Source organism: Homo sapiens, chromosome 15 (genome assembly GCF_000001405.40).
Source record: "Homo sapiens chromosome 15, GRCh38.p14 Primary Assembly".
Taxonomy (NCBI): domain Eukaryota; kingdom Metazoa; phylum Chordata; class Mammalia; order Primates; family Hominidae; genus Homo; species Homo sapiens.
In genome coordinates this window covers 21829211-21901299 of record NC_000015.10, presented here as the reverse complement: position 1 = coordinate 21901299, position 72089 = coordinate 21829211, and the positions used below count along the sequence as shown (strand labels likewise).

Sequence of the window (72089 nt, the reverse complement as noted above, 5' to 3'; positions counted from 1 at the left end):
TAAAAGCTCTAAAGTACATAGGATTCTCCCAGGCACTGTGCTGGTTCTTGCACATGCTGGTAAATATCTGAGTTTCTATGCTTATGACTGACAAATGAAATGACAAAAACATCACAAAAACTATATATTTTGATACTACTCTGCTAAGCTTATGAATAAGACACAGACTGATTATTTGAAACACTACCTTTTCATGTTTCTACATTTTTTAAATTGACAGATAAAATTATATGTATTGTCATGTAAAATGTGGTTTAAAGCATGCATACATTGTGTAATATTAAATTCTGGCTAATTAACAAGTGCTTTACCTCATATAGTTATCATTTTTGTGATGGAGAACACTTAACATTGACTATATCAGTATTTTTAAAACATAACAGTATGTCATCATTAACTATAGTCACCAGGCTTTACAACAGATTTTTTTAACTTATTCCTTTAATCTAACTAATTATATATTCTTTGAAAGACATCTACCCAATCCCCTTCCAAAATATCTTAGCCTCTCGTTCCACTATTTTAGTCTCTACTTCAATGCGATCAATTTTTTAAAATTCCACATATGAGCAAAATCATGAGGTATTTGTCTTTCTGTGTCTGGATTATTTCAATTAACATAATCTCCTTCATGTTCATCCATGTAATTGAAAATGACAGTATTTTCTATTTTAAGGCTGAATAATAATCCATTCGTACAGAATGGATGTATGCCACATGTTCTTTATCATTTTATTTGATAATAAACCCTGAGTTTGATTTTATATCTTGGCTATTGTGAATAGTGCTGCAATAAACATAACAGCACAGATGTCTCTTTCACATACTTGATTTTTTTCATATGTGCCCAATAATGATATTGCTGTATCATATGATAGTTCAGCTTTTAATGTTTGAGAAATCTCCATACTGTTTTGTATAATGGCTACGCTGATTTACATTCAGTGCGCAAGCATTCCCTTTGCTCCACATCTTTGCCAATAATTATTTTTTTGGCTTTTTATTAATAGTCATTCTAACAGTAGTGAGTTGTTATCTAATAGAGGTTTAGATTAGTCCTAACCTTAGATTAGCCTTAACCTTAGATTAGCCTTATGATAATTTACCTCGCATTTTTTTCATATATTTTTTACCATTTGTATGTCTTCCTTTAAGAAATGTTTATTTACATCTTTCACCCATTTTAATAGTTACTTGTTTATTGTTCTATAGTTGTTTGAGTTTCCTGTCTATTTTGGATAGTAACCCTTTGTCAGATATATAACTCATAAATATTTTCTCTTATTTATACGTTATTTTTCTTCTGTTGGTTGTACCTAGTGCTGTGTAGAAGCTTTTCAGTTTTCAAGTAATCTCATTTGTCTACTTCCACTTTTGTTTGCTGGGATTTTGAGGTGAAATAAATAAGAAAAAATTATTGTCCCCACCAATGTCATGGAGCTTTCACTCTGTTTTTTGTAGCAGTTCCAGAGTTTTGAGTCTTTGATTTATGTTGGTGGAGGGTCTCATTTCATTGTTCTGCCTGGAGATACTCAGTTTTCATAACACCACTTTTGAAGTAACTGTCCTTTCCCCACTGTGTGTTCTTGTCACCTTTGTGTAAGATCCTGAAATTTTATGAATTTGTTTCTGGGCTCTGCATTCTGCTTTATTCACCTATGTTTCTCTTTTTAAACCAGTTATCATACTGTATCAATTCCTAAAGCTTTGTAGTGTATTTCAAAGGTAGTGTAATGCTTCCAGCTGTATTATTTGTGCTTAATTTCTGTTGCTGTTTAGTGTTTTTGTGATGCCATATGAACTTTAGAATTTTTGAAATATTCTAAATAATTTCATTTGTATACAGATAAGAGACTGCTTTGAATCTGTAGATTGTTTTGCTCAGTGTAGACATTTTAACAGTATTAATTCTGCCAATCAATGAACCAGAAATATCTTTCCATTTATTTGTGATTTAGAAAGTTTTTCTACTCAGTGTTTTTTAATTTTAATATAGAAATCTTTCACCATTTTGGTTACATTTATGAGTAAACTTTTTGTAGTTATTATAAATAAAATTGTTTACTTGACTTTTTCAGGTAGTTTATAGTTAATGTATAGAAATTCTGGCATTTTGAATTGGTTTAAATTTTTTATTTTTGTGGGTACTTAGTTGGAGATATATTGATGTGATATATGAGATACTTTAATACAGGCATAGAAAGAAAGAATCACATCATGGAAAATGGGGTATCCATCATCCCCTCAGGCATTTATTCTTTGTGTTACAACCAATCTAATTTTACTTTTTTCGTTATTATAAAATGTACAATTAAAATTATTATTGACTATAGTCACCCAGATGTACTATCAAACACTAGGTCTTACTAATTCTTTCTTTTTTTTTGTACTCATTAACCATCCCTACCGTCCCCTACATTCCCCACTGCCCTTCCCAGCCTCTGGCAACTACCTCTACCTACATGAGTTATATTGTTTTGATTTTTAGCTCCGACAAATAAGTGAGAACATGGAAAGTTTGTTTTTCTGTGCCTGGCTTATTTCACTTAATCTATGGTTCCATCAATGTTGTTGCAAATAATAGGATCTTATTTTTTATGGCTAAATAGTATTCCATTGTGTATATGTGCCATGTTTTCTTTATCCAGTCATTTCTTGATGGACATCAGGTTACTTCCAAATATTGGCTGGAGCACACTGCTGTAACAAACATGGGAGGGTAGATATCTCTTCAATGTATGGATTTCCTTTCTAGTAAGTGAATCCTCAGGAGTGGCATTCCTGAATTATATGGTAGCTTTATTTTTAGTTGTTTTGAAGAATTTTCAAAATGTTACATTCCTGTCAACAGCATACAAGGGCTCCCTTTCTCCACTTCTCTCCAGCATTTGTTACTGCCTACCTTTTGGATATAAGCCATTTAACTGAGTCACGTAATATCTCATTGTAGTTTTGATTTGCATTTGTCTGATGATCAAAAATGTTGAGCACCTTTTCGTATGCCTGTCTGCCCTTTGTACGTCTTATGAAAAATGCCTATTCAAATATTTTGTTTATTGTTTATCAGATTATTAAATTTTGTACATTGAAAGATTTTACTGTGAATAGTTGACGAAAATTGGTTAAGTCCATTAAGACATGCTTCCTGCCCCTCACAACTCACCCACGCTGTTCTAGTCTCTCCGTAAGTGTCAATTCTGAAGGCCACAACTTCCATAACTTCCATATCTTCTCAGTATTACATTTCAAGATGAATATATTGTGCTTTACTCTGGCAACATGTCTTCCATAAAATGAGAATACACATCTGGGAAAAGGGAAAATAAATTACCTCACTTATTAGATTCAGGTGAGTACGTGTTAGAAACCTAATGTATAAAGTTATGTCAAGCACATTAGCAAAATGACACAATAAAAATCATAGGCCCTAATTTCTTCATATACATATACACTTAACAAAAATATCCTGAACAAAATTCCATTGTGATAAGTTTAAAAATCAAGAGTTTGCAGCACCCCAGGCAAGCAGAATGCCAAAAGCCAAATAGTAGAGGAAGGAAAATTTGTTGCATTTACCCACCACAGCCCTTCTTCCTCTCCAATGCAGCATGATGCTTATAGAAGTAAACTTCTGACTTCTTTCTGAAGAAAGAAAATAAACACACAATCCCAGAGTAGACACAGCCTGAGAACAGGCTTTAGAAACCTCCAGAATCTCTAGCCTGGTCAATTGGTGTCAGACTCCAAACCACTTTATAAAGACTGTGACAGCTTTCTGTTAATGCTCAAATCACAATGAAAGATGACAACAGAGTACCAGAGTAACATGGCCAAAAAAACACAATAAATTTCCAGATATGAACCCTAAAAAATTGAGATATACAAATTACTTGAAAATATTCAAAATAACCATCTAAATGATGCTCAGTGTATGAAATGGGAACATAGACAACTGAATGAAAGCAGCAAAATGAGAATATCACAAAAAATTATAAAAACCTTCAAAAATTATGGAGCTGAAGACTACAGTAAGTCATAAAGACAGAAATTCTCAAACAAAATACTTGTAAAATATCAAGAAGCTTAAATTACTTTGGCTAAGATAAACACAAAGTTACTCATAACAAGACAGATTATAAGCAAAATTTTAAAAGTCGTAGGCAAAAGGAATCTTGGAAGCAAGCAGTAAGATAAACCTGTTGTGTCATCTATAGCATGCTTCATTGAGATTTGCAGTGGATTTATCAACACAGTCCTTGCAGGCCAGAAAAAAAGTTAAGTGATATAGTCAAAGTGCTGAAACAAAAACTTTCAAAGCAAGAATACTATAACTAGGAAAATTCTTCAAAAAAAATTCCAAAGTAACAAAATGCAGTAAAAGTACATCACTAGTATATCTGCCTTACTGAAAATGCTTAGGGGTGTCTCTTCCACTGAAAATAAAATTCTAGAAAAAACCTACATTATATAAAAAACATATAACTCTCTAATAAAGACATGCACATAACAGGAAATTGTATTAAAATTATAATACAGAAAACAATTCTATTTTCAAAATTTGATAGACAAAAACATGAAAGTAGTTATAAACACAATATGACAATATAATTTGTGACTTACAAAGTTGAGAGCAGACATACTGAAAAAAACTATGCATCTGAATATCTTACCAATTCAAAATATATTGTAATTTTAAGAAGATTTTTGTAATCTTCATGATAACCACAAATATTAGAGAAATACAACATAGAAATTGAGAAAGAAATCAGACCATATCACCAGAGAAATCAGTGAGACAGCAAGAAAGATGAAAAAGGAACAAAATGGCTACAATAATAAAACAATGATTAATATAATAATAGTAAGTTCCATTTCAGAATACTTTAAAAATATTAATGGACTAACTTTCCCAATCAAAAGACATATTTCATGAAGAGATTCTAAAAATTGTATTAACAGCATCAACTATATTCTGTGTACAAGAGAATCACTGGATCCAATCACAAAGATAGACTAAAAGCAGGATGGAAAAAGATATTCCATGCAAATGTTAGCCAAATGAGAGCAGAAGTAGTCACTGTGACAAAAGACTTTAAGTCAATCATTATCATATTTTATAAAATTTAATTCAAAACTACAGGATAAAAAAGACATTAAATAATACAAAGGTTCATTCATTGGAAACCTATAAAAATTGTATATGTTGTTTGTGTGTGGATTCCTGTGTGTGTGCTTATACCTGTATCTACATCTACATCACACATCAGGGTTTCCAGTTATACATCTATATCATACATCAGGGTTTCCAGTTTATAAAGCAAACATTGATGACATTGAAGCAAGAAATACACAGTGAACAGAAGACTTGAATACACTATAAAAATCAAATTCAACATGCGTAGAGAACACCTCATCCAACAAAATACACAATGTTTTCAATATTTCAGAAAATATTCTTGATAGAAGACGTTAGGCCATGAAACAAGTCTTAACACCTTTTTTTAAATTGAAATATTACTGCTTATTCTTTATAACCAAAATTGAATAAAATAGAAAATGAAACATTCACAAATATATGGGAGTTAAACAATACACCCTCGAACATGCTTTTCTTCAAGGGTGGGAATACTTAATATTATGAAGATGTCCAGACTACATAAAGTGGTCTACAGATTCAATACAGTCCTTTCCAAATTCTCAGTTTATTTTTGCAGAAATAAAAAAGCAACCCCAGAATTATACAGACTACAAAGAGACCAAGAAGACTCAACAATCTTGAAATATCAAGAACAATATCGGGGGTGTCACACCTCCTGATTTTGGAATACATTGTGAAGCTACAGTAGCTAAAGGAATTTGGTGCTGGCATAAATGCACACAACAAGAACAATAAAACAATAGAAAACTTAGAAATACAGCTACACATGTGTGGTCAAATGAGTTGTTTGCACACCCATGCAGCATTATTGACAAAAGCTGATAGGCTAAAGCAGCTTAAACTTTCTTAAATGAATAAATAAAATTTGGAATATAAAAATAGAATATTGCTCAGCTTTGCAAAATCAGCATATGTAACATATAAAATCAAAATCTTAACATGCTAAATAAAGGCAGTCACAACAAGACAGGTTGTCTGAATACACTTATATGGGATATCTAGAAACAAAAAATAATACTATATTTGACGGGCTGGGCGTGGTGGCTCACGCCTGTAATCCCAGCACTTTGGGAGGCTGAGGCAGGCCAATCACCTGAGGTCAGGAGTTCAAGACCCAGGCCTGGCCAACATGGTGAAACCCTGTCTACTAAAAATTTAAAAATTAGCTGGGCATGGTGGTGCACGCCTGAAATCCCAGCTACTTGGGAGGCTATGGCAGGAGAATCGCTTGAACCTGGGAGGCAGAGGTTGCAGTGAGCCGAGATCACACCACTGCACTCCAGCCTGACAACAGAGCCAGACTCCGTCGAAAAAAAAAAAAAAAAATCAGCCAAGAGGAGAAATACACAAGATGAACCATAAACAAAGTTGGTGTTATATTTATAGAGACAACCATGCACATACATATGTATAATTTAACAGTGATAGACAGCTGGTTAATTCATCTTTGAATTAAACCCCACCTTGATTTAAAGTATATATACAGAGTTGCAAATTGTCATTCAAAATTATAATACATAGGTAAAACAGAAACACAATAAACTGCCTATAAATGTATCCTTACTAAAAACACAGTAATTAGGAATTGCAAGACAAGATAAACATTTACCTATAAAATTCTGTATGCAACATTGATATATCATTATAACACCTTTTTCTAGGTAACTACCGAGTTCACCTGTGATTGTGCACCTATGGAGCGCACATACTTGGAATCATTGATGTCTACTGTATGGCAGTAAAATTTTACAGAAAATGCACTACAGACATTAAGAAAATGCTCTAGTAAAATTTTTTTAATGATTATGTAAAGACAGTAAAGATAATGTGTTACTATTAATATATTGATGCTATTTTCACAGCAAATAAAAAGGCTGCAATTCACTCTTTAGAAGCAAAGAAAAGCATTAGACTTTGAAATAAAGTAAAACCATGTATGTTGTAAAATATGAGTTATATACAATGCAAATATTTTGAAATAATTTTTTGTAATTTATCATTTAGATATAGGTTGAGAAAACAAAAATGTTAATGATTCCTATATGATTTCAGTTAACTGTAACGTACAAATGAACATTTTAATAAATAGGGAGTGCCTGTCTGATTTACTTCTTACATGGTGTGGAAATTATAGCATATTGTTCTGAATGAATCTAAAATAACAGACAAATTTGTAATACAGCAAAATACAAAGTGAAACCATATAAGGAGAGTGACATCAGCAAGGATGTTGGAATAAGGGGATCACTCTTGTTTATCTTCCCACAGCTACAATACTTTTGCAGCCATCCATGGACAAAAGTGCCTTTATGGGAGCTTTGGGATTAGAGAGGGCATTATGATACCCTGTGAAAAACAAAGACTGAGGAGGGCTGTTTTGGGAAGGCAGGCCCTCATTCAGGGGGCAAATCTGAGAACCCCTGATCTTGTCTACAGACTAGGAATTGACCCATCCTACTCAGTCACACTGAGAATCCTGAAGTGACTCTGTAACCATCTCCAATGCCTCCCAGTTATGGTCTGGAATTAGTCCTTCCCATACAGAGAACTGGGGAGAGACATTCATGATAATGGAGGCAGACCTGCAGAATTTAACCTTTCACCTTTACTGTGGCCTCTGAAGCAGGTCTGTGACTCAGTTTCAGCCCTCTTCACCATAGTTTATAGACAGTTCTGCCCACCTAGAGACCCACAAAGGGAGAGAAAACCCTCTCAGGTACTCAGCAGAAGTCACACTTCATCCACACACCTACTATCAGGGCCGCCATATGCAAACCCAGCTTCAGAACCCTGGCCCTGGCATCTGCCCTACAGATCAAAGTTCTGAAAGCAGTTGAGTCTGCTCGAAATAAGAGGAGTCACAATGAAGCCACCTTGTGCCCAATTTTAATGCTTCTATTTTAACATACTAGTAGTCCTAAGTAGAACAATTTGGGGAAAAATATTTTAAAGCCATCTAAATTGAAAAAATGTCACTTTTTGTAGATGACATGATCTTATATACAAAAACCATAAATAGTACACCAAAAACCTATTTAAACTAATAAATGCACTCAATGAATTTTCAGAATATAAAAACAGCATACAAATCTCAATTGTGTTTTTATACCCTAACAACAAACTATCCAATTAAAAGGAAGAAAATGATTTCATTTAAAATAAAATAAAAAACAATAAATTTCTTAGGAACAAATTTAACAACTAAGGTGAAAGATCTTTATGCTGAAAAATAAAATATTGATAAAGGAAACTGGAGAAGACAAAAAATGTAAAGCTATCATAGATTGGAGGAGTAAATATTGTTAAAATTCTACATTATCCAAAATGATCTATAGATTTAATAAACTCCCTATAAAAATTCCAATAACTTGTTTCACAGTAATAGAAAATACAAGCTTAAAATTTATGTGAAATTACAACAGACTTTGAATAGCTAAAGCAATCTTGAGGAAGAAGAAAGCTAAGGATATTATAGTTTCTGATCTTTTTTTTTTTTTTTTTGAGATGGAGTCTCACTCTGTCACCCAGGTTGGAGTGCAATGGTACGATCTCAGCTCACTGCAACCTCTGCCTCCCAGGTTCAAGTGATTCTCCTACATCAGTCTCCTGAGTAGCTGGGATTACAGGTGCTCGCCACCATGCCCGGCTAATTTTTATATTTTTAGTAGAGACGAGATTTCACCATGTTGGTCAGGCTGGTCTCGAACTCCTGACCTCATGATCCACCCACCTCGGCCTCCCAAAGTACTGGGATTACAGGTGTGTGAGCCACTGCACCCGCCCCTATAGTTTCTGATTTTAAATTATATTCAATACTATAGTAATAAAAACAAGACAGCATGTGCATAAAAATGAACACGAAAACCTACAGAACAAAGTAGAGATCCTAGAAAAAAAAAACCTATGCCTATAAAATCAATTAATCTTGAACAAGGATATTGAAAATGCACAATGCAGTAAGTGAAATCCCTTTATTATTTGGAGCTAAGAAAATTGGGTATCCACAAGCAAAAGAATAAAATTAGATGATTTTTCTTACATCATATCCCAAAATTAACTCAAAATAAGGACAAATAAAACACATGAATTCTTAAAAATCCTAAAAGAAAACAAAATGTGGTCAACCTCCTTTATATTGGTCTTGACAGTATTTTTTTGGATCTGACACAAAAAGTGCGCCACAAAGGCAAATATAAAAAAGTTGGACTACATCAAACTAAAAAACTTATAAACAGAAAACAATAAGAAAACTTACAGGTTGGGAGAAAATATCTGCAAACCACTGTTAAGTGGTTAATATCCAAAATATGTAAGGAACTCATACAAATAAAAAACCAAAACAACAATAATAATGACAGTAATGATAACATGATTAAAAGACAGGTAAAGAAATATTTTTTTAGTGAAGACGTAAACTAAGAGTATTTGAAAAGCTGCTCAACATCTTCAATCATGAGGCAAATACAAATAGAAACAATGATGACATATCATTTCACACTTGTTAGGATGGCTAACATCAAAATTCAGAGACATGTATGTTATTCTGATGATGGATACCCTAAAAGCCCTGACCTCACCACCATGCAGTCTATCCATGTCACAGCCCTTGAACTGGGACACATTTACCTGAAAACCAGCCATTTCATCTTCTTTCTCTTTCTTCTCTGAGTTTTTGTCAGGTGAGATTCTCTGGACAAGTCATGGCTGTATGTTGATAATATGCCTTAAAAAGCATCAGTACAACCCCTTTACTTGCTACGACTACAGCTACAGGGAGAAGGAACTAGAAGTGCAAAAAAGTCCACTCTTCCCTGTCCTTTATCCCAGGAGAGAGTCAGGAACAATGAGCTCCTACATAAAGATCAAAATGTGTTTCTCATTTCCTGCTTTCAAGTGTCCTCTCCTATCAAAGACTCAAGCAACTTTTGCTGCAGCAACTGGACTATGGGCTGCACTAACCACCGTATCAAATCCAAGCAGAGCAGATCCTGTGACCTGGAGAAAGGAGCCGGCTGTCCTTCCCTGCTGTAACCTAGAGAAAGGAAGCTGGCTGTCCTTCCCTGGCACAGCTGCACGCAAGGAATTTTCCACCACGCCCACCGGGCAGTAAGTTGAAACATAAAAAGATTAACAAGTTGGCTTATTTTTACTTCTACTCAGAGTGCAGAGTCATCGTAATTTATTGTTTTCTATGTCTCAAATACTCTGCTTTATTTTATTTTATTTTATTTTATTTTATTTTATTTTATTTTATTTTTGAGATGGAGTCTCGTTCTGTTGCCAGGCTGGAGTGCAATGGTGCAATCTCAGCTCACTGCAGCCTCCGCCTCCCGGGTTCAAGCAATTCTGCCTCAGCCTCCCGAGTAGCTGGGACTACAGGCGCACGCCAGCACGTCCAGCTAATTTTGGCATTTTTAGTAGAGATGGGGTTTCAACATGTTGGCCAGGATGGTCTGGATCTCTTGATCTCGTAATCCGCCGCCTTGGCCTCCCAAAGTGCTGGGATTACAGGCGTGAGCACTGCGCCCAACCTGTTTTATTTTTTAGTATGTTATCAAATGAAACATTAGTCCAATTATTAAAATAAATGCTTTAGTTGTCTGAGCAACTGTATTTTGTATCTGTCAAATCCACAAGCCTAACAATTTTACCTTTCTGAAATATCTACCACGTGTTCAAAGTCAGCACGTTACTCCTAGTTCTGCAAGGCACTGAAAGTACATAGAAAGAAAGAGGGGGGAAGCACATTTAAGAAACAGGTTTTCTGCAGGATCACAAGGGTATAACAATTGCCTATAACGGTGTGGCTACTTTCTCCGCATTCAGTCCCCGTGACGAAATAACTACTGCATTTGTGGAAGTCTCTAGGCTGGGTGCTGGACCCTAATTAATGCATTTGAAATCCAGGCCTACACTGTCCCTGGGCTCAGCGACTAACCTTAGTAGAAGCACACATTTCTCAATATGCACATAAGGCAAATAGGTGCTCACGGCAGCCAAACAGAATGCTTTGAAAAGCATTTTCCCAATGAGCCCCCCGCCAGCCCAAACCCCCGCAAACTCCGGAATTAGGAGACATAACAGGTACTTCCACCTCAGAAGCCAAAGCCCTCTGCGACTCCTGCCAAGAAGGGCAGGTTGCCATGCGTGGGTCGGCTGGGCGCGTCCTGGGGCTGGTCTGCCTGACCCGGACAAAACCAGGCGGCGAGCACGCGGCGCTGCATGCGGGAAACCGGAGCTGCGCCTCCTGCCGCCCCTCAGTCGCTAGGCAGGAACCCCAGGAGAGGCTACGGTCCCCTGACCTCCACAGAGGCTCGCCAGGGCCGGCGCGCAGGGGCAGGTGGGCGCGGGGGCTGCCCTGCGGCGCCGCAGCCTGGGCCTCCCCTGGCACCCGTGGTCGGCCATCCGCCGCGTCCGCAGCGGCGCGCCGAGCCTCTCCAGTTCGCGGGCCCTCCCCGGCTCGCTCCCGGCTTTCGCAGACCTCCCCCGCTCCTGCCCTGAGTCCGAGCAGAGCGCAACGCCAGCCGGCGCCTTCCTCCTGGGCTGGGAGCGAGTGGTGCAGCAGCGGCTCGAAGTCCCCCGGCCTCAAGCAGCCCCCGCGACTAGCGCGACACCCTCGCGGGATCCGAGTCCACCCTGCCACCAGCGCCGGGACGCCGCGTGCCTCAGAGCCCAAGGGCTGACCCGGGCCTTCCAGGTGGTCCATCTCGCTCCTACGGCTCCCGACAGTGGCGCTGGGTGTCCCCCATCCCGCAATTCCTACCGGCTGACCCATGTGCGCTGCGCCCAGGTACCCCGCCGGGCAGGGCTGAGCAGCCCGGACCCCGCGCTCTCCTGCGCCCAGATTCAGCGCTGCAGTCGCCAGGGAAAGTTTGCGCTCCGGACTGGCCGCGGCGCCCCGCCTGCTCTGCACCTCTCCTGGCCCACCACGCAGCCCGCGATTCGGGATCCCAGAGGAGAGGGGTGCGGGCTGAGCCGGGGCCACGAGTCCTCTCCCGCGCTCCCGCCCTTTTACCTCACTGTCCCGCCGGGCGCACCCAGAGCTCACCTTGCGTGCCGGCCGGTGGAGGCGAGCCATAGGTGACGGTGCATCCTCCTTCTCCGCCTGCTCTCGCCCGGCTGGCAGGGGCTGGAGGCTGCCAGCGCCAACCTTCCCGGCGCTCCGGGGCGGAGCAGCTCCTGCGCCCTGCGCTACCGCAGCGGCCCTTCAGTCAGCTCCGCGCCGTCCCCAGCAGAGCCCCCGGCGCACCAGCGCCTGCTTTTCCTTCCCCGAGCGCCTCAAGCAGTCTCTGGGCCGCAGGAACAGCCCTCTGAAGAGGCGCTTGGGTAGAGGCCACCAGACACTCAGCAAACGCGCCCTCGGCCCCGCTCGGCTGAGCGGGAGGGCGCAGGGCCCGCGGCTGGACCTGCAAGGGGAGTTCCGGTTCTGCTGAAGTTTCTTTAGGGCCTTCAGCAGCGTCTTCGGCGCCTCCTGTAGTCGCCGCTGTCCTCTTGTAGTGCAGGGATGGGAGGGCAGGGTCAGGAGCCCGGCAACAGAGGCCAGTTTCAAGAGCTTTGCTCCCCTAGGGCCGGCCCCCCCTCCCTGCCCAGGCCTGGGTCCCTCCCGGGTGCTCTGAGGCACCCCCGGACATGCGCATGTCTTAGTCGCTCCTGAAAGAAATTGGCTTGTTGTGGGCACTCTTTTCATCTCATTCATAGACAGGAGTGCATTGCTGCCGGACGGAAAGCCAGGGTCACATGGGACTCCATTAGAATGAAACCCTTACCTAATGCAGTATATATTTGGGGGTTTTCTGAAGTTCCATTTCTTAGCAAGAAGCCTCGGTGACAACGGGAAAGGGCCAGGGGCCAGGGGCCGCAGGTCCGAGAGCAGGTCTGGGGTGGCGCATCTGGGGTGGCGGGGCGGGATTTCCCTAGCAGGGCTTCCACGCCACGTTGGGCACTGCCTCATTAGCCACGCACATGGGGTCTTACTATGGTCATTACATAGGTGTCTTGTCCGTCCGAGTGATGCAGTTCCTGGGAGGTGAGGGTGGCGTTAATGACAGCTGGGTGGCAGCAGGGCCCCTTCAAACAACACAAGCAAGATGGGGCCAAAGCAGCACAGCCCATCGTCTCGGGGTTTCGGGGTCTTGCTTCCTCAGGAGGTGGGGGCCTCTCGACTGTAACACCCAGTGGAAAACGTTCAAGACTTACAGGAAAGCCACCAGAACATGATGGGGAGGTTTATTTACACCACTGTCCCCTTCCTTTTGTGAAACTGCATTGTTTATATTCTCTTTTAACAGAGTCATGGTAAGAAAAGGCAAATTCTTAACTCTCCTCCAGGAAAGATCTTTGACCTTCCAGTGTAGGAAGCCTCTCAGTTTTCCAGTTACACCTAATACAGTGTATTCCAAATCTAAGTTACCCACTAGTACTTCGGCACATTTCAGAAATTCTGAAATTTTCTGAAAAGGAAACTGGTAAGTCTATTCCAGGAGCGGGACATAAGTGTATAAATGTGCAAATATACAGGAAGCATTACTCTGAATACGCGTTTAGCCACATTATTAAATAACTGTTTCCAGTGGTTCTTCACAATATATGAATAAGATGCTCATTTGAAAGACTTTTTAAATTCTAAAATGGATCATTGAACACGTGCATTTCTTCATTTTCTAATCTCTCAAAAGATGTATCACTAAGGTGAAATTCCTTGGTAGTCATTAAATTTTAAAAAGTTAACAACATGGTTTTATGATCAGCCTACTATAATTTTCACCTATTAGGTGGTGGAATTCTAGGCTTAGAATTACCAGCGACAGCTGCTCGCCTCTCAGGATTAAACAGCATAATGCAAATCAAAGAGTTTGAAGAATTGGTAAAACTTCACAGCTTGTCACACAAAGTCATTCAGTGTGTGTTTGCAAAGAAAAAAAATGTAGACAAATGGGATGACTTTTGTCTTAGTGAGGGTTATGGACATTCATTCTTAATAATGAAAGAAACGTCGACTGTGAGTATGTTCTTTTGGTGGATTATGTTTAAAACTTCCATGTTTTTTGGTACACTTTCTATCAGTTTTATGTCAACACAACACATATCGTCTTGGTAAGAATTTCATTTTCAGTGTCAGAGCCTAAAATAGCTGGAGGTGGAGAAGCATGAGTGGAACATGTGCCAGAGAGCGCCCACCCTGTCCCCCAGTCAGGGGCAGGAACTGAGATGGGTGGGTGTGTTTGCATGGGTGGGTGTGGCAGAGGTGGCTGAAACGTGAATGCAGTGTCATCCTATAAGTGAGACAATGTGTTATTCGTCTTTCTGTGCTTGGCTTATTTCACCAAGCATGTTCTCCAAGTCCATCCATGCTGTCAAAAATGGCAGGATTTTTTTATTCATTAATGCTAAATAATATCCCACTGTGTGTGTGTGTGTGTGTGTGTGTGTGTGTGTGTGTGTGTGTGTGTGTATTTTTTTTCATTTCTTTATCCATTTATCCATTGACAGACATTTAGGTTGTTTCTATTACTTGGCTATTGTTAAAAATGCCCAAATGGACATAACAGTGCAGGTATCTTTTCCAGATATTGATTTTATTTCCTTTGGCTATATCCCCAAAGAAATGGGATTGCTGGGTATAGAGTGGTTGCCAGGGGCTGGGGGAAGGAGAGATGGGCAGATGTTGGTCAAAGGGTATAAAATTTCAGTTATGCAAGATGAATAAGTTCTGGAGATCTACTGTTCAACATTGTGAATATAGCTAACAACACTGCGATGTATACTTGACATTTGCTGAGGAGGTAGATCTTATTGTTCTCACCACACACATGAAAGAGGGCAGCTCTGCGAGGTGATGGGAATGTGAATGAGTTTGATTTTGATGGCAAAGTATACATATATTAGTCATCAAACTGAACACCTTAGAAACCAGATTTTACATCAATGAATGGTTGAATGAATAGATCTGCACTTCTGGATTTCTTTAAAAATGGGAAGACACTCCATAGCTTTAGCAACGCTGGGCACCCACCCATTCCCACCCTCCTGCACCGCCTGCATTCCACAGATACCTGACATGGGTCCTTAGAGGAACGTGATCTATCCTTTTTCACACTTTGCCTCCTTTGTGTAATTAGGAAAATCGAGGCAAATGGGGCTTTTTAAAGGATTTTAATTTTTTTCTAATTTCATTGTATCTATTTTGTCTTCACTAGTGGCTTATTTACTGTATCTGTATTTTACCTTATTTTATTTTGTGATGGCTCTAGGGTTACAGCCAGCATCTTTAACTTAGTATAGCCTACCTTTATTTTGTTTATTTATTTATTTATTTATTTTTGAGAAAGAGTCTTGCTCTGTCACCCAGGCTGGAGTGCAGTGGTGCGATCTCGGCTCACTGCAAGCTCCGCCTGCTGAGTTCAAGCCATTCTCCCCCTCAGCCTCCCCAGTAGCTGGGACTACAGGCACTCACCACCATGCCCAGCTAATTTATTTTATTTTATTTTATTTTATTTTATTTTTATTTTTATTTTTATTTTTATTTTTAGTAGAGTTGGGTTTCACCGTGTTAGCCAGGACGGTCTCGATCTCCTGACCTCATGATCCACCCGCCTCAGCCTCCCAAATTGCTGGGATTACAGGCACTAGCCACTGCACCTGGCTGAGGACATGTCTTTGAAAAGGTAGCATAACTCCTATTTCTAGCTGCTCTTGCAACTAAAAGTGGCTGTGTACAGAATAACTCTATTCCTCTATATCCAGTTTGGACAAACCAACTTTCCATTGATTTAAGCACACTTTCAGAATAAAGCGTAATTTCTTATCTCAGGAATTCCAAAGTCTAATGGAAGAAGCAAGCTTATACTGAATAATTTAGCAAAGCAGATTGTGCTTGGCAATAATAAAGTAATTCAATATCTGAAACATAAGAAAAGAAGGAAATATCTGTTTCATAGTTGTAATTAATTAGAACTTTACCATGCAGAATAGGTAGAGAGGCATTCCTCAAAAGATTAAGAGAGGTATAAAGTAAATGTAAATGTCAACCATAGGGGTTTTCTTAGGCAGAGAATCATGCTTTAGGGTAAATGAAGGTGATGCTGGTATTCAGGTTCCTTTGGAGAAGGCAACAATAAAAGTAGAGTTATCATTTATGAGATCCAAGAAGCCCAAGAAAAGATAATAAGAGCCCAAGCCACAGCAGGCTCAGCCTTTTTTTCCTAAATAAAAAGGAACGAATAGCTAAATGTGACAAAAGTCAAGGTATCTTTTAAGAAAGTTACACTTCCTCTGAACCACAACAGAAATCAAAGATAGTCACCCTACAGCACTCCTTGCCTCTCTTCCAAGGATACAGCTATGTATTGTTTTTTAAAAAAGGTAAAGGTAAAGAGACATGGTCACTTGACCATGTCTCTATCCAAGGTGAATTTCTCCAAAAGCACAACTTTGGGACACTTGTATGAGATATAGTTTAAACCCCACTGAATTTGATTTCTCACCCTCCCAGACACTTACCTTTATTATTTTCTCATATTTGTTTGCTTTTGTTTCCTTAATATAGTCTAGGAAATGTATCTGTGGGCTGTCCTACAGGAGAAGTTACAATGAATGGAAAAATGTGAAGAACCTTCTATTCTCCCAAGAGTATATGGCAAAGAGGGTGCAATTGCACCCAAAATATCAGTGTGGAAGGGTCACATAACTGATACTATAAAGTAACACATTGTCTTACAGAATTCTCATTCTTAGGCTAAAATATTATCTTCTTCATCAAACTTACTTGACTGCATGTTTGATGTTGTTTGAGTAAAATATAATACTCTTTTATTTCCCAAATGCACACACACACACACACACACACACACACACACATATTATATTATGTTTTGGGAAATATATGTGCTATAGTATCTATATTTATTCACTTCTTAAATTTGAACTTAATTAAAATGACAAAATGAATTTGCTGAAAGGAGTTGGTAAAATGATCAGCTGTATTCAGTCACATAACTATTGTTTAGTCTTAGTAATGAAAATAGAAAAAAAAAACCAGCCAGGTGCAGTGGCTCACGCCTGTAATCCCAGCACTCTGGGAGGCCAAGGTGGGTGGATCGCCTGAGGTCGGGAGTTCGAGACCAGCCTGGCCAACATGGTGAAACCTCATCTCTACCAACAATACAAAAATTAGCTGGGCGTGGTGGCACGCACCTGTAACCAGCTACTTGAGAAGCTCAGGTAAGAGAATCTCTTGAACCTGGGAGGCGGTGCTTGCAGTAAGCCGAGATTGTGCTACTGCACTCCAGCCTGGGTGACAGAGTGAGACGCCACCTCAGTCAAAAAAAAAAAGAAAAATGAATATAGAAAAAAACGACAGACGCTAAAAGCTAAGAAAATAGTGTGTTCATTTTGGAATCTAATTCAAAATTCATTATAATGAATTTTAACGGGCCACCAAAGGTATGTGTTGAAGTTCACTGAATATTATTCAATGTTTGAGAATTACTGACAGCACATATATTTCATTTGTAGCAATGTTTGATTTGTTTTGTATCCATATATTTGCATTTATTTAAAACAAAAAACATCAAAGTATATTTCATCTGTTATTTGGAAAAAACATTGAGTAACTAATTGTCCAAATATAGCTATTTTCTAATTTTTAATTAAAAATGCTTCCTGTTTAAAAAAGTAACTTATTTCAAAATAACTGACATTTAATGTATTTACATTTTTTAAAGTGTTCACGCACATCTATTTAATTTCTAGATGTCTTGAAGGAATCGTCACTGTATCTGGAAGCCAGATGCCAAAGATGTTCAGTTATTATCAATGCATCTATGCATAAAGGATTGAAAATGATTCTTCATTCCATAATTTATCTAAATGTTCATTCCTTTGGAAAACTGTTTTCCACCAATAGTGACAAGACTTGGAACAAAATAAAATAGCAATATCATATGCATTTTCTATTTCTGCACTTTTCCACTTCTGGAAATAGTCATAGAATCATCTTGTGACAGATTAATATCATCCATGATCCTAAGCCACTAAGAATAAGTGTTAGATTCTTTGGGTTAAATTGCCATAAGGACTAAATTTATTTTTTTAACCAATTCCCTAAAGAATCAACTGATATTTCTGACATAGTTTTACAGCATATGTATCACCTCTCCATCCATTTTGCCTTAATTCTATTTCTTTTTATCCTTCACTGGTGAGGATGAGAAAACCTGGATGCATATGGGTATGGTTGATTTGAAAAGTACTTTTTAAACATTTGGAAGTTTTTCAAAACCAAAAACATATTTGCCAAGTGATCTTTTTCCCCTATATTTTAAATCCATGTGCAACTTAAAAGAAACTTAGACCATATGCTAGTTCAGATTCACTTATATTAAAATCATGAAAATTTTATTTAATAGCTCTTTGACACACAGGGAGTGTTTAAATTAAGCTTCTCTAAATTTTACATTTCTCAAAATACACTCTCTTTCCTATCTACCCTCAACTACTCCTCACTACTCTCCAAGAAAATATCAGGTTTAATTCAGGAGATGTAAGTTGGATGTTGTCAGTCCATCAACAATGATTAAGTAATTTAAAAAGCATTCTTTTCTTCACTTCTTCCCTAGATTTTTTGTTTCTTTGTTCGTTTAAATATCTCTGTGCAAGTTCTGAACAGTTTTATTTATATCAGGATCAATAATCTGAGGAATGAAATAAATTGTTGCATTTGTTGCAATAAATGAGTTTATGCTTCCTTTACAGAACATTAAGGACATGAATTTTAAGAACATTTTAATGTTTCACTATAAATGATACTTGAGCCTTGCATTAGAATACATAAGGTAAACTTATATAAAGAAAAAATAAAAATCTTCTCCTTCTCATCTGCATTTGCAATCCCACATGCACTGAAGTAATCAATGTTAATGGTTTTCTGTCCATTCGGCCACACCTCTAATGGATGGAATTTATGTAGTGTAATTCTTTGTCAGGTACAACTACACATGAGTAAAACTAGGTGTGATTTAGAACTCAAGATTAGGATTTTTATCTAGTAGTGAAATGGGAAGGGAAAAGCAAAAGTAAAATATACATCAACTAATGGCAGAATGGTGTATAGAAGGGAGTCATCTGTATATATGACATCTGATGGCCCCGCCACTCAGCTAACCCATCCACACATGAAATAATAAGTAGACAAGTGCATTGAAAATTGTAAGTGTGACAGAAAGGTCACCACTTGATTGCTACTATTATATCGTTTTATTATTTTGTTCTCCCAACAATGTATAGCTCAAATTTATACTACAGGCTGTTCATATCCCTTAACAAAATATCCATTAATTTATGAATTTGATAAAATTCTAACTTACTGCAGTGCCCTACAAATAATAGTTTGGCCCATCTGTGGTGATGACTGTTCTGGAAGATCTTTCTGATGTTGAATAACTAATATTGTGTTTCAATGTTACTATTAGGTTGGTGCAAAAATAATTGCGATTTTTGCCATTAATCACAACTACATTTGCGCAAACCTAATAGTAATTTAACATTCTGTATCTAACATTTGTGGACACTGATCGAATATGCAATATTCTGGGGAGAAGTTGGTGGAAGAGATGTGTGTTGTTTTGTGAAAGATAGTATTCTGAGGGAAGGCAGAAAAGGGATATACATATAAGAAAATAGTGGATCTTGATCAGATGCACACTTGTTCCTATTTACAAGAAGTCTACTCTGTGTTACTGAACAAATCAACTTACATGAAGTCAACTAATTCCAAAGAATTTACCGTCTAGAGAAATTCACATTTGTAATAATAAATACTTTTCTTAATGACAGAAATTTTATAATATGTCTTTTTTACTTTATAGCTATAACCGTAGAGTTATAAAATCTAAATACAGACAAGCCTACCCAGTGTTTGATTATATTCAATGATGTTTAAAAGTAATGGCCTCTCTTTTGTTCTTACTGGGAAAATTATCATTAGCACAGTGCTTCATGCAGGCTCTTATTACTTCTATCTTCCATTGTTATGATTGGCAAAGCACAAAGCCATACTCAAATTGGAATGCTTGGGCACATTGCAGTATTTATCACAGGGTGGACTGGATACTGAGTTTCTTAATTTATAAATATTTCTTTCCAATGCAAAATTCATGAAGGCTTAATGTTGGGAAATGTCTGAATGGCTATAAATTCCCTTCCTAATTCCCTCCCCTCAATGCATACCCATTTTTTTTTGGCTCATTCTTAGAACTGTAGCTGTTCTTGAATCTTTGATGAGTTGAAGCTAATCCACATTCGGATTTTACAATCTCATATAATTGCCAAAATTCTACCCTTCAAAACACTTGTTTCTTTCTTTTTTTTCTCTTACATTTCCTCAAAGAAAATTAGTGAAAAAACAATTTTTTATTTGGTCTGAAACTTTATGGTGGAAATCTGAGGACAGGAAGAAATTTAGGGACTTGTTCATGCACTTTTGATTTGGCGAATGCCTGGAATATATTTTTTTCTCTCTGCACAATGCAAAGTAGTTGCACTCACAAAGTATCAATTAGAAAAAGAAATTCTTTCCACATTTCATCAGAGTTTTAAGTGGTTACACCACAATAATCCCCAGCTATTTGGGAAATGGTAAAAAAAAAAAAAAAAAAACAACTTTGAAGATCAAGCCATCATTATTATTTTCACTAAAACCTAAAAATTCAGCCACAATATGTCAAACCAGTTGGGACAGGACTTCCTTCCACTAATTTAGTTTTTACTGCTGGATACCTGATGGGCTACTTACTATATCAGGTGTCTCATAGGGCAAATTGTACCTGGAGATAAAAAAAAGAAGAAAAAAACAGGCTCCAACCCCTAGCAGCAGAATACAGCAGAACATTTAGGTACCCACAGAACATAAACCAAAATGGACTGTATCCTGGATTTTAACAAACATTAAGAATTTTTTAAAAACTGAAATCCTGTAGAATGTATCCTCCAGCCAAAATGGCATCAAATTAAAAATAAAAAAGTAAAATAACAGCAGAATCTTAAATACTTGAAAAATAAACAGCATACTTTTTTAGTTCTTTTTTTTACATTTTTATTTATTTTAAGTTCTGGGGTAGGTGTGAAGGATGTGCAGGTTTGTTACATAGGTAAATTTGTGCCATGGTGGTTTTCCCTACCTATCAACCCATCACCTCGGTTTAAGCCCAGCATGCATTAGAGATTTTTCCCAATGCTCTCCCTCTCCCTCCCCCATCCACAGGCCCCAGTGTGTGTTGCTTAATTCCCTGTGTCCATGTGTTCTCATTGTTCAGCTCCTACTTATAAGTGAGAACATTAGATGTTTGGCTTTCTGTTTCTGCATTAGTTTCCTGAGGATAATGGCTTCCTGTTCCATCCATGTCCCTGCAATGAACATGATCTCCTTCATTTTTATGGCTGCATAGTATTCCATGTTGTATGGGTACTGCATTTTCTTCATCCAGTCTATTACCAATGGGCATTTAGGTTGATTCCATGTCTTTGCTATTGTGAATAGTGCTAAACAGCAAGCACACTTCTAAGGAGAACGTCTCAAGGGAAACAATTAAATATATTAAACTGAATAAAAATAAAAATACAACATATCAAACTTGATTTAACACAGTTGACGTCAGTGCTGAGAGGAAAATGTATTTCACTAAATATATATAATAGAAAAGTAGAAATCTCTCAAATAAAAATTCAAGCTATCACATCAAGAAAGTAGAAAATAGTAGCAAAATAAAATCAAAACAAATATAAGAAAGAATATAATAAGGATAAGAGCAGAAATAAATGAAACAGCCAAAAGAAAACAACAAAGAAAAGCAAAGAAATAAAGCTGGTTCTTTGAAAATATCTATAAAATTGACAAACCTTAACTAATAATGATAAAGAAAAAAGGGATGTCATAAATTACCAATTTCATGAATGAAATGGGCTAACATTAGCAGTAGAACTCAGCAATGTACACAAAGAATTACACAGCATGTCCCAGTGACGTTTACTCCAGTGACTGCACACCTAGACATTCATCCCACTGAAATAAAAACTTTTTTTTTGCACTTGCAATTGGCTTCCCCTCTGCTTTTGTTGGCAGGAGCAGGTCGGTGTCCCAGGCTTAGAATCCATTTTTCTCTCTCTCCGTCTGTCTCTCTGTCTCCGTCTCTGTCTTTGTCTCTGTCTCTCTCTCTCTCTCTTTCTTTTTTTTTTTTTTTTTTTTTTTTTTTTTGAGACGGAGTCTCGCTCTGTCGCCCAGGCTGGAGTGCAGTGGTGCGATCTCGGGCTCACTGCAAGCTCCGCCTCCCAGGTTCACGCCATTCTCCTGCCTCCCGAGTAGCTGGGACTACAGGCGCCCACGACCATGCCCGCTAGTATTTTGTATTTTTAGTAGAGATGAGGTTTCACCGTGTTAGCCAGGATGGTCTTTATCTCCTGACCTTATGATCCACCCGCCTCAGCCTCCCAAAGTGCTGGGATTACACGCGTGAGCCACAGTGCCCGGCCAGAATGCATTTTTCCTCCCACACCAAAGCACCTGCAGTATGGGTGAAGCAGCCTGGAGCCTGGCTGCATAAGCCTGCACAGCAGGAGGGTCCCAGCAGGAGGGTAGAGGTGCCACTGCCTGGGTCCAGCTCACAGGCTGCCAGGGAGGCTCCGATCTGGCTCCCTGGTGCTGGCAGTGTCCTGTTCCCAGGATCTGCACGTGGGGGTGCCTTCCTGCATCTCCCCATCAGTGGTAGGTGCTCCTCCCAGCCCCCTCTTGCAGGCCTGGAGACAGCGGCCTGCACCTCAACCCTACTGCATGCCAGTGAAGCGAAGCACCCCGGGCCAGAAGCCCCACAGCTGTTGGCCCTGGTTTGGACACCAGGCAGGGGGCACCACAGCAGGAGCTAGCAGCCCAGCCCCGATTCTGTGGCCCCGAGTGCCCCGTTGCTGATGGCCCTGTGTTCTGGGTGCGGACCAAGGAGGAGCAGGTGTGGAAGGCGCCTCAGGCAGGCCCTGGGCTCCGTGGGCGTCTTGTGCTCGGAGATTTTGAGGCCATTTGCATCCAGCTCCGCCAACCAGAGCTCTAAGCTGCAGCGGCGGCCACCCGCAACAGCGCCACCACTAGTGTCTTGGGGGCTTTCTTCAGAGGAGGCTGTCAGCATCCTCGAGTTCCAGGCGCTCTAGCCCCAGTCCTGCTTCAAGAGGCTTTTTCCCACCACAGGCTTCTCTCCTCAGTGGCCAGAAAGCTGGGCCAACTCCCATGAACTTTGCCAGTAACGCAAGGCTGTCACTGACATTTGTGGCGCCAAGACTTGCGCACGCGGATTGCACACATCGGCCACTTCCTGGACCACGTGCAATGACACGCGCACGCCTCACGCACACGCCGCATAACGTCTGAGGCGCGCGCCCCGCACGCGCGCCCCCGCACGCGCATAACGGCTTGGCTTACCTGTAACGGGTACGCTTCGCTTCGCGTTCCTCGCTTGGCCTTGCGTTCCTAGCTTGGCTTGGCTGTTAGTAGCTTTGCCTGGTGTTTCTTGCTTGGATTGGCGTTTCCTCCCTCGCATTCCTTTGCTGGACTTGACCTTTTCTCTGCTGGGTTTGGCATTCCCTTGACTGGGCTGGGTGTTTCCTTGGGAGGGGGGGCTTGGCCTTTCCTGGGGTGGGCGTGGGGTCCCCCTGGTGGGCGTGGGCTTTCCCCGGGTGGGTGTGGGTTTTCCCTGGGTGGGGTGGGCTGGGCTCCCTTGCTGGGGTTGGCAAGTTTTGGCTGGGATTGACCTTTCTCTTCAAACAGATTGGAAACCCAGGGTTTCCTGCTAGTTGGTGAAACTGGTTGGTAGACGCGATCTGTTCGCTACTACCGGCCTCCCCTGGCTGTTAAAAGCAGATGGTGGCTGAGGTTTGTTCAATGCCCGCTGCCTCTGCTGTGAAGAAGCCATTTGATCTCAGGAGCAAGATGGGCAAGTGGTGCCACCACCGCTTCCCCTGCTGCAGGGGGAGCGGCACGAGCAATGTGGGCACTTCTGGAGACCATGACGACTCCTTTATGAAGACACTCAGGAGCAAGATGGGCAAGTGGTGCTGTCACTGCTTCCCCTGCTGCAGGGGGAGCGGCAAGAGCAACGTGGGCACTTGGGGAGACTACGACGACAGCGCCTTCATGGAGCCGAGGTACCACGTCCGTCGAGAAGATCTGGACAAGCTCCACAGAGCTGCCTGGTGGGGTAAAGTCCCCAGAAAGGATCTCATCGTCATGCTCAGGGACACTGACATGAACAAGAGGGACAAGCAAAAGAGGTAACCGGGCCTGGGATGGGAGGAGGCGGGACATGGGGTGATGATGGGGACATACCCTCCTGGCGCAGGGAGGGAGGAGCCAGGCTTTCTCTTCCTCCGCAGGCCCCACACCACCCTGGGTGTGGAAACCTCAGAGATGTCAGGGCCCAGGTCCCTTTATAAACAGCAACACAAAAACAAAACTTTAGCTGATTTCCAATCCAATTATAATTTCCCTTATAGAACACTAATAGACGGTTTTAAAGTGATTTAACTCGCAAAATTAAGTCGATGCAGCAGATTATTTTTAATGTACACATTTTAAAACAATGTTCTATACACTATAGAAAGGTGTATATTGAGAACTAAGTCCCATAATATATCAACTTCTGGGCTAAATATTTTTCAAATAAAATCCAATATGGATTTTATATCGATGTGTACCCTATGTAAACACGTTCTTTACTGAGTAACCTTAAAAGGAAACTGAAATGGGAAGTATGGTTCATATCTTTGAATAGGAAGGTTCGTTTTTCTTAAGATGTGAGCTTTTTCTGTGTTTATCACTTTTACATAAGCCAAATAAAAATAGCAAAGTCTTAGTGTCTTTAAATTGCACATGATGTATTTTATCATTGTGATAAATTGATTTTTTGTAACAGAATGGAAAAAGACTTGCTTTTCCAGATATCAAAATGTGCGTGTGTTATTTCCACAAATTGTTTACTAACAGCTGAAAAGACATAAGTGAACAGAACAGAATAGGAAATCCAGAAATACCCACATATATGTAAGAATTTAGCACTTGATAATGGTGATGTTTCATATTGGTAAAACAAGGTGAATTATTCATAAATTAAATGCATGCTGTTTGGAGAAAACTACCTAGATTTTTATGTCACAAAAATAAGTTCCTGGAGTATAGATTAAAAATTTTAAAGATACAAAAGGAGAAAAGTACCAGAAGAAAACACAAATGCCTATTTATATGTGCAAATATTTATTTATTTTTCTGAGACAGACTCTCACTCCATAGCCCAGGCTGGAGTGCAGTGGTGCAATATCAGCTCACTACAACCTCTGGTTCCTGGTTCAAGTAATTCTTTGCCTCAGCCTACCAAGTAGCTGGGATTACAGGCACCCACCACCATGCCTGGCTAATTTTTTGTGTTCTTAATCAAGACGGGATTTCACCATCTTTGCCAGGCTGGTCTTGAACTCCTGTCCTTGTGATCCACCCACCTCAGCCTCCCAAAGTGCTGAGATTACAGTCATGAGCCACTGAAACCGGCATATATATGCAGATATAATAAAATAAGCTCAATTTAAAATTGGGCAAGGTACTTTTTTGCATGTCTACCAGTGACCTGTGTACATAGGAAAACATAGCATTCCTGCTAAGAGAAGGAATTTAAGTTAGAAGAGGAATGAAAGACTATTTTCTGTTTAAGTTAGAAGAGGAATGAAAGGCCAGCCATGGTGGCTCATGCCTGTAATCCCAGCACTTTGGGAGGCCAAGGCAGGTGGATCACGAGGTCAGGAGTTTGATACTAGCCTGGCCAGCATGGTGAAACCCGTTTCTACTAAAAATACAAAGAATTAGCTGGGCATGGTGGCATGCACCTGTAATCCTAGCTACTCAGGAGGCTGAGGCAGGAGAATTGCTTGAACCAGGGAGACGGAGGTTGCAGTGAGCTGAGATTGCACCACTACACTCCAGCCTGGGTGATGGAGTGAGACTCCATCTCAAAAAAATAAATAAATAAAAATAAATAAATAAATATAAAGGAATGAAATACTGTTTTGTGTCCACAAAGTTTGTGAGGGTGAAGAACAGTGGTACTTATATACCTGCTGAAAGTTTAAGTTGCTGCGACTTTTCAAATAGACACTTTGATGGTAAGAACCACATTTTTAAAATGTGTATGCCTTTTACCCATCTGTTCCATTATACCGAAATATCTATATGAAACAGACACAGCTGTTTTTCTTAGTATTGCTTAAAATAGCCATGTATTGAGAAGAACTCATATAAAGATTTTATGAACAAATTTCAGTGCATCCATAGGATGGAATAATATGTAACCATTGAGGGTGTCAGTAGATACAGAGATATGTCGGCATGCAGAGATGTACTTTGCTGTATCAAGTGAGAAAAAATCAGTTTGTTATACATATACACAAATAGAATCTGCTCTTGTGTTAGCTGGAAATATGTGGAAAATATAATCAAACTTATTTCTGGGGATTTGTAAGTGAAGTTTTTCCCTTTCTCTTATCTGTGATTTCTGCAATGAACATCTGCAAAGTTTTAGTTAAGTTTCATTAGTAATGAAATAATCCTTGGGAAGAGAAGGAATATGCTACTTGCATAGATACAAATAATTTCTTACATTCTATTATTTATTTTTATACCTGTGGATGGCTATCTTCTGTGAACTTTTACCCTCTTCAGAAGTAGAGGGCTTCTGTTTACCTCTTCTGGTAGATTTTATTGTGTATACATCTTATTATATATAGATTGATGTGTAAATAGTATGGATTAATTATTTTAGTTTAGTTATATATTTATGAAAACTAAAATAGCAAATATAAATGATCGTTACTATCGCAAATGTATTGCTCTACTCAACAGGAGTTTTCTTTTAAAAATATTGAACTTCCAACCTATGTTTATCCATTCTTTCAATCCGTTTAGTCATCAAACATAAGCCAGACACCTATTATATGGCAGGCATATTCTGCTATCTCTCAGGATCCTTCCACCTTTGAAAACTTCATGTTTACCTGCTGCGCCTGAGCAAGCTGAGAGAATCAAAATTGGGGCATTAGGACTTAATCTCAATTGAAGCTTTTCCTCCCTCCTTTCAAACAAAAGCACTTCTGAAGGTGGAAAATAGTAAAAGATAACCCTTAACTGCCCTTTTGAAAATGTATAAGACTTGGGTAAACACTGTTTTAGCTGTTTTAAGAACTTAAATGTGGTACATAAACAGCATGGAATACTATGTAGCCACAAAAGAAAGAACAAGAGCCTGTCCTTTGCAGGGACATGGATGGTGTTGAAGGCCATTATCCTTAGCAAACTAACATAGGAAGAGAAAACCAAATACTGCATGGTCTCACTTATAGGTGGGAGCTAAATGAGGAGAACACACAGACACCTAGAGGGAAGCAACACACACTGGGGCCTATCAGAGGGTGGAGGGTGGGAGGAAGGAAAGAAGCAGGAAATAGAACTAATGGGTACTAGGCTTAACACCTGAGTAATGAAATAATCTGTACAGCCAACCCTCTTGGAACACGTTTACCTATGTTAACCAACCTGCACATCCTGCACCTGTATCCCCGAATGTAAAAGTTGAAAAAAGCTCCACAAATAGTTTCATAAATCCATTTTAAAAAGAGAAAATTTATAACAGTCTTAAATCCTAATATGAATGATTGGAAATATCTGATGTACATACGTTGTATAAATCTAAGTATTGAAAAAAATGAGCCCATGCTATTCATTTGAATTTCAAGATTTCTTTGGCTTAAAGTTTTTGAAAACCAAAGTAAGAAATAGATTATTTTAGAAAATTGTTTTTGTTTTCACCTCAGCCCTCTTATTCCATAGTTCTTTTAAGAACTAAAATTTATCTAAATGCTAGTCATCTGACTGGAACTGCCCCAGACCTGTTATATTATAACATATTCTACTTAATGTAAGGCACCAGGGATTGTATGATGCCCCATTATTTTATGTCTCACTAAGAAAATTATTTAAATGCTGCCAATTATAATTATAGTAAATCATGAATTAATAAGTGGTATTTCAGTGTAAGAAATGTTAAAACATGGAGACAATGATCATCTTAGACTCAATAAAATACAGTACAACGCTACCTGTAATCTTTAAAATGTACCTGAAAGTGTAGGTATAATTGTATCGTTTCACTTAATTCAAATGTTGTCTTTAGTGGTATTAGTAAAAATTATAATATCTTACAATTTTTGAGCTGTTATTTGTGTTAGGAACTATTCTATATTTTGTGTAGAGTCTTATTTAAGCATTACAGTGGTTTCCTCTGAGAAACTGACTATTTTCATTCCCATTTTATTGATGAGGAAATTGAGACACAAAAAGGCTAAGCAACAGCTAGGAAGCGACAGAGCTTCAAGTAGGATTCCAGCCCAAGTTGAATGTCATCCAAGAGCTATGCTCTTTCTATTCAAATAGGCTGCTCTTTCATTAATACAGTGACTAATGAGAGGTAATAAGTAGTGTGCTTTCTTCAAAGGAAAATTGAGTTTGTTTTGAAGGCAGAGTAATAGGCTATTCAGTGTTTGCAACTACATGAATCATTAATGTGGCATTAGCTAGTGCACTACAATTTCCTGAAGTCTTCTCACTCTCATAGGACTGCTCTACATTTGGCCTCTGCCAATGGAAATTCAGAAGTAGTACAACTCCTGCTGGACAGACGATGTCAACTTAACGTCCTTGACAACAAAAAAAGGACAGCTCTGATAAAGGTATGCAGTAGTCAACTATATCAGCGTGAGATGGGTTTGATTTCAATAGATAGCATAAAAATGAGTTTTCTCATTTAAATATAACTAGTTGGTGAAAGCTGTGGAATGTTATTTTGAATTCCTAGGACTTATAATTTGTTTTTGGTCTAATACTGACAGGCCGTACAATGCCAGGAAGATGAATGTGTGTTAATGTTGCTGGAACATGGCGCTGATGGAAATATTCAAGATGAGTATGGAAATACCGCTCTACACTATGCTATCTACAATGAAGATAAATTAATGGCCAAAGCACTGCTCTTATATGGTGCTGATATTGAATCAAAAAACAAGGTATAGATCTACCAATTTTATCTTCAAAATACTGAAATGCATTCGTGTTAACATTGACCTGTGTAAGGGCCAGTTTTCCGTATTTGGAAGCTCAAGCATAACCTGAATGAAAATATTTTGAAATGACTTAATTATCTAAGACTTTATTTTAAATATTGTTACTTTTAAAGAAGCATTAGAGGGTACAGTTTTTTTCAGTGCACTTGTGGTTAATGCTTTTTAAAAAAAAAAACACTGAATTTGTAAAAGGTAATACTTTTTTTTTTTTCAATTTTTCCCTGCCAAGTTTTTTTTTCCCTAACAAATGTAAAATGACAAAATTTGCCCTGGAAATAGGTTTTACATTAAAACTCCAAGAAAACTTAAACATGTTTCAGTGAATAGTAATCCTGCTACTTTGGCAAATTCCTAAAAAAACACTAATAGATATGAGGTGATGTATCTCTCAGTGGCAAGGCTTAAGATATTTCTGATTGCTCATGAGGCAGAATTGGAAAGGGAAAAATGCAGCAATCAGAAATACCAAGGCCAACTTGGAAATTAGGTAATGGGGGAAAAGACCATGAAGAGGTTTTTTTTTGTTTTTGTTTTTGTTTTTGTTTGTGTGTGTGTGTGTGTGTGTGTGTGTGTGTGTGTGTGTGTTGTTATTGTTGTTCATTCATTTGTTTCCTTTATATGGTGAGACAGGGTTCTTTTCCATTTTAGAGAATGACAGTTTTCAGTTTGGGAGAGGGAGTTAGTGGGTTGTAAACTGCCTAGAGATCAATTTTAGGAGGCCTCTGAGGAACCAGACTGGCAGTGAATATGTGGTAATGTAGTGGGAAACCCTTGAGTAGAAGGAATAACAAGTAATTAACCAACTTAGTATCCTATTCTGGTAGAAATGGCCAATTAGAGTCTCAACTCTGCTTTCAATTCTAGAATGTCTTGATGGGAAGGTGGGAGATAAGGGGCTTATAAGTAAAAAGATCAGGTTGGATTTTGAGTTTACTAGACCTTGTTCTACTCTTACCGGGGAAAATTTTGTGGTGTTTTCAGCAAATGAGTCTCTCTCCTACTCTTTCCTCTTTTTGGCCAAATCCTCAAACGATAAAGGGAATTGTTTATGTGATGAGAGATGAGACTGAAATAATTGTCTATTGCACTAGCTTCCAGCTAGAGTTGTGCATTCCAGTTACTTCAGGAAAATTTTTAAATAATCTTCAAGTCTAGGTTTTCCCCTGAAGATTTTGATAGAGTAAGTCTAATAAAGCCTGGATATGTATGTTTAAAAATGTTTCCTTGAAGCCAGGCATGGTGGTGCATGGCTGTAGTCCCAGCTGCTAGGGAGGCTGAGGTGGGAGGATTGCCTGAGCTTAGGAGTTCTAGTCTAGCCTGGTCAACATAATGAGACCCTGTCTCTAACAACAACAACAACAAATTTCTCAAAATCCGGATACACTCCTGCTTAACCACTGAATACATAAGTGTAATATGTAAATTCTTATATCTCAGAAACTTCAGATATTTCTAGAAGAGTTGGAGTTGGATATGTGCTAATTCCTTTAAATCTTTCCTTTCCAATAACATTAATCTAAATTTTTGTTTGTTTGTTTTTGAGATGGGGTCTCACTCTGTTCCCCAGGCTGGAGTGCAGTGGTGCGGTCACAGATCACCACAGCCTTGACGTCCCTAAGCTCTGGTGGTCCTCCAATCTGTTTTTGTATTTTTTTTTTTTTTAGTAGAGATGAGGTTTTTGCCATGTTTCTCAGGCTGATCTTGAACTCCTGGGCTCAAGTGAATCACCCACCTCAGGCTCCCAAAATGCTAAGATTACAGGTGTGAGCCACCATTCCTGGCCTAGTCTGACTTATCTCTGTCGTTGGGACATTAAAATAAATATTATTGGCACTATCTATCAGCTTACAGAATAATACCTTTTCCTTTCTACCATCAGTTATTCACTGCCATTCAGAAGGTCTTTAGAAATTTGCAGTGAGTAGTCTTCCAATAAGTAGAGGATGGCTCTCTCAGGACTTTGTGTCCCTTTGTTCAATCATTCAAGTGCTTAGGTCAGTAAGTCGTTTTTAAGAGCAGAGTTTTCTCAGAATTGTAGCAAATTCTAAACCTTTTTTGTCAATTGAAGCTATATTGTGGGCTATCCAGTATGTCTCTTAAGTTTGTAGAGCTTTGGCTTAATCAGGATGGCAGGTTTAAACACTCAAAACCATGGAGTTATTAAGAATACATATAGGAAATCTCTTAGTTTCAGTAATCCTATGAACTGATTATCTATCTAGTTAACAATCTGGAAAAATTAAATACAAATAGATTTTAAATGAATAAATGTTGGAAAAAATTCTTGAAATGGGCAGTGTGAGTATTAATAGCAATATTTATTGCATGTTGGAGCTTGAACTTTGGTAAAACATGTGAAACTAAAGAAATATTTTACATTCAAATTCTTGCTTTATACACAACAATTTTGTCTTAGGATTGGATAATAATAGAGATAAAAGATACAGCCCCTGCCCTCAAGAAGCTTTTTGTTTAAATGAAAAAAAAAATCATCCAAAAGTGCCATGCCAAATGCTCATTTAGAAACAAAGAGTCTTGGAAACAGTAAATGTTTAAAGTGAGTTTTTGAGATGATCAGATTTAATGTGGTGAGGCAGAGAAGGGATGTTTCCAAGGGAAGGAGTGGCATGTGGGAAAGTACAGAAGAGTGAGAAGGAAGCGACCAAATTTTATTTACTTTCTGTGAGTGTAAGTCCATAAGCTTCCAGTTCAGTTGAGAGATACATAATTTTTTGAATTACATATTGTTTTTGTTTTATATTGTTTTACAGTGTGGCCTCACACCACTTTTGCTTGGCGTACATGAACAAAAACAGGAAGTGGTGAAATTTTTAATCAAGAAAAAAGCTAATTTAAATGCACTTGATAGATATGGAAGGTATGGTTATTTCTTTTAATCTGTGTGTTGTTCTAGATTGATAGCAGTCACTCAAGTCATAAATAATAAATTAATAAGATCAAATTATACTTATTGGGACATAGTGATCAGTATCAACACAAATCAGTTAAGTAGAAAAGCAATTATTTGGACTGAGCAACATAAAGAACTGTTTTAGTAGGATTCATCTTCTCTTATTATATTGACTGATGTTATTTGTTGTATGATGTTTTTGGTTACATGATCTTATGTTAGCTAAAGGGATTTCATATTAATTTTATGAAGTTTGAACTTTAACTTTCAGTTTACTTTATGACTCAGTATTGAACTTTTTAACCCTTTCTAGTAGGTTTTAACCTCTGTATCTTATATGCTTTTCCACTAAATATGCTGTATTAAACATAAATAGGAGTCGAAAATCCTTTTGTCTTTTCAATGACTCTGCTTTAAGTTGCTTTCTTTGAAGAATATTAATGTTAGCTTATCCCTACATGACAATTAATTGCTATTCCCACATACTGTGGGTTCAACAGCTTTTTTCCTTTTTTATTTCCAGTGTATTTTGATGTTTTTATTTTTAGTTGGTATGGAGAGAGGGAGTGAAGATAGTTTTAAGTGGATACACTTTTCCTTTAATGAAGGCAAGCTGTAGGTGGGTGATAAAGAGAAAAGAGCTACGCTTTGGATTCACACAAGACTGGGTTTAATTCCTAACTTTCTTACTTGCTACGTGTGTGACATTGGGAACGTGATTTACCACCCAATATGTTGTCATATGTGAAAAGTAGGAGAATATATCCTTCAAAGTTGGCTGTGCATAAGCAAGAAAGGTACATGTGGCATTTAATTCAGTGCGTAGCACATGCTTATTGGCATCATTAACTGAAACTCCTGTGACTACTATTCTTACCATTATTATTAATATTACTGCTTTCAGCATGCAGAGAGCTCTTATTTATCTTAGCCCCTAGCTAATTTTCTATTACAGCATATCAGTCTAGGGAAGCTGTGACAAAATCTTCACTTAAATCTTTGTCCACTTCAGATAAGTGGCCCTAGCATTGTTTCTTGCCCATCAAAGGACTTTAAATTAGTAGCTTCTGCTATGCAATACCCCACTGAGATAAGAGGTTTCCTTTTTGTCCCTTCCTTTTAACCTTGGTGGTATTTTACAAAGATGAACTCTTGAGCACCCAAGATGCTTATGTCTTTTAGCGCATGTAAATGTTTGATTCTGCATGGACAGGCAAGATGTCAAATTGGTAAAGTATATCAAATTAGCTTTTAAAATAACTTTATTACAGTTCCTAAAGGAGAAATTATCTCTGTAATTTTAGAACTGCCCTCATACTTGCTGTATGTTGTGGATCAGCAAGTATAGTCAATCTTCTACTTGAGCAAAATGTTGATGTATCTTCTCAAGATCTATCTGGACAGACAGCCAGAGAGTATGCTGTTTCTAGTCATCATCATGTGTAAGTGTTTACATGAAAAGGCTAGTTAATGCTAAATTGAGGTTTAAAATAATTATAACAATTGCATCTTACATATCAGGTGAGATGTCATAGTTTGGTTCAGGTAGTTTTAGAGTGGCAGTGAGTTAGTCCCCTGCATCAGCCAGAAATCAGACAAAAAGCAAGACAAGTTAGAAGTACCAATGGGTGCAGGATTCTTTACCTCAGGACTTTTAAGACCTTTATCCTTAGAGATCCCAATATTGTTCATTTCATCCAAGTATAACACCTATGCATGGCATAAAAAAGAGTATCACATCTTTGATTTTTCTGATTAGTTATTTGGGTCTTGAAATGTCCAGTTTAGCAGAAAGCCTTGTACTGTCTTCTGGGGACTGTCTCCTACATACTCCTTGAATTTTTCAAGAACCAAAGGGGTTCACTAAATCCAAGGAAGACAGTCCCTTTTATCAAGTCAGAAGGAGGAGAGAAAAAAGGACATTCCAATCATTCTGTTGTTTCCATTGTTTCTGTTGCTGCATTGTTGCCACTCAAACTGCTTCTGCTGCCTGGTAATTGTTGACCTTTGACACCAAGGTGCCCTTACTGATTCAGATCCCTCAAGTCTTCATGGGGATTCACACAGTGACTTTGAAGTTACAACATTTTTTAGTTCCCTTACCTATGCTTATATATGCTCAGCCATTGTTCCCAAAGCACCAGCACCCTGCTCTGGCCGCTGGGCATCCTGACTTTATCCGCACACAAAGTGAGCAAATTGACCCTTCCTCCTGTATTCAGAACCTAATGTGGAACCCACATCTTAGCTAAGAATTAGCTGAGACCTTCATGGTAAGAGATCCTTTCAGGCCGTTGTTGGTCTTTTCTCTAGCAGATATGAGGTGGGCTTGTTATAAAGGGTCAGAGGGGTTCAAATAATGTGGCAGAAAGAGATCAGTGTTTGTTTCTTCTTCTTTGCTACCAGATCTACACTGTGAGGCACCTTTATATCCTGTGTAGAACCTTAGGCAGTAGAAAGTCCCATATGAGCCTTCCCCAAGCAGTGGCTCCCAGCTGTGGTTGGCCCCTTGAGTGATCTGATTTACATGATAATGAAAATCGTCCAAGCTACTTCCATCTCTAGCTCAAGATTTTAAAATATTTTCAAATTGTACCTCACAGGAAGCCATTGAAGAGAATTCTCAGAATCTCAAGTGGGTTAAGTAAGTAGTGATGAGTCATGGACAAGAGCCAAGCCTTGCCCATGACTCATCACAAATCATGTGTAAAAGTAGGGCTTTGTGCCTGCTTTGGCGGCACATATCCTAAAATTGGAACAATACAGAGAAAGTTAGCACGGCTTCTGCATAAGGAGGCAGCACAACTCTTTGAAGCATTCCATATTTTGTGCAGTCACTGGAAGATCATTTCACTATTTGCTGACTAGCTCTAAGGAAACAGTGTGAATCAAAGCAAAATGGGTGCCACCAAAATATCGAAATGTGATTTGTGCTGCAAAAATAGTCATGGAAGATGGTCTGTGAGATGATTTAGAGCTGAATAATGTGTTCAGTGCAAAATATATTATAAGTATGTACGTCAAAAATTAGAGAATGTCAATTTGCAGCTTCTTCATGAAAACTGAAAAAAAATAAAAGTAGAGTTTTGGTCTCCCATGTCAGCTGGAATTGAACATCAACATAAAGCATTATCCTAACAAACATCTGCTGGCTCAGAGTTTGAGTCTGTAGAGAAGGATCATTGCTCCAAGCCAGGTCTTAACATCCATTGGTTTTTCTGCCCTTAGCACAACAAATTGGTCAACTCCGTAATAGTGGACAATCACATTATCTACTTTAATGAGAGATTTATGAAAAAATTTAGTTACAAACTATGACACAGTTGAGATGCCCTGAATGATAAGCCATAAGGAGTAGGACAACTAAGAAGCAAAATTAGGACTTAATAACATTTTCTGAAAACTACAGCATTTGCATATTAGAACCTATGAACAAAATACACATGGGGTTTTATTTGGGATTCCAAGATAATTTTAGTCATAAAGTTTAGGAACAGATTATTCCATTGCTTTACTATTTCTCTGAGCATTTAAAAAATGTTACCTTGTTAAATCTTTATAACAACCTAGTGAAATAAGGCAGCAAAGTCCTCACTTTGTAGAAGAAGACATTGAGCCTAAGAGAAGAAAGTTGTCCAAGAACAAATAGCTGTTCATTATGGAGCTAGGACTTATGCAGAGTTGGGACACTTTCTATTATGTCATGCTAATGCCTGCTGATTTACTGGGTCACAGTGCCCTTGATTTATGAGCATTTCACCTAATTTTTTTTCTTCTTTAATTAGAAGCTTAAAGAAAAGTTTGTAGAATGTACTCATAAGTGTATGGGATAATACTGTTAAATTCTGATATTATGATATTGTTTGAAATACTCTAAGAATTTTACATTTGGTAAGTATTTTTTATATCAGTATTAAAATAGTAATTTGGTTTATTACATTTTTATACATAGAATTTGTGAATTACTTTCTGACTATAAAGAAAAACAGATGCTAAAAATCTCTTCTGAAAACAGCAATCCAGGTAAGACTTGTGATAATGAATTACTTTAGGTCAGTTGTCCACAATGTTTTTGGCATCAGGGACCGGTTTTGTGGAAGACAGTCTTTCCATGGGCTGGGGGAAGGTGGGGATGGTTTCAGGATTATTCAGCCATGTTTCATTTATTGTGCTACTTTATATTATTATTACATTGTAATATATAATGAAATAATTATACAACTTACCATAATGTAGAATCCGTGGAAACTCTGAGCTTATTTTTCTGCAACTAGATGGTCTCATCTGGGGGCAAAGTGAGACAGTGACAGATCATCAGGCATTAGTTTCTCATATGAAGCACACAACCTAGATCCCTCAGATGAGCAGTTCACAATAGGGTTCATGCTCCAATGAGTATCTAGTGCTATCACTGATCTGACTGGAGGCAGAGTTCAGGCGGTAATATGAGCCATGGGGTGTGGCTGTAAGTACAGGTGAAGCTTCCCTGGTTTGCCTGCTGCTCACCTCCTCCTGTGTGGTGTGGTTCATAATAGTCCATGGACTGGTACCAGTCTGTGACCTGGGAGTTGTGGACCCCTGCTCTGGGTGGTCCTACCATAGATAAAAAAATAAAAGTAAGGAATTTTTGATCACAAAAGAACGCCAAAGCACAAGTCATGTTACATATCCTTGTCCCAACAAGGTCTCACTCTTACTGACTTCATTCCTCCTCATTTGAAGTTGGAAAGAGATACATTTACTTTGTTGGAACAAGATGTGTTCTCTACCTGCTGGTCAATTGTCTTGATAACAGTAATTTTGTTAGAACAAGATGCTCTGCTACCATTTACCAAAAGATTGTCATAATAAATATACAAATTGCCCAACTCTAGGCTCAGCAGATTATAATAAAAGTAGAAAAATGCTTCACATTAACAAAAATACTAGTATGCCACCTGGTTGTGGACACCTAATACATTGTATAATCCAAACTGGATGAGGACACCTTTAATTTAGCCATCTATTTATCAAAAAGCTTCTGTAAGTTAGGTTTTATAAGTTGCAGAAGACAAAGATGGAATAGATGTAGTTTTGATCTTTAAGGTGCTCATAATAGAGGTGTCTCTATTTCATTTCTGTGCTTTTTCAACAGAATTTACAAAGAAAACATTTCTATGTTTTCACTTGTCCACTTAACAAATAACTATCAAATGTCTTTTAGATACTAATCATTTTTCTAATGCTACAGAACACACACAATTAAAAATACAGACAGGAGCTTGTTATTATCATTGTCATTTTTATTATTTTACTACTTTATTCAGTGCCTACTGTGTGCTAGATGCCAACTGGAAGCTTATAATTATGATTTATTATGTATTAATTATGTGCCAGACATACGTGATGAGGAATGAAAGTTTTGAAAAAAAGTAGGTATGATTCAAAGTAAGCATGCAGAGTGAGAAGAATTTTTCTAGGTAAAGAAGCAGAAGAATAATTTTTGGCAGGAGGAAATTGCAACAAGTTTGTGTGTTTGCCAGAAGAACATCTGATGAGATTGCCTGTTTGGCAGGAAGAGCAACAACTGCAAAAGACAAGATGCCGAGTGAACTTTGCAGGGTTTCTGAGCAGTTCACTTTTGCTAGTACCAAAAGTGTGAGACACCAGAGTTTGGGAATGAGGTGAATACTTAGCTAAGGCAAGTTTATGATAGACTTTTTTAATACTATAGAAATGAGTAGGTCTTACCCTGTGGGCCATGGGAAATTTACCAGGTAGAATGCTTTGGACTGTAAATACTAGATGAGCAGTGGCTAAAACAGTAGGAACCAGAGTTGTTTTGGTTGTTCAGTGATATCCTAGGATCCCATTTGTCCCTCTTTCAGCTGTGCTGTTGGCAGTGTTTTCTTCATGTTTCCTTTCGTGGTTGGCTAATCCGCAGCAGCTCCAAACATCTTGTTCTCACAACACAACATTTCAAGGGCTGCTTTTCTTCACATGTGTCTTTTAAACAGGGAGAAAACTTAGAAGCATGCAAGGGGCTTCCTGTAACATTTCATTGGCTGGGTCACACCACATGCTCATTCCCAAACCAGGCAATGGGATGGCAAATACATGATTAGCTTAGAATAAACATTTCTCTTTCTGAGGCTGAGGAGGGGGATTGGGATAATAAATATCCCAATAGACTTGTGTTTCTTCTGCAAGAAAGAATAAGGAATGGCTATTGATAGGAGCCAACAATGTGTGCTGCAGGGGCTCATTGGAGAAATTTGAGCAGGGGAGTTACAAGATTAAATTTGAATATTAAGGCATATTCTGCTTATGGTGTAAAATGGGTTAGCAAGCTTTTTCTGTAAAGGACCAGGTGGGAAATATTTTAGACTATGTGGTCTCTGTCATATCTACTTAACCAGGCTGTTGTCTGTTGTTGTAGTGTGAAAGCCACCATGATTATATGTAAGCAAACAGGCATGACTGAGCTCCTATAAAACTTTATTTACAAAGCCAAAAGGCAGATTGGATTTGTCCTGTGGCCTATAGTTTGCTGGGATTGATGGAAGATAACCATGTAAAGAAACCAGGAGACAAAGGAAGCTTTTGCAGTAGTCAGCTATAGTTTCCATGTCACACATCCTTGGACTAGTATCAATGTATTCTAAGGTTTTCACCTGCCCATGGTGAAATAAAGTTTGGAATCCCCGTTACTCATTTTAATGTGTTGGCCTTTTTTTGGTGTTATGCTTTTTTCATTTGTTTTGCTTAATTTTTTTCATGTAAGAAATAACATTAATAGTTGGAAGGCTTTTTTGTAATAAAAGCCATTTTGTAAATGTTTATGTTCTCAGTGGAAGTGGTAATATAAAGCAGAGGCAGAAGAGAGGTATAGTCAATATGATTTAGTGATAATTGAATGAGAAAGGTTTGGAGGACAGAGAGAAATGTCAGATAATTTACAGGTTTCCACGTTGTACACTAGTATTTAAGCTGGGAATGAGGAAGGAGTACGAAATTTTCTCCATGACCTGTGTGAGTCACAGCTTCCAGAAAAGAAAGAGAGCAAGGAGCATATTAAGGAAGCACAGCAAAGTCAGTCCTAGAGTGCCCTGCTTGACTTCATGTCATAGTTCTGACTTCTAAAAAATCATTTTCTGCAAAATGTGCTTTGTGTTTTTCCCCTCTTGCAGCCTGCAGCCAAACAGAATCCCTTTAGCAGGGCATTTTTGTGTTCTTCCTTTAAACAAAGCAACATATAAATAACAAAAAAGAAGTAAGAGAAAGAGTATTTTTTGTATAGGCTAGCATTTAACTTAAACTTGAGAGCGAGTACTAGGATTATACTTAGAATTTATGGACTGGGTAGGAAGACTAGATAGAAATCTAAAGATTGCTGACTCAAACACAGTGTGATTTTTTTGCTTTATTCTCACAGCTCTGAATTCACAACTATTAGTTATATTCATATACACTATAACTTTATAAAGCACCTTCCCAAACAAATATTAAGTGATTTATTATAATTTCTATGACTTATTATAGAATTGACTTTCCAAGTGTTCATGAGAATTATTGAGAATTTGCTACATAGTATCATCTCAGCTGTGTCCACATGAGCTAGCTGTCACCTTGTCTTAATGAATAATGGCTCACTAGGAATATTGGTTTTGGCATTAAAATGATCTACATCTTAATACAGATAGGACCAGGGACCACTCTTGAACGTTAATGTCTAAGCATCTTAAAGGTACACATAAGGCTTTCATAATCTGACTTCTGCCCTATTCTACATCTTTAGCCCTTTTCCCTGTGTGCCCTTTCTCTGGCATTACTGAGTGGCTCTTAATGCCCTACTCACTCCTCCTTCTATTGCAGGCAAATACTTTCACTCTTTCAGGCCTCGCTCCTGCTCTTGCTGCTGTGTGGCATGCTGTCACCCTTTCTTGCCCTCTACCACTTTTAATCTAGCTAGCCTCAATATTTAAGTCTCTGCTTGGGCAGGTGTTCTAGAAAAGCCATCCCTGACAGGCTTTATTTTCATTCTTTTTAAACCCTAACACCTAGCATGTATGTAGCAGGACTCAATAAGAAATTTCTGAGTAAAATAAAGACTGTTTTTACAAAGATGATGTGCAAGACTGTCCTCTGCAGTCTTGGAGCAGAGGGGACAGACATGTGGAGGAATAGTGTACAGTTCAGGTGGTAAAGGTGCAGTAGAAAAATCAGTGAGGTCCTAAGGCAACCTCAAGGAAGGAGTTACCTGTTTATCTGGGGAAAGATCTGCAGAATCAAGGAAGACTTCCCATAGCATTGTTTTAAAAGATGAAAACAAGGCTGGGTGTGGTGGCTCACACCTGTAATTGCAGCATTTTGGGAGGCTGGAGCAGGTGGATCACAAGGTCAAAAGATCAAGACCATCCTGGCCAATGGTGAAACCCCATCTCTACTAAAAATACAAAAATTAGCTGGGCATGATGGTGTGTGCCTGTAATCACAGCTTCTCAGGAGACTGAGACAGGAGAATCATTTGAACCAGGGAGTCAGAGGTTGCAGTGAGCTGAGATTGTGCCACTGCACTCCAGCCTGGTGACAGAGCAAGACCCCAGCTAAAACAAAAAAAAAGAAAAATGAAAATAAATTTGTCATAATAGTGGATGGAAACATTTTAGATGTTAAGAAGACATTGTACACTAATAAAGGTGTCAGTAGTAATTTTGGAAATCGTTTGTAAGGTACTATTTTTGCAGAAAACAGGAGGCAGGAGAGACCCAGTGGGTCAAACAAGAGGATTTTGTTTAGGTGCACACCAGCTCAGCGGATTTGCATCAAAAAGCTGAGCCCTGAACAAAGACAGGGCTTGGCTTATATAGGCAAACTTATAGAAGCAGAACAAAGGCAGTTAATCATATAGTGACAGTTTTGCAACCACTGCATAGCTTGTGACCTTGCAGCTGCATTGAAGGAAAACAAGAATTTGCAAAATATATGCATTTGTAAAAATAGCTATGAATAAATGCTGAGGGGGAGGGGAGATGGTAAAGGAATTTGTTTTCTTAACCTTGCTCTGGGATGTCTGGAGCCCATACCTGTGGGCTCTGGCTTCTCAGACAGGGTCACCATGACCTTTCCTGGGCCTGCTTGTTACTATCCTTAGAGTCAGACTAGCTAAGTGCAGGAAAACTTGTTTCTCTTTAAAACTAAATTTCCTTTTCTTTACATTTACTGCTTCACTATTAGGAAGTGAACAACATACTGAGTTACCTTATATGTTTCTACTGTATTTTGAAGTTGTGTTTCTGGTGGTTTTGTTCATTTATGTTGGGTGGATGAATTTGTGAGTGAATCACATCAGGTGTCTCCCCAAGTGGTTTGTTGAAGTTTTGGAGAATTATTTCCTAAGTAACTATTTCATGAAAGACTAAACACTCAGTTTATGAAATAAAATAAAATGTTGTCTTCAATCTATTTTTATAAAGGCAATAGTTTTTAACTGTTCTAAGTGGTTCATTTTAACTGAATATATGGATTTCTCAACAGAACAAGACTTAAAGCTGACATCAGAGGAAGAGTCACAAAGGCTTAAAGTCAGTGAAAATAGCCAGCCAGAGGCATGGAAAATTTTAAGTTTAAATTTTTGATTTAACGTTGTTTTCTTTGCTTGAATAATATTAGATAGTCCAAATGAAATTACCTTTCAGACTAGGTTTTAAGAATCAATAGATTCTTTTTTTAAGAATTTTTTAATAGATTCTTAAAATTTATTTTAATAAATTCAGCAATCTCATTAACAGAAGAATTAATAAATTCTAACTTAACATTTGATATTTAGCTTAAAAACGTAACCACTATAAAATTTAAAATACTCTTATTTTATGGTATTCTTATTTAAAATATTCTTATCTGCCTTTTTGATTAGCTTATAGCTAATCTTTCCTTTTGGAATAGAGGCAAAAACATATTCCAGACCTTTGTTTGTTCTTTTATTTTTACAACACCCTAACATGATAAAGTACCATCAATTATTGGATTATATTATTAAGCAATAGAACTGTGAACAATGTAACACTGAAGGTCCCTGAGCTGGATTCATGGTTAAAGAATAATCACGGCCAGTGATTGAAAATCTGCAGTTTTATATTGTCAGTCACTGATACCAAGGTTAAAGACATATTCTGCCTTGTGGTCTCTCACTGACCTCAGCATTTCTGTTCAGGGAGGGAACCAGGTCATAAAAGCAACCCAACTGCCTATTACAAGAATCATATCTTGCAGAATGGGACATTTGGTGTTAGTGCACAAACACAATAACCTTCTACCTTATTTTAGTTGCAGAAAATCAGTACAGATTATTAAAAAATTTTTATCCACTGTAATTAGTACACCTTAGAATATATTAGAACTGGACTTAAGCAGATCATCTAGATACATAACACTATCATATTACAGCATATAATTTCAATTAAAATTTAAGAATTTGCATTTCTTCCTGTTTGGTGTTGATTTCAGCTCCTAATAATTTAAAGCGTGCCTACAATCCAATTAGGAATCTTTTTAAAAAGCACTTCAGTGCACTATAGGGGCTCACTAGTTAGGGTTTCATGAGATATACTCTTTTCAAGTGAGGAAGCCCTTGGAACACTACAAATCATCTGCTAATTCATTTTTGGTAGATTTAACACATAACAAATTAAGTTTAGTCCAAACAAATGGTGACAAAGTTAAGTTTGCTGGTTCATGTTTTTATTCTCCCTTTGTCTAAGGTGAATTATTTTCCCATGTTAGTCAGAAGCCAATGATGTGGCAGTAGCTAAACATAGATTAAAAAGTTAATTCTTAATTTTAATTATTTATTTATTTAATTATTTTAACAGTTAAATTTTATTTTATTTTCTAATTTTTCATGTCCATACTTGATTACTTAAGAATAAAATTATTTTAACATGCATTCCAAAAGAGGAGACATACACGGAAATACAACAAGCAAATTAACCTTCTATTTTTGCATCTGCAGAAAATGTCTCAAGAACCAGAAATAAATAAGGACTGTGATAGAGAGGTATACCTTTATGTTCAAATGTTTCTGTGGAATTAGATTTTTATGTTATGCTGTTTAACAAAGTGTAGTAAGTGTACGCATACATGATCCTATCATGTAAGTAGCATAAATCACCAGTGAAAAATTTAATATTTAACTCAGAAAGAATTCTGTACATTGAGTTTTCAAGAGATACAAACCCTAGAGAGATTCTTTCATTATTATGGAACAATCCTGAATGGTGCCATAAAATGCTAGGTAATGCCACTTTAGGAGATTTGGACCAATCCTTTTATCTTTCTTGGTTTTAGTCTGATTATCACTAGATAATGTGGCTAAAGAAGATAATTACTTATTCTTTGTAATTTCCAGCTGGAAAATTGTATAGCTATTGAATGTGAAATTTGGGGAGCATCTAATTTTCTGGAATTCCATGCTTGCACCTCAGCAGTTTCACTCTGCTCCTTGTGTTGTGGCAAACTTTGGTTTTCATGTTTCAGTGAGCACCATCATGTTTTTGATATCCAGGAACCAAATGAAAAAAGAACGATCAAAGGCAGTGGGGGAGGAGAATATCTTAGTGCAGAAAAGGGCCATCTTCCTTTCTATTCCTGAAGCCCCCCAGTGTCTCATCCTCTACATCTGAGTGTTTAATGTAAAATCTAGGTGGTAAAGACAGAAGACACATTTTGTGTCTATGTCGTTTTATTTTTGTGTTCCCACGAGTCAAATGGGGTAAATTCATATATAAGATTCTGAAGAGTTTTTGGGAATAAAAGCACAAAATGAAGGAGGGCCCTTTTTGAATTTTGGAAAATTCTGTTTTATTCAGTCAAACAGCTGGAATCAAGCAAACTTTACAAAAATTTCAGTGATATACTAATGACATGATAATTACATCTTAAAATTATACAGTTATAGTTCTGTATATATGATCAAATTTAAGTGTGAAATATTTTTAATGACTAAAATAATGGCAAACTGAGTCAATTGATAAAATCAATTAAAAAGGTTATTTTTATTCAATAAAGTGATAACCATCCTTAATATCAAACTTCCACTCAAGGTTGAAGAAGAAATAAAGAAGCATGGAAGTAATCCTGTGGGATTACCAGAAAACCTGACTAATGGTGCCAGTGCTGGCAATGGTGATGATGGATTAATTCCACAAAGGAAGAGCAGAAAACCTGAAAATCAGCAATTTCCTGACACTGAGAATGAAGAGTATCACAGGTGAGCCTATGGCAACATTTAATAGGAGATAACTATATGCTGTCAAACTAATCCTAATTTGGGCTTTCATGATGAACAAATTTTATACTTTTACTAGAATATTCAGCCTTGCCTGTTAATCAGAAAAATGAAAATCAGTAAACAATGAGTTACCGTTTTTTCCAGTCATTAATTTATTTGAAAAATAACCGGCATTGGCAAATGTGAGGGAAAAGGCATTTCCTTTTCTTTTTAATGAACTTTTATTTTAGCTTCAGAAGTTCATGTGTAGGTTTATTATATAGGTAAACTGTGTCATGGAGGTTTGGACTACAGATTACTTCATCAGCCACATAATAAGCAAAATACTCGAGAGGTAGTTTTTTGGTCATCTCCCTCCTGCCACACTCCACCCTCAAGTAGACCCTGGTGTCTGTTATTCTCCTCTTTGTGTCCATGAGTTTTCATTGTTTAGTTCCCACAAATGAGTAAGAATATGTGGCATTTGATTTTCTGTTCCTGCATTAGTTTGCTTAGGATAATGGCCTCCAGCTCCATGTGTGTTGCTGCAAAGGAAACGGTCTCATTGAAAAAGACAATTCATACACTGTTGGTAAATATATTTTGAACATTAATTTATTAGCATATTTGCACACACACATATATAACATAGTAAGTATATATATGTATGTTAAGGATATTTGTATAGATTTGTCACATATATACTTATGTATAAGGACATTTCTTACAGCGTTATTATATCAAAAAGATGGATCCTTATCAATAGGAATTTATCATTATCAAAAGTAAATCCTTACCAATAGGAAATGGCTCAATTTTCATACCCAGAAAATAATACGGTATGCAAACATTTTTTACAAATGAGGTTAGATCTAGAGTATACTGATTATTTCACAATTAAAATGTATTTAAAGCATTTAGTTTGGTAACACATCTTAAGATAATTTTGTTAGAATTCTTGTAATATCTGCTGTGTTGCAAATGGAAGCTACACGCTACATTGACACTGTACCTTGTTAGCAACGAGATTGGTAGTTATTAAATTTTTGTTGTCAGTGCCTGAGTGCCAAAATATTGGACCTTCAATCTGAATATTGCCAAGGGATTGTACATGGGGACCTATATTTAATATAAACATTTGAGTATATTGGGTAAAACTTTTATTAAAATATATCAAAGTATCTTTCATCTGCTAAACCAGGAGCTGGCCAGCTTTTTCTGCAAAGAGCCATTTAGTAAATATTTTAGGCTTTGTGGACTATATATATTTATTTTTTTTGAGACAGGGTCTCTGTTGCCCAGGCTGGAGTGCAATTGTGTGATCACAGCTCACTGCAGCCTTGACTTTCTGGGCTCTAGTGATCCTCCTCCCACCTCAGCCTCTCTATTAGCTGGGACCCCAAGTGTGCAACATCACACCCAGCTAATTGACTCTATGGACTGTAAAGTGAATAAGCATGGCTGTGTTCCAAGATTCTTTACTTACAAAAACAGTCAGTGGCCTGGATTTGGCCCACAGGTGCTAATTTGCTGACCCTTGTGCTAAAAGGAAGGTGCTGCTAATGCAGTAACACTTATTTATAAAAGTGCCCAGCATGTGTGACAGTATCTTTCCTTTGAGAAAAAGATATATTTTGGTATTCACCTCACCATATTTTTCCACAGTGACTTCATATATTTTTAAAAATTTCATTTGTAAAATAAGATTATTTTCTGCATTTCTGCCACTTTATTCCTGTTAATAGAATTCAGTATTTTATGGTGATCAATTACTTTGTATATTCGATGAGCATCAACTGTCCTAGAATTGGCTGATTTTTATCAAGCAAGAAATACTCTCCTTGAAACTTTTAGTTTTTCTTGGTCTTTATGTATAAGCATGAACAAAATGATAATTAGCTTATGTAATCTAGAAATGGTCAAGGCAACTTTTAGTTCTATAGTTTTAAGATTTAACACCTTGGTCTGGCATTTTTAATGCCACATGTGTATAATTTTTATAAGCTTTAAAATATATAATTGTTATATAAAATTTGAAAACTACACCTTTTATGTAAAATTTGAAACTATTTGTCTATTACTTTTCCATGACTGTGGAAGAAAATTACAACATTCTCAGCCATGACTCCTAAGTATGATGTCCTTAAAAGAACTGTCTACACTCACGAACTCAAATTTTCTTTTCATTCACTCTTGATCTCATGCCAGTAAGTCTTCAATTTCAGCAGTCCTCCAGCATTGTTTTTCCTCAAGATTATCACTAATTTTTTTCTGTAATAAATCTAGGCACTTTTCTTCCACCTCATTTTATTTAATCTGTCAGCAATATTTGAGCCAATGGAGGGCATCTCCTCCCTAACGGCATCTTCACTTGGCTTTCAGGACCTCACTCCCTCAGGCTTTTCCTCCTGCCTTTCTAGTCCATTCATCATGGTCTGTTTTGCTTGCTCCTCCTCATCTTTCTCCTTTTGGACATTGTTGTTTCCCAGGGCTCACTCCTCAGTCTTCTTTCTTGTGACTTTTTCTTTTTCTTTTTTGGAGACAGAGTTTCACTCTGTCTCCCAGGCTGGAGTTCAGTGGTGTGATCTCGGCTCACTACAACCTCTGCCTCCTGGGTTCAAGCAATTCTCCTGCTTCGGCCTCCTGAGTAGCTGGCATTACAGGTGCATGCCACCGTGCCCAGCTGATTTTTGTATTTTTAGTAGACACAGCATTTCCCCATGTTGGCCACCCTGGTCTCAAACTCCTGACCTCAGGGGATCTGTCTGCCTTGGTCTCACAAACTGTTGGGATTACAGGTGTAAGCCACTGCACCTGGCCCCTCGTGACTTTTTCTACTGTGTATATGCTAGTGATTTCTGAATGTATGTCTCCAGCTCAGATCTTTCTCCTTAATTCCAGATTTCTATATCAGCCTGCCTACTTGACGTCTCTATTTGGTTAGTTATTGGGTATCACACACTTGTCAGATCCAAAATTGGGCTACTGATGTCCTTCCTGAAATCTGCACCTCATGTAGTCTTTCCTATTTTTGGTTAAGGGCAACTCTTCCAGTTGCTCTGCCAAATATCTCGGTGTCATTCTTGACTCATCTCTCTCTCTCTCTGACACCTCACATCTAATCTCTCAGTAAATCTTGTCAGGTCTACCTGAAGAATATGTCCAGAAGTCAGTCATATCTTGTACATCTGAGCCACCCTCATCTGCAGTCTAGATGAGTGTCATAGACTGGGAATTGATAGTCCTGGTTTTTAAAAACTTCCCTTTTCATCAATTCTTAACTCAGTGGATGTATTTAAAACATAAGTCAAATTGTGTCATTCCTCTGCCCCAGCCCTTCTGATTATCTCCCATTTCACTCGGAGTATGTGTCAAAGTTCCTCCTAATTATCTCCCTTGCTCTGCTTCAGCCAAACTGAATTCTTGCCGTCCCTTATCTACCCCTAGTGCTTAAAGATGCCAGGCACACCTCTGTGATTCGCAGTTCCCTGTGTCGGGAATGATTTTTCCCCAGTTATCCTCCTAGCTTTCTCTTTCCATTCCTTCACTTCTTTATTTAAAACCCCCTTTCTAAGAAGAAGAGGAAAAAGGGTAAAAAGAAAGACATTAAGGAACAACCACTTTCTGAGGAAGAACAGCGTGCTACCTAGACGCGTCATGCTTGAGGTTCAATTGGGTGCCTACCAGGGATGCTCTCTAACGTAATGAAGGGAAGGTTCAGTGAAACAAAGTGATTTAACATCTCTAACTTCAAACCCATTTGTATCTTGACATCAATGCCGTTAACCTTATGTCGTCATTTCTTAGAGTCTTTGATATACAAATAAAAGGTTTTTTGTATTAGAAAAAAAAATCCCCTTTCTCAGCAGGGACTTTTCTGACCACCCCAACTTTCCCACCACCCTCCCCATGAAACACATAAACATTTCATTTTCCTGCTTTAGTTTTTCTCCTCTAACATACTGTATATTTTGCCTTATCTGTCTGTTGTTATTGTGTGTTTTTCTCACTCTCATGAATGGGGTTTTTATTTTTCACTACCATATCCTCACTGCCTAGAAAAAGGCCTAGCATATTGGATGAAGCTACCTAATAAATACTTATTAAATGAGTGAATGGAGTTTATCCTGGATATATTGTTTGATTAATTCTCACTTTAAAAATGTTTGACATGGTTCATTCTAACAGTTTTGCCCGGTAATTACATGCATTTTAAAAATTGTTTTGGCTCTTTATAATAAGCTACATTCTTTATATTATTTTTTTATTTAGAGAGAAAAGCCCAATATTGTGGTTATTCACTATTTATTCTTTTACTAGTAAACATAATTGTAATTATGGTAAACTGAGTCAGAGGAATTGTAAACTTTACTGGTATTTTATTTTATTTTGAGATGGAGTCTTGCTGTATCCCCCAGGCTGGAGTTCAGTGGTATGATCTCAGTTCACTGCAACCTCCGCCTTCTGGTTCATGCATTTCTCCTCCCTCAGCCGCCCAAGGAGCTGGGATTACGGGGGCATGCCACCACGCCTGGCTAATATTTGTATTTTTAATAGAGATGGGGTTTCACCCTGTTGGTCAGGCTGGTCTCAAACTCTGTACCTCAGGTGATCCACCCACTTCGGCCTTTCAAAGTGCTGGGATTACAGGCATGAGCCACTGTGCCTGGCCACTAGTATTTTATTTAAAAAAAAATTAGGGTGGCACATTTAATGGACTTACAAATTCTTTTCAAGGGATTATGAACCTTTGGTATTTGAAATAAAGATACAGAGTTGGAATTTTTTGCTTCCTATAGTAAGAGGAATACTGGTCAGGCACTGTCTATTCTGGTGGAGCAGGTGCTGCTGCGTGGCTGTATTTCAGAAGCAAGCTGCTCACATTGATATTGGTTGGTGAGCAAGAGCAGTGGTCATTGATTGATTGACTAGATTTCAAACTGGCTTTTGGGTGGCTTGTTGTTACCATTGGTACAAGTCATTTCTTTCCTAAGTTAGAGTCAACTTTAACCAAAAATTTTCTGTATAAAAGTTGCCTTCAATTAACTATGTTCAAAATGAAAGTACTTTATATTCCAGAATTGTAGACTTCATTTTAAAATTTTGGTCAGGATGAATTGGTTAATAATAGCTCTCAGGAAGATCTGTTTTCCTTTTTTAAAATACATATTTCTCTGTATAATTTATTCCTTAAAATTAATTATTTTCTTTCTGTTTTTGGTATTTTTAGAAGCTTTTGCTCAAGTCCTAACATAATCTCCAGTAGGAGATTTTAGTCTCTTTGTCAGTTCATGTATGTATATGGTAGTGATACTCTCTTTTTAAATTCCTTTTCTCATTCACTTTCTTCTCAGTACAATAACAGTGATATTCTTATACATCTTTACCTCATTTAAAAGTAATTACAGTTTTCTGCTGGCAAATTCAGCTTTTTATATTTTGACTAAATACTAGGCTAAAATTGAAGAAAATTTACCAGGTCATTTTATTTTCAAACAAAATCATTACTAATAAAAATTGCTATTTTTGAAATATAAATAATGACATTTTGATATTTTAAAAGTAAGGATACACCCCCCCCAATAGTTTCGCTTTGTGTTTCCACCCAAATCTCATGTCAAATTGTAATTCCCAGGTGTTGAGAGAAAGACCAGCTGGGAGGTATTGGATCATGGGGTCGGTTTCCTCCATGCTGTTCTCTTGATAGTGAGTTCTCACAAGAGCAGATAATTCTATAATGGGCTCTTTCCCTTTCACTTCTCTCTCTCCTGCCACCTTTTGAAGAAGTTGCCTGCTTCCCCTTTACCTTCTGCCATGATTGTAAGTTTCCTGAGGCCTTCCCAGCCATGTGTAACTGTGAATCAATTAAGCCTCTTTCCTTTATGAATTACCCAGTCTCAGGTATACATACATATATATATATATATATATATATATATATATATATATATATATATATATATAATTTTCTTTATTCCACTCATCAGTTGATGGACACTGGCTGATAACATATCTTTGCATATGTGAATTGTGCTGCAGTAAACATATGTATATAGGTGTCTTTTTGAGAGTATGATTTCTTTTATTTTGGGTAGGTATCCAGAAATGAGAATGCTGGATAGAATGGTAAGATCTACTTTAACAGAACTCTCCATAATGTTTTCCATAGATTTGTACTAATTTGTATCCCCACCAGCAGTGTATAAATCTTCTTTTTTCACCACATCCACACCAACATCTGCTGTTTTTTTTATTTTAGTAGTGACCATTCTGGCTGAAGTGAGGTGATATCTCACTGTTGTTTTATTGTACATTTCCCTGATGATTAGTAATATTTAGCATGTTTTTATATTCTTGTTCACCATTTGTACATCTTCTTTTGAAAAATGTCTATTCATGTCATGTGCCCACTTTTTAATGGAATTGTTTGTATTTTTCCTGCTGATTTGTTTGAGCTTCTGGTAGGTTATGGACATTAATCCTTTGTTAGATTCATAATTTGCCCATATTTTCCCCATTGTATAAGTGGTTGGCTCACTTTGATGATTATTTCTTTTGCTGTGCTGAAGCTTTTTAGTTTAATTAGGTCTTTATTTATTTATTTATTTATTTATTTATTTATTTTTATTTTTGTTGCTTTTGCTTTCAGGGTCCTCATCATAAATTATTTGCCTAGGCTAATGTCTTCTGGTCTTAGGTTTAGGCCATTAATCCATCTTGAATTAATTTTTTACATGGTGAGAGATAGAGATCCAATTTTATTCTTCTATATGTGACTATCTTTTTTTCCCAGCACCATTTGTTGAATAACGTGTACTTTCTCCAGTGTATGTTTTTGTATCCTTTCTCAGAGATCATTTGGTTGTAAGTGGCCTTTTTTCTGAGTTGTCTATTCTGTTCCATTGATCTGTGTATCTACTTTTATACCAGTACCATGATGTTTGTTACTGTGGCCTTAGAGTTGAAGTCAGGTAATTTGATGCCAACATGTTTGTTCCTTTTTCTTGGTATGTCTGTTGCTATTCAGGCTCTTTTGTGGTTCTACATGAATGACAGCTTTTTAAAATAACTCTGTGAAGAATGACATTGGTACTTTGGTAGAAACTGTATTGACTCTGTAGACTACTTTGGGCACTATGGCATTTTCACAATATCAATGCTTTCAGTCCAGGAACATAGAATGTATGTTCATTTATTTGTATGATCTATGATTTTCTTCAGTGGCGTTTTCCAGTTATCCTTTGATAGATCACTCACCTCCTTCATTAAGTATATTCCTAGGTATTTTACTATTTTGCAGCCATTGTAAAAAGGATTGGATTCTTGATATGACTCTCAGCTTGGTTGTAGTTGGTGTATAGTGGTACTATTCATTGGTATTTGTATATTTTGTAACCTCTGAGACTTTACTAAATTCATTTATCAAATCTAGGAGTGTTTTGTAGGAGTCTGTAGGGTTTTCTAGGCATAAGATCATATCATTGGTGAAGAGAGAGTTTGACTTTCTCTTTTCCAATTTGGATGCCCTTTATTTCTCTTGCCCAATTGCTCTGCCTAGGGCTTCCCAGTTTTCTTCTTAATATGCATGAAATAAAAGTGAAATTGAAAGCGATTAATGATCAGTTTATTTCACATCTCTCTCTCATACACAGATAAAATTAATTCAAAGTTCTATGTTAAAAACACAATATTAGACCCTGTCTTGTTCCAAAGGGAATTTCTAATTTGTCTATAAATTACAGAGGAATAAAGAATATAAGTGGAAACTGTTTCCAAAAAATAAACGTAAAAAGTTTGAGTTAACACAGGGGTTTCCAATCCCCAGGCCACAGACCAGTACCAGTCCCTGGCCTGTTAGGACCTGGGCCACACAGCAAGAAGTTAGTGGTAGATGAGCAAGTGAAGCTTCATCTGTTTACAGCCACTCTCTGTCACATTACCACCTGAGCTGCTCCTCCTGTCAGATCAGCGGTGACATTAGATTCTCATAAGAGTGTGACTTGAACCCTATTGCAAGCTGCTCATGCATGGGATCTAGGTTGTTCACTCCTGATGAGAATCTAATGCTTTATGATCTGTCACCATCTCCTGTCACCCCTAGATGAGACCATCTAGTTGCAGGAAAATAAGCTGAGGGCTCCCACTGATTCTACATGATGGTGAGTTATATAATTATTTCATTATATATTAGTAATAATAGAAATGAAGTGCACAATGTATGTAATGTGCTTGAATCATCCTGGAACCATCCCCCACCTCAGGTCCATGGAAAAATTATCTTCCACAAAACTAGTCCCTGGTGCCAACATGACTGGGAGAGCAGGGTTAACAGATGTGAGGCCCCTTTGCCTTGTCTTGGATTAATGTGCAGATATACATTGTGTGAATGACATCTGATGGTGCCATCTTGCCCTGTAGATCATTTTAGGGACACCTCCAGTATTTCATGAAAATTAAAATTTCTTCTAGTGACGAACAAAATGATACCCAGAAACAACTTTCTGAAGAACAGAACACTGGAATATCACAAGATGAGATTCTGACTAATAAACAAAAGCAGATAGAAGTGGCTGAAAAGGAAATGAATTCTGAGGTATTTTCTTTAGTCATTATCAAATGTTTTCATATGTGTGTATATTTTTAAAAAGCTTTATTTTGGAAGGTATAAAGGATTTTTAAATCATATATATACACACACCCTGTATATCCTTGGTCATATATCTATATATGTACACATAGGATAAAGCCATGTTCTTAATTCAACTGCATTTGCCTGCAACAGTCGAGTAGTGACCTTCACAATGGCCTCAATCCAAAGGAAAAGCATTTGATATTTTTCATAAGAATTGATTATCTTTCCAATATCAAAAATAAGTTTTGCTACTAACAACAGATTTGCTAGTTTTGGGACATTAGTTCTTTTTAAAATATTAATAGAGAAGTCAGTTTGTTATTTTCACTAATAGGAAAGTAGGAAATGTACAGCTGGGTCAGAGGCCACATTGTGGATGTCATTATCCTTGCTTTTGAGGAGAGGAACAGTTTGCTCCGAGTAGTTTCTCAATTCAATGCAAAGAGCTTTGAAAACAATGACATGCCATGATACACATTTAGTGATAATTTATTGATAAGTATTTTGTTCCCAGATGAATAGTTCAGTACGTTTCCCGTATTTCACACTTACTACTATAATGTTTCAAACATTATGAAGAGGAAAGAAAAGTTATTGCAATGGCAAATAATCTCATGATTTCTAAGAAAAGCCTTGTAAGTTATATCTTATTTACCATTTGTATTTTGAAATAAAAGGCTTCTTTTGTATTTATATATTTACACCACAGAAGCAACTGATTTTGTGGAGGATCACTAACAGTAGCATCAGAAGACCTGGCAAAAATCTTGCACGTTGCATATATATATGTGTGTGTGTGTGTGTGTGTGTGTGTGTGTATTCTAGATGGAGTCTTGCACTGTCACCCACGCTGGAGTGCAATGGCACAAACTCAGTTCACTGCAACCTCTGCCTCCCAGGTTCACACGATTCTCCTGCCTCAGCCTCCTGAAGTGCTGGGATTACAGGTGTGAGCCACTGGTCCTGGCTGCATATATTTTTTGACCTCTCCTTTTAAGAATCGTGATCTTAAATGAGTTGAGTGTTGTATGTAGAAGTGCAATGCTTAGATGCCGGTGTGTACATTGTAGAAGGGTACAATGCTTAGATTTAACAGTTATGAATAAATGTAATTCTTATAACTGACTGTAAAAATATTAGAAAAGCAGTATATTGATAAAACATTCCTCAGAAAAAGGAACTTAAAGAACTTTGAGGAATTGCTTCTGTCCTAATATATGCATAGCTGAGGCTCTTATGATGGTGTGGTTTGTAGGTTAGATATCAGAGTGTAAACCCAATTTAAAAAATGTAGCCAAATGTATTAATCTTCTATTTTATGCCTCTGGGTTTTTTGTAATTCAGAGAAAGGCTTTTCCAATTCTGAAATTCTTAAAAATCCTCTAGTGATTTATTTTTCATGGTCTTTAGATAAATATTTCAACTTTTTGGAATTTACACTCTTCTAGATTTGAAGTTTTGTCCAACTTTTTTCCAGTTAAATATCCACTATGGGAATTATTTCATTATACAAATATAAATGTCATTCTTTGATTTTAGAAGAAATCATGATATGTCATTCTATTGAGTGCTAACTAAAAGTTCCCTTTGTTTACTTAGCTTTCTCTTAGTCATAAGAAAGAAGAAGATCTCTTGCGTGAAAACAGCATGTTGCGGGAAGAAATTGCCAAGCTAAGACTGGAACTAGATGAAACAAAACATCAGAACCAGCTAAGGGAAAATAAAATTTTGGAGGAAATTGAAAGTGTAAAAGAAAAACTTCTAAAGACTATACAACTGAATGAAGAAGCATTAACGAAAACCAGTATTTAAGTACAGTGGACAGCTTAGGATTTTGACAACTGAGAATGCTCAGTTCTGAACTGGAGAATGTAAGACACAACTAGGAAACACTGGAAATGGAAATTCAATCATGTCATTGTAGACTGACTACTGCTCTACATGATTGTGATCAAAGTCAGATAGCTGAAAGGGACTTCTTTCCAGAGAACAAACATCAACAGGTTTATTTACAGGAGAAAATGAATTCTTATATATCTCACCTAAAAGATAACAGTGAGATTCTTTCTGAACAACTCTAACGCTGACAGTAAAATTAACAACCTAAAAATTAAGCTCCATCACACAGGATAAATTCTGAGAGAAAAGATGAGGCAGGCCACCATCTTTCCTGTTTGGGCAACTTAGTCATTCCAGCGTGCGGGCTTTGGAGAGTACAAACTCACCAGGGACAGAAGAGATCCTGTGGCATAGCACAGCTGCTTTACCAAATCATGGCCAGAATGCTTCTGTAAGCAGGCCCCTGATCCTGTTCCTCGTCACTGGACAGGATCTCCCACCTGAGGCCTCCAGCTACACCCACCAGTGTTCCCTGGCCAATGGAGATTTGAAACCTTCCTGGGACAGAGTTCCCAGAGAGAGGGGTGGGCCATGATGGGCAGGTCTTCCTGGCCTGGGTCTCCAGCCAGCCCCCCACTTGAGCCTTCAAGCCAGTAGCAACTCAGCAACTCCCTGGACAGAGCTTCCAGGAGCAACAGAAATCCTCTCTGCCACTGCCTCTGCAGTGGAACTGCCCTTGCTACCCTCAGAATATCAAGGGAGCAAAGACCCTAAGTGCCATATTGACACCTCCAACAAGCTGCAGTTGACACAAGGAACAAGTCAGTCCATCTTCCACGGGTACAACACACCCCTTACTGCTCATCACCAGACAAGGAACCCTGGCTTGGGCCCACAGCACAGACCCTCCATCCTGGGGTGATTACATTAAGTAACTCCTAACTTACACCTCTCTGGGGTGGAGCCCCCAGGAGACAAGGAAAGTGGTGGAGCAGCAAGTCAGCTGATGTGGAGCCCGGAGGGCAGGGACATCTATGACTCTAGGCTCCACTTGCTCTTATGAGACACTTTATCCCAGCACTTAAGGAGTGCTGAGGTCAGACCAGCCCCATCTCACGTGCAAGATTGCCCAGCACAGATCAGGTCTAAGAGTTCTCTTCCTAAAAAGGGGGACTTGCTTAAAAAAGAAGTCTGGCCGCGTTTGTGTAGAGCAGTTGTGCTGTGCTGAGGATTCACTTTTGAGAGAGTTCTCCTCTGAGACCTGATCTCTGCTGGGCAGTCTTGCACATGAGATGGGGCTGGTCTGACCTCAGCACCCCTTAGTCTGCTTGCCTCTCCCAGGACCCCAGCCAGGCCACACCTGCTTAGAGGGCACTTCTGGGTGCCCACACCATAGCTTCTGTACAAGCGGACCGTGGCTGATCAGTGGAGAGCTGCAGCAAGGTGACCTCTACAGCCACGTACCAGCCTGCACATTACCTCTCCATACTGCAGCCCTTTATATGGAAACTTTCTACATCACTTAGCTGTGTGTGTTTACACAGGTGGGTTTTGTTGTACTTGCCCTAACAGCATATGGGAATGCAGCACACACCCCAACCCACACCAACTGCCACTGAAGATGAAGCCATGGTGGGCACAGAACCAAAAACCCCACCCCTGCTAGCATCTCACCCTTGAGGTAATGCTGTGCAGAGGAAAAGGGACCTTCTTATACCCTGAGTGACCACTGTTGCTTGGGGGGGATCAGAGAAGGCACCTTCACTGGCCAGCCACCCACCCCAAACCAGAACTACCTCCAGTGCAACAGCACACACAGTCAGCAGGGGCCCCCTGGCCCACACCCCAGCTGTTTTGCCTCCACCACTAGGTGAATGCCCACAGGGAGGCAGGGACTTTTGCATCTGCTAGCATTCTGCCACAGCTGCCGCACTTTGGTCCCCTCAGTGCGGTGGACTCCAAACCTCGAGGAGCCAGAGAACAAAGTTGTGGCCCAATACAAGTTCCCCAGAGTTAAAGCACACAGTCCAAGAATTGGGAGCTGCATGTTGGCCCCTTAAAATCCTCCAAAGACAAAACCTGTTGGCTGAATCCACCTTACACCACAATCAAATCCTCAAGGTCATCAGATATAATAAAGGAAAAATACCCTGTCCAAAGGTCAGCAGCCTCAAAGATTGAAGGTGGATAAGCCCATAAAGATGAGAAAAAGACTCTGTGCAAGAACACTGAAAACTCAAAAATTCAGCATGCTTTCTTTTCTCCAAATGACTGCATCAACTCTCCAGCAAGTGTTCAGAACTGGGCTGAGGCTGAGATGTCTGAAATGATACAAGCAGAGTTCAGGATATGGGTAGGAACAAAGTTCCCTGAGTGAAAGAGGTATGTTGTAATCCAATACAAGGAAGCTAAAAATCATTGTAAAACATTGCAGGAACTAACAGACAAAATAGCAAGTATAAAGAAGAAAATAACTGACCTGACAGAGCTGTAAATCACACTAGAAGAATTTTCATAATGCAGTCACACGGTGATTGTGTGTGATTGCATTATGAAAATTATTGTAGTATGTGTGGGCACCTGAGAGTGCCCTGTAAGCAGATGTGGCCAGGCTGGGGTCCTGGGAGAGGCAAGCAGACTAGGGAGGGCTGAGGTCAGACCAGCTCCATCTCATGTGCAAGACCATCCAACAGAATAGACCAAGAAGAGGAAAGAATCCCAGAACCTGGAAACTGGCTTTCTGAAATAAAACAGGCAAACAAGAATGGGGGAAAAAAGAATGAAAGGGAATGAACAAAACATCTGAGAAATATGGGATTATATAAACGACTAAATCTATGACTGATTAATGTACCTGAAAGAGATGAGGAGAATGGAACCAACTTGGAAAACACATTTCAGAATATCATTCATGAGAATGTCCCCAACCTAGCCAGACAGGCCAACACTCAACTTCAGGAAATCCAGAGAACCTCAGTAAGATATGCCATGAGAAGATCATCCCCAAGACACATAATCATCAGATTCTCTGCGGTCAAAATGAAAGAAAAAGTGTTAAAGGCAGCTAGGGAGAAAGGCAACATCACCTGCAAAGGAAATTCCATCAGACTTAGCAGACCTCTCAACTGAAACTGTACAAGCCAGAAAAGATATTCAACATCTTAAAGAAAAGAAATTTCAACCCAGAATTTCATGTCCAGCAAAATTAAGCATCATAAGTGAAGGAGAAACAAGATCCTTTTCAGACAAGCAAATGCTGAGGGAATTCATTATCACCAGACCTACCTTACAAGAGCTCCTGAAGGAAGCACTAAATATGGAAAGAAAAGACCACCACCAGCCACTACAAAAACACACTGAAGTACACAGACAAGTGATGCTAAAAACCAACCACATACATAAGTCTGCAAAAAAGCCAGCTGACAGCATGACGAGAGGATCAAATCCACACATACCATTACTAACCTTAAATGGAAATGGGCTAAATGCTCCAATTGAAAGACACAGGGGGCAAGCTGGATAAAGAACCAAGACCCATTGGAGTATGCCATCTTCAAGAAACCCATCTCACATGCAGTGCCCTACATAGGCTCAAAATAAAGGAATGGAGAAAAATATTTCAAGGAAATGGAAAATAGAAAAAAGCAGGTGTTGCACTCCTAGTTTCTGACAAAGCAGACTATACCAATAAAGATTAAAAAGAAAAAAAAAAAGACAGAGGGCTGGGCGCGGTGGTTCATGCCTGTAATCCCAGCACTTTCGGAGGCTGAGACAGATGGATCACAAGGTCAGGAGATCGAGACCATCCTGGCTAACACGGTGAAACCCCGTCTCTACGAAAAATACAAAAAATTAGCTGGGCATGGTGGCGGGTGCCTGTAGTCCCAGCTACTTGGGAGGCTGAGGCAGGAGAATGGTGTGAACCTGGGAAGTGGAGCTTGCAGTGAGCCAAGATCGTGCCACTGCACTGCAGCCCAGGCGAGACAGTGAGACTCCGTCTCAAAAAAAAAAAAAAAAAAAAAAAAAAAAAGAGAGAAGGAGATTACAAAGGTGGTCCTGACCTTTGATAAATCTCATTATTGCTTGATACCAACCTGGGCTATCTTTATTGCCCAAACCAATAGGATAATGTGCTGAGGTTAGGGAGCTTCTCCCCTGCAGAGAATCCCTGATCTCCCAAAATTTGGTTGAGATCTAAGGTTGATTTTGCTATACAACTCCTTTTCTGAAGTTTTACTTATTTCCAACAAGGCAAGTTTTCCTGCTTCCGTGATGATGGAGAGCAGGCACCTCCTTTCTTGAGTTTCAGCTTGCTTCTGACAGGGAAGGTGAGTGTAAGTTTTTTCCAGCTTCTAAGATGGCAGAGAACAATCACCAGCCTGAGACTTATTTCCAGGTAAGTAGCTGAATTAGAGTTTTGTCTTAAAATTTTTCCTTAATGACTAAAATTTAAGATTACTCACCAGCTGCTTTTAATTTCTCGTTACCATTAGAACACTCAGTAATCATATGAATTGTGCATTTGTTTGTTTTGCTTAACTCTTTTTGTTTGTTTATGTTTGGGGTTTTGTTGTTGTTGTTTCACTTTTCTCCCATCTCTTCCTGACTTGGTCAAATCCAAAGAATGCTCCAAATTGTGGGGAACAAGGCTTCTGAATTGGCTAAAACTCATGTGGCTGCAAAAAAAAAAAAAATTCCAGTTAGCAGAAATGATTTTTTTAACTTTTTTATTTTTATTTTTTACATAAGTGGTTGCATCTTTTGCTAGCCAAGGCCAAACTGAGGGAGTAGTGGTGGCGACCCAAAGTTAAGATTCTGCCCTGTTCACTACAGAAACCTGAGTTTGGTTCCTAAGTCTAGTTCTTTCTGTTTGATATTTGTGTTACTTTTAAAATATCAGCAGTTTGTCCCAGCTATGATGTGGTAGTAAAAGATTCAGAAGTATTTTCTTTACAAGTTCTATGTTGAAAAGCTTAATTAAAAGCAAATTTATTTTTTTTTAATTATACTTTAAGTTCTGGGGTACATGTGCAGAACATGCAGGTTTGTTACATACGTATACACATGCTATGGTGGCTTGCTGCATGCACCAACCCATGATCTAATGCCATCCCTTTTCTAGCCCCCCACCCTGACAGGCCCTTGTGTGTGATGTTTCCCTTCCTGTGTCCATGTGTTCTCATTGTTCAGGTCCTACTTATGAGTGAGATCATGTGGTGTTTGGTTTTCTGTTCTTGTGTTAGTTTGCTGAGAATGACAGTTTCCAGCTTCATCCATGTCCCTGCAAAGGATATGAACTCATCCTTTTTTATGACTGCATAGTATTCCATGGTGTATATATGCCACATTTTCTTTATCCAGTCTATCATTGGTGGGCATTTGGGTTGGTTCCAAGTCTTTCCTGTTGTGAACACTGCCGCAATAAGCATACGTGTGCATGTGTCTTTATATTGGAATGATTTATATTTTTTTGAGTATATACACTGTAATGGGATTGCTGGGTCAAATGGTATTTCTAGTTGTAGATCCTTGAGGAATCATCACACTGTCTTCCACGATGGTTGAACTGATTTATACTCCCACCAACAGTGTAAAAGCATTCCTATTTCTCCACATCCTCTCCAGCTTCTGTTGTTTCCTGATTTTTTAATGATGGCCATTCCAAGTGGCGTAAGATTGTATCTCATTATGGTTTTGAATTCCATTTCTCTAATGACCAGTGCTTTGCTTCACATGTTCATTGGCTGCGTAAATGTCTCCTTTGGGAAGTGTCTGTTCATATCCTTTGCCCACTTTTTGATGGGGTTGTTTGTTTTTTTCTTGTAAATTTGTTTAAGTTTTTATAGATTCTGCATATTAGCCCTTTGTCAGATGGATAGATTGCAACAATTTTCTCCCTTTCTGAGGGTTGCCTGTTCACTCTGATGATAGTTTCTTTTGCTGTGCAGACACTCTTTAGTTTAATTAGATCCCATTTGTCAATTTTGGCTTTTGTTGCCATCGCTTTTGGTGTTCTAGTGATGAAGTCTTCGCCTATGCCTATGTCCTGAATGGTATTGCCTAACACAAGGACATTTCTGTGCCTGAATGCCATATCTCCCAAAGTAATTTATAGAATCAGTGCCATCTCCATGAAGCTACCATTGACTTTCTTCCCACAATTAGAAACACTACTTTAAATTTCATATGGAGCCAAAAAAGAGCTCGCGTAGCCAAGACAATCTAAGCAAAAACAACAAAGCTGGAGGCATCATGGTACCTGACTTCAAACTATTCTACAAGGCTACAGTAACCAAAACAGCATGGTACTGGTACCAAACCAGATATATAGACAAATGGAACAGAACAGAGGCCTCAGAAATGACACAACACATCTAAAACCATCTGATCTTTGACAAACCTGACAAAAACAAGCAATGGGGAAAGGATTCCTTATTCAATAAATGGTGTTAGGAAAACTGGCTAGCCATATGCAGAAAACTGAAACTGGGCCACTTCCTTACACTTTATACAAAAATTAACTTACGATGGATTGAAGAGTTAAACTTAAGACCTAAAACCATAAAAAACCTAGAAGAAAACCTAGGCCACCAAACTCAGGAGAAATGTACTTGTAGTGCAATGCATGGTACAAACACACATTCCCTGCTTCCTTAAGTGGGTGAGGTTGGTGGCTGGTCCACCTGCTCCAGGTGGATCCTTGCAGAGGTGGCTGGTTGCTCTTTGAGCCAGCTTGGCCTTGCCTGGCATTCACAAGCCTCAGTGCAACAACTGTGCTACAAATGGAGCCACACAGAAAATGACCAGCAGGCTCAGGAGCAGGGTGTACACTGCCTTTGGGGCTCCAGTCCATGCCTCAGGGCTCATATGGCACCGTGGGCTTCTTGGTTGCCAAGAGGCAGATCACAGGCCATCTTGTGGAGGACTTTATGTTCAAGTGCAGAAAGCAGCCAGGATTACAACCTAGGGGACTCAGCCTTTTGTGACCCTGGCCAGACTTAGAATTTGGCCCCAGGCATGACACGCTCACTCAGAGTAGCGTGTCAGTACCTGGGGCCTGTGCATGCCAGGCAAAGCCAAGCTGGCTCAAAGAGCAACCAGCCACCTCTGCAAGGGTGTGCCTAGAGCAGTTGGACCAGCCACCAATCTCACCCCCTCAACAAAGCCGGGATGGCCAGGTTCCCACAGCCTGAGTGGCTGCCACCTGATGGCTGATGGAGCAGAGGCCTGAGGAAAAGCAGATGGCACTGGGGCCCTACCTTTAGGGTAGAAGAACTGAGGTACCATGTCTGGCAGCAAGTGATGTTGGTGGCTGGTCCACCTGCTCCTGGCACACCCTTGCAGAGGTGGCTGGTTGCTCTTTGAGCCAGCTTGGCCTTGCCCAGCATGCACAAGTCTCAGTGCAACAACTGTTCTACAAATGGAACCACACAGAGGACATTAGAGGCAGGCTCAGGAGCAGGGTGTACACTGCCTTTGGTGCTCCAGTCCATGGCTCAGGGCTCATATGTCACTGCGGGCTTCTTGGTTGCCAAGAGGCAGACCACAGGCTGTCTTGAGGAGGACTTTATGTTCGAGTATAGAAAGCAGCAGGATTACCACCCAGGGGACTTGGCGTTCTGTGGCCCTGACCAGACTTAGAATTTGGGCCAAGGCAGGACAAGCTCACTCACAGCAGCATGTCAGTAGCTGGAGACTATGCATGCCAGGCAAGGCCAAGCTGACTCAAATAGGAACCAGTCACCTCTGCAAGGGTGCACCTGGGACATGTGGAGCAGCCACCAACCTCAGCTACTCAAGGAAGTAGGGATGGCCAAGTTCCCACAGCCTGAATGGCTGCCTCCTGATGGCTGATGGAGCAAAGGCCTGAGGAAAAGCGGATGGCACTGGGGCCCTACCTCTAGGGTAGAAGAACTGATGTGCCCTCACCTGCAACAAGTGAGTTTGGTGGCTGCTCCACCGGCTCCTGGCACACGCTTGCAGAGGTGGCTGGTTGCTCTTTGAGCCAGCTTGGCCTTGCCTGGCATACACAAGCCTCAGTGCAACATCTGTGCTAGGTATGGAGTCACAGAGAGGAAATGAGCAGCAGGCTCAGGAGCAGGGTGTGCGCTGCCTTTGGGGCTCCAGTCCATGCCTCAGGGCTCGTGTGGCACTGCGGGCTTCTTCGTTGCAAAGAGGCAGACCACAGGCCATCCTGAGGAGGACTTGATATTCAAGTGCAGAAAGTAGGCAGGATTACCACCCAGGGGACTCTGCCCTGGACAGAGATAAAATTTGGGCCAAAGCAGAACAAGCTCACTCAGAGCAGCATGTCGGTAGCTGGGGCCTGTGTATGCCAGGCAAGGCCAAGCTGGCTCAAAGAGCAACCAGCCACCTCTGCAAGGGTGCACCTGGAGCAGGTGGAGCAGCCACCAACCTCACCCACTCAAGGAAGTAGGGATGGCCAGGTTCCCACAGCCTGCATGGCTGCATCCTGATGGCTGATGGAGCAGAGGCCTGAGGAAAAGCAGATGGCATTGGGGCTCTACCTCTTGGGTAGAAGAAGTGATGTACACCGACCAGCTGTGAGTGAGGTTGGTGGCTGGTCCACCTGCTCCTGGCACACCCTTGCAGAGGTGGCTGGTTTCTCTTTGCGCCAGCTTGGCCTTGCCCAGCATGCACAAGCCTCAGTGCAACAGCTGTGCTACAAATGGAACCACACAGAGAAAACAGAGCAGCAGGCTCAGGAGCAGGGTGTGTGCTGCATTTGGGGCTCCAGTCAATGCCTCCGGGCTAGTATGGCTCTGTGGGCTTCTTGGTTGCAAAGAGGCAGACCACAGGCCATCTTGAGGAGGACTTTATGTTCAAGTGCAGAAAGCAGCCAGGATTACCACCCAGGGGACTCTGCCTTCTGTGGCCCTGACCGGACTTAGAATTTGGCCTAACTCAGGACAAGCACACTCAGAGCAGCGTGTCAGTAGCTGGAGCCTGTGCATGAAAGGCATGGCCAAGCTGTCTCAAAGAGCAACAAGCCACCTCTGCAAGGGTGCTCCAGGAGCAGGTGGAGCAGCCACCAACATCACCCACTCAAGGAAGCAGGGATGGCCAGATTCCAACAACCTGAGTGGCTGCCTCCTGATGGCTGATGGAGCAGAGGCCTGAGGAAAAGCAGATGGCACTGGGACCCTACATCTAGGGTAGAAGAAGTGATGTACCCTGACCGGCAGTGAGTGAGGTTGGTGGCTGGTCCATCTGCTCCTGGCACACCCTTGCAGAGGTGGCTGGTTACTCTTCGAGCCAGCTTGGCCTTGCCTGGCATGCACAAGCCTCAGTGCGACAACTGTGCTACATATGGAGCCACATAGAGGAAACGAGCAGCAGGCTCAGGAGCAGGGTGTGCGCTGCCTTTGGGGCTCCAGTCCATGCCTCAGGGCTCGTGTGGCACTGTGGGCTTCTTCGTTGCCAAGATGCAGACCACAGGCCATCTTGAGGAGGACTTTATGTTCAAATGCAGAAAGCAGCCAGTATTACCACCCAGGGGCTCTGCCTTCTGTGGCCCTGGCCAGACTTAGAATTTGGCCCCAGGCAGGGCAAGCTCACTCGGAGCAGTGTATCAGTAGCTGGGTCCTGTGCATGCCAGGCAAGGCCAAGGTGGCTCGAAGAGCAACCAGCCACCTCTGCAAGGGTGCACCTGGAGCAGGTGGAGCAGCCACCAACCTCACCCACTCAAGGAAGTAGGGATGGCCAGGTTCCCACAGCCTGCATGTCTGCGTCCTGATGGCTGATGGAGCAGAGGCCTGAGGAAAAGCAGATGGCACTGGGGCTCTACCTCTTGGGTAGAAGAAGTGATGTACACCGACCGGCTGTGAGCGAGGTTGGTGGCTGGTCCTCCTGCTCCTGGCACACCCTTGCAGAGGTGGCTGGTTTCTCTTTGCGCCAGCTTGGCCTTGCCCAGCATGCACAAGCCTCAGTACAACAACTGTGCTACAAATGGGGCCACACAGAGAAAACAGAGCAGCAGGCTCAGGAGCAGGGTGTGTGCTGCATTTGGGGCTCCAGTCAATGCCTCCGGGCTAGTATGGCTCTGTGGGCTTCTTGGTTGCAAAGAGGCAGACCACAGGCCATCTTGAGGAGGACTTTATGTTCAAGTGCAGAAAGCAGCCAGGATTACCACCCAGGGGACTCTGCCTTCTGTGGCCCTGACCGGACTTAGAATTTTGCCTAATGCAGGACAAGCTCACTCAGAGCAGCGTATCGGTAACTGGAGCCTGTGCATGCCAGGCAAGGCCAAGCTGTCTCAAAGAGCAACCAGCCACCTCTGCAAGGGTGTGCCTGGAGCAGATGTAGCAGCCATCAAACTGACCCACACAAGGAAGCATGGATGGCCAGGTTCCAACAGTCTGAGTGGCTGCCACCTGGAGACTGATGGAGCAGAGGCCTGAGGAAAAGCAGATGGCACTGGGGCCCGACCTCTATGGGAGAAGAACTGATGTGCCCCAACCGGCAGCGAGTGAGTTTAGTGTCTGCTCCACCGGCTCCTGGCACACCCTTGCAGAGGTGGCTGGTTCCTCTTTGAGCCAGCTTGGCTTCGCTCGGCATGCACAAGCCTCAGTGCAACAACTGTGCTACAAATGGAGCCACAGAGAGGAAATGAGCAGCAGGATCAGGAGCACGGTGTGCACTGCCTTTGGGGCTCCAGTCCATGCCTCAGGGCTCATATGGCACTGCGGGCTTCTTCATTGCCAAGGGGCAGACCACAGGTCGTCTGGAGGAGGACTTTGTGTTCAAATGCAGAAAGCAGCCAGCATTACCACCCAGGGGACTCTGCCTTCTGTGGACCTGACCAGACTTAGAATTTGGGCCAAGGCAGGACAAGCTCACTCAGAGGAGCATGTCAGTAGCTGGGGCCTCTGCATGTCAGGCAAGGCCAAGCTGGCTCAAAGAGCAACCAGCCACCTTTGCAGGGGTGCACCGGGAGCAGGTAGAGCAGCCACCAACCTCTGCTACTCAAGGAAGCAAGGATAGGCAGGTTCCCACAGCCTGTGTGGCTGCCACCTGATGGCTGATGGAGCAGAGGCCTCAGAAAAAGCAGATGGCACTGGGGCCCTACCTCTAGGGTAGAAGAACTGATGTGCCATGTCTGGCAGGCAGTGAGTGAGGTTGGTGGCTGGTCTACCTGCTCCTGGCACACCCTTGCAGAAGTGGCTGGTTCCTCTTTGAGCCAGCTTGTCCTTGCCCAGCATGCACAAGCCTCAGTACAACAACTGTGCTACAAATGGAGCCACACAGAGGAAATGAGCAGCAGGCTCAGGAGCAGGGTGTTCACTGCCTTTGGGGCTCTAGTCCATGCCTCCGAGCTTATATGGCACTGCAGGCTTCTTGGTTGCCAAGAGGCAGACCACAGGCCATCTTGAGGAGGACTTTATGTTCAAGTGCAGAAAAAAGTCAGGATTACCACCCAGGGGACTTGCCCTTCTGTGGCCCTGGCCAGACTTAGAATTTGGCCCCAGGCAGGACAAGCTCACTCAGAGCAGCTTGTCAGTAGCTGGGGCCTGTGCATGCCAGGCAAAGCCAAGCTGGCTCAAAGAGCAAGCAGCCACCTCTGCAAGCATGCTCCTGGTGCAGTTGGACCAGCCTTTAATCTCACCCACTCAAAGAAGCATGGATGGCCAGGTTCCAACAGCCTGAATGGCTGCCACCTGATGGCTGATGGAGCAGAGTCCTGAGGAAAAGCAGATGGCACTGCTTTGTAATGCCCTTTGTCTCTTTTGATCTTTTCCATTTAAAGTCTGTTTTATCGGAGACTAGGATTGCAACCCCTGCTTTTTTTTTTTTTTTTTTTTTTTTTTTTGCTTTTCATTTGCTTGGTAAATATTCCTCCGTCCCTTTATTTTGAGCCTGTGTGTGTCTTTGCATGTGAGATGGGTCTCCTGAATACAGCACACCAATGGGTCTTGAGTCTTTTTCCAACTTGCCAGTCTGTGTCTTTTTACTGGGGCATTTAGCCCAGTTACATTTAAGGTTAATATTGTTACATGTGAAATTTATCCTGTCATGATGTTGTTAGCTGTTTATTTTTCCCATTAGTTAATGCAGTTTCTTTATAGTGTCGATGGTCGTTACAATTTGGTATGTTTTCCCAGTGGCTCATACTGTTTGTCCCTTTCCATGTTTAGTGCTTCCTTCAGGAGCTCTTGTAAGGCAAGAATGTGGATTTATTTCTTGTAAGGCAAATATGTGGATTTATATCTGGGTGCTGTATTCTATGGCCTCTACCCCAAGAGTCATTACTTTTAAAAATGCAATTCAAATTAGCATAAAACATTTACAGCCTAGGGAAAGGCTTATGGCATTAGAATCCTTATTTATAGGATTATTTTGTGTTTTTTTGAGATATGGTCTCTGTCTGTCATCCAGGCAGAAGTGGAGTGGCTTGGTCATAATTCACTGCAGCCATGAACTCTGAGTCCAAGCCATCCTTGTGCCTTAGTCTCCCAACTAGTTGGATCTACAAGCATAAGTCACCATGCCTGGTTAATTTTAAATAAAATTTTTTGTCGAGATTATGTTATCACTATGTTGCTCTGGCTGGTTTCAAATTCCTGGCCTCAAGTAATCTTTCTGCCACAGCCTCCTATAGTGCTGGGATTACAGGCATGAGCCACCATGCCTAGCATAGAGTATTACATTATTTTCAAAGTCTTATTCTAAGAGCCATTTATTGACTTTGGCCTAAATAACTCAATATTATATCTCTGAAACTTTTTTTGACAAATTTTGGGGCACGATGATGAGAGAAAGGGGTTTGAAACTTTCTAATAAGAGTTAACATAGAGCCATTTAAGGAGGAAAAAACACAAATTATCAGAAAAGTAAAAGAAAGATCAAGTGCAAAAGTTCTGTGGCAAAGATGATAGTAAAGAATATATGTGACTTATGGTGGCTTTTACTTTGTTCTTGAATTTCTGAGTAATTTAAGGGTTAACATTTAAAGAATCTACATTATAGATAACATTTTATTGCAAGTAAATGTATTTCAAAATTTGTTACTGGTTTTGTATGAGATTATTCTCAGCCTACTTCATTTTCAAGTTATATTATTTTATTAATGTAGTTTGGTGATCTTACAGCAGAGCTGGAAGCTGTATCTTCAAAATATGTCTGTTTGACTCAAAACAATCAAGGTATTCAACAGGAGTTATTATGTATGAAAAAATACAACAGGAATGTAAAAATCTTGAGGAGGCTAAAAAGATGTTGGAAAAAGTAATATTAAATCTTAAAAGACGTATGGAAAGTACACATTGGTGAAGACACATTGGTGAAGTACAAAAATATAAATTGGATCTAGAAGAAAGGGCAATGCAGGCAATGGAAAAATTAGTACAAATCCCTTTACAGGTTAGTTTGTAAAATCAGGTAAGTTTATTTATAATGTGCTTTCACTTATTTCACTGCAATGGCTCTCTTATAGTAATTTGCCTTGTAGAGTTCTAGCAAAGAGGTGGCATCTGTTTTTACTTTTATATGTTTAAATTTCTATCATTATAACAAAATCGATTTTTCACAGTAATGATTCTCAGTGTGGAGTCATTTGATTATTAAGACCCATTGACATGAGATTACATCCTCTGCCTATAAAAATCCTGGAAGAAAACCTAGGAAATATTCACCTGGACATTGCACTTGGCAATGAATTTATGGGTAAGTCCTCAAAAGCAATTGCCAGAAAAATAAAAATTGACAAGTATGATTTAATTAAACTAAAGAGCTTCTTCTGCACAGCATGAGAAACTCTCAAGGGATTGAACAGACAGCCTACCGAGTGGAAGAAAATATTCACACACTATGCATACAGCAAAGGCCTATTATCCAGAAGCCATAAGAGACTTAGGCAAATCAACGAGCAAAAAATAAATAACCCCATTAAAAAATGGGCAAAGAACGTGAACAGTTTTCAGAAGAACACATATGTGGCCAACAAACATATTAACACATGCATACCATCACTAATCATCAGAGAAATGCAAAACAAAACATCAGTGAAATACCATCTCACACCAGTTAGAATGACTTCTGTTAAAAAGGAAAAGTAATAAAAATATTTAAATATTTAATATTAAAATGTCATTTAGATTGAGATAAATTAACTTGTCATTATCATTAATTCTCAAAACATGGATATTTAAGAATAACCTTACTTCACATGTAATAACACAACAACTACCTTAAAAACTAAAAGCTGGGGCCTGGCACGGTGTCTCAAGTCTGTAATCCCAGCACTTTGGGAAGCTGAGGTGGGCCGATCATGAGGCCAGGAGTTTGAGACAAGCCTGGCCAACATGGTGAAACCCCGTCTCTACTAAAAATACAAAAATTAGCTGGGCATGGTGGTGGGCACCTGTAATCCCAGCTACTCAGGAGGCTGAGGCAGGAGAATCATTGGAACCTGGGAGGCGGAGGTGGTTGCAGTGAGCTGAGATCACACCATTGCACTGCAGCCTGGGCAACAGGGCGAGACTCCATCTCAAAAAAAATAAATAAAATTAAATGAATACAAACAAATAAATAAAAGCTGGAAGTTCTATGAAAACATTAATGCACATACCATTTTTTAAAAATGTTCATGGTTTCTCTAGAGATTTCAATACCTATTCTAGCTTATTACAGTAACCTATAATTTGTACTATACCAACTATGGTATAAAAACCTTAAAATGTATATTTCTGTTTCCTCTCTCCTTTATACTATTTATGTCATGCATTATAGTCTCAAATATTATGAATTCCATAATATAAAGTTACTCTTTTTTTAAAAAATTAGACAATCAATTATCTTTAGAGCAATGTAAAATAATTGGGTTATATATCTTTATATCTTCTCTGGCATTATTTATTTCTTTGTGTAGTTTCAACTTTCACCTGCTTCCATATTCCTTTTGCCTCAAGAAATGATTTTGACATTTATTTTAGTGCATACCTGTTAGCAAGGGACTCTTCCAGTGTTAATCTGCAAATGTCATTTAATTGTTATTTTTGCTGTATTACAGTTAATGGATATAAGATTGGGGGTTGACTTTTCTTCAGTTATTTAAGAATTTTGTATCATTGGTTTCTGACTTGTAGAGTTACTGACAAGCAGTTCATTACAATGTTTGTTTCTGTTTATCTCTCTACACAGTGTTCTTATTTTTTCTGTGACTGAATTCAAGATTTATGCTAATCGTTGGTTTTCAGCAGTTTCACTAGTGTGATTATTCTAGCGTTCTTTAAATTTTGTATTAATCTTTCTTGTATATTTTGAGGTTATTTGGTCTCCTCAGTCATCTTTTTCAAATTTTTCTTCTCTCACATTCTGTTTTTACTCTCCTTCTGTAATTCCAATTAATTGTATTTTGGTTAATTTCATATTACCAGAAAATTCTTTGATTCACTGGAGTATTTTATTTGCTTGGTTCATTGGTTTATTTGGTTTTTCTCTTTCCTCCCTTTGTGCTACCATTCAAATGATTTGTATTGACCTAGTATAAAATTTACTGCTTCTTTCTTTAACTCTGATGACCAGTCTGCTAATCAGCTTGCTGATGTAATACTTCATCTCTGTTCTCATGCTTTCACTTATTTCTAGATTTTGCCTTTTACTGTTCCCATCTTTGCTGAAATTCCTCATTTTTCCATACATGTTGTCTTTTTTTAACTAGATCCTTTAACATTTTGATCATTATTATTTTAAATTACTTTCATTTAGTTCCAACATCTGAATTATCTCTGAATTTGATTCTGTTGACTTTTTATCCTTTGAAAATATTATAACTCATAACTCAAATTTCTAACTTGCTTTTATGTGTCTCCCAATTTCTAAAAAATGCAAATCATCTGATGTAGAAAAACAGTAGATCATGAGATAATTATTTATGTCGAGATTGTTTTATATTTCTGTTTCATTTTTGTTTGTGTCATGCGATTAGTGTGGGCAGGAACAAAGGTTGCTTTTTGCTGCGGTGTCTGAAACATTCAGTGAACAATGTAACTCAGATTTCTCCAGCAGTAGACTGCTATATGATGTGCCTTGTGTGGGGCCTTAGACTCTGGAGAGCATATGCCAATGATCCTGTTCCACAGTTAGCTTTCGGTAGTCCTTACAACCTATGTTATAGAGAGGGTCTCTCTCCACTTTCTTGTTCTTCTCTAACTGTAGAACATCATTTTGTGTGTGTGTGTGTGACTAGGCAAAAAATTCAGGTTGGGGACAGAGGGATGGTTTGTGTTGTTTTTGAGCCAGTTTCATCATTGGACACTCAGAGATGGGGTATTTTTAACGCTTCTTGACTCTTTTTCTAGTGGGAGTCAAACTGTCACTTACCTGTGTTGTTTTTTGCAGAAGAAATAATACCTTACCCTCCTCCCACCTCAGTAGTAGAAAACCCCTGATTTATATCATTGCAAGTTTTCAACCCCACAATAAGGGCAAACTCTTTTATTTCTCCTTCCATAGGAACAATGTACCTTTGTCTGTGGTCACTGGATGGAGACTTTCCAAACCTTTACCACAGTAGCACGACTCTGCATTAGTGCAAAATCCTGGGCCCCAAAACAATCCTTGTTCCTCTCCTGATGGAGGAGTATTTTTCTTGCATCCCTCTCCCAGAAGCAGTGATCCTTTGCCTGGTGTCAGGTGGGGTAGGGTAGGGTATGAGAGGTTTCTTAACCTTCTCTGGAAGCTGATGTGTTTTGCTTCTTCTTATCTCCCAGAAACAGTAGACTTTTGCATGGGTTCATGGACCCAGATGCTTTTTTGCCACAGCAAATTAAGGGTTTTGATTCTTAGGAGAGAAGCAAATGTTCACGTAGTCAATTTTTTTCTTATTTATTTTTTGCTTTGTTTTCTTATTTCAGTAATGATGAGTTCAATATGATCATTATTTTCCACTTACACTGCTTGCAACTCTAATATTTTGTTTTTGTTAGTCCCCCTTTGACAGTTCAGCACTAAATCAAATGCAGATAATCATCAGTTGTGTGAATAAAGTGTTTTTAATTGAGAACAAAATTATTGATATAGACACAAATTTGGATATTATCCTACTTAGCACAATATGTCGCTGGTTCAAAATGTAAAAACCTCTTTAGGC

The 72089-nt window shown here is 39.4% G+C and overlaps 1 protein-coding gene, 1 long non-coding RNA gene, 1 other non-coding gene and 2 pseudogenes across 7 annotated transcripts; 4 read left to right on the top strand and 1 right to left on the bottom strand.

The window, feature by feature from the left end:
- The window catches only part of VN1R62P (vomeronasal 1 receptor 62 pseudogene), a 499-nt pseudogene extending 296 nt beyond the window's left edge, over positions 1–203 (top strand).
- On the top strand, positions 23565–54971 carry POTEB (POTE ankyrin domain family member B). Of its 5 annotated transcripts, NM_001277304.2 has the most exons (11): positions 23565–24463; positions 28846–28960; positions 29120–29293; positions 32122–32228; positions 33566–33703; positions 36214–36284; positions 41778–41848; positions 43252–43296; positions 44342–44508; positions 52978–53101; positions 54740–54971. In NM_001277304.2, the coding sequence occupies exons 1-11, from the start codon at positions 24054–24056 to the stop codon at positions 54950–54952; spliced, it is 1635 nt and encodes a 544-aa protein (NP_001264233.1). In that variant the 5' UTR covers positions 23565–24053; the 3' UTR covers positions 54953–54971. The 5 variants fall into 5 exon arrangements, 4 of the variants coding, with proteins under 4 accessions (NP_001264233.1, XP_016877347.1, XP_047288028.1 ...); NR_102391.1 differs by lacking the exons at positions 33566–33703; positions 41778–41848 and having other exon boundaries at positions 24021–24463; XM_017021858.2 differs by lacking the exons at positions 41778–41848; positions 43252–43296; positions 52978–53101; positions 54740–54971 and having other exon boundaries at positions 44342–44361.
- RNU6-631P (RNA, U6 small nuclear 631, pseudogene) lies at positions 34984–35090 on the top strand (annotated as a pseudogene).
- A 2504-nt stretch (positions 54972–57475) lies between the features above and the next one.
- Positions 57476–57550, bottom strand: MIR3118-4 (microRNA 3118-4). Its single transcript, NR_036134.1, has one exon. It is a non-coding gene; the product is annotated as a microRNA 3118-4 (primary transcript).
- Positions 57551–59117: 1567 nt separating this feature from the next.
- On the top strand, positions 59118–69005 carry LOC105379207 (uncharacterized). The gene is made up of 3 exons (XR_948845.2): positions 59118–59375; positions 68089–68359; positions 68529–69005. It is a non-coding gene; the product is annotated as an uncharacterized LOC105379207 (long non-coding RNA).
- The last annotated feature ends 3084 nt before the right edge of the window (positions 69006–72089 follow it).

Excerpts from the sequence above, each read along its gene's own strand:
- POTEB (NM_001277304.2), top strand. The coding sequence starts at position 24,054 with ATGGTGGCTGAGGTTTGTTCAATGCCCGCTGCCTCTGCTGTGAAGAAG. Across the intron at positions 24,464-28,845 it reads AAGAGGGACAAGCAAAAGAG|GACTGCTCTACATTTGGCCT; the intron begins GTAACCGGGCCT and ends TCACTCTCATAG. Across the intron at positions 32,229-33,565 it reads GCACTTGATAGATATGGAAG|AACTGCCCTCATACTTGCTG; the intron begins GTATGGTTATTT and ends CTGTAATTTTAG.